Below are 61,591 nucleotides of genomic sequence, written 5' to 3' on the forward strand. Positions count from 1 at the left end.
AAATAAACTTCAAGATGCTGCAGACTGCCTTAGTCTGGAGACCCGACGCAGGGTAGACATGAGCGTTTGGATCAGGGACGTTCCCACCAACGACCTCTACAGAGCCAGAATGTTGAATAAAATGACATCTGAATGTACTTTGCCGTTTGTCTGCAGTGTTTTGTTTGTTTTACAGGTAGGAATGTGAGACAATAATATCCACAGGAAAGTAGAATGAAATCAACTTTTCAAAGTGCTGATAGAGCATTCTGATGTCTGTCACCTGAAACATGAGGAACGTCCTCCTCAGCCTGTAGTGTCCCTGCCAGCGTAGTGTCCCCACCAGCGTAGTGTCCCCGCCAGCGTAGTGTCCCTGCCTGTAGTGTCCCCACCAGCGTAGTGTCCCCACCAGCGTAGTGTCCCCACCAGCGTAGTGTCCCCACCAGCGTAGTGTTCCCACCAGTGTAGTGTCCCCGCCAGCGTTGTGTCCCTGCCAGCGTAGTGTCCCCACCAGCGTAGTGTCCCCACCAGCGTAGTGTCCCTGCCTGTAGTGTCCCCACCAGCGTAGTGTCCCCACCAGTGTAGTGTCCCCACCAGCGTAGTGTCCCTACCAGCGTAGTGTCCCCACCAGCGTAGTGTCCCTGCCAGCGTAGTGTCCCCACCAGCGTTGTGTCCCTGCCAGCGTAGTGTCCCCACCAGCGTAGTGTCCCTGCCTGTAGTGTCCCCACCAGCGTAGTGTCCCTGCCAGCGTTGTGTCCCCACCAGCGTTGTGTCCCTGCCAGCGTAGTGTCCCTGCCTGTAGTGTCCCCACCAGCGTAGTGTCCCTACCAGCGTAGTGTCCCCACCAGCGTAGTGTCCCTACCAGCGTAGTGTCCCCACCAGCGTAGTGTCCCTACCAGCGTAGTGTCCCCACCAGCGTAGTGTCCCTACCAGCGTAGTGTCCCCACCAGCGTAGTGTCCCTACCAGCGTAGTGTCCCCACCAGCGTAGTGTCCCCACCAGCGTAGTGTCCCTACCAGCGTAGTGTCCCCACCAGCGTAGTGTCCCTACCAGCGTAGTGTCCCCACCAGCGTAGTGTCCCTACCAGCGTAGTGTCCCCACCAGCGTAGTGTCCCTACCAGCGTAGTGTCCCCACCAGCGTAGTGTCCCCGCCAGCGTAGTGTCCCCACCAGCGTAGTGTCCCTACCAGCGTAGTGTCCCCACCAGCGTTGTGTCCCTGCCAGCGTAGTGTCCCCACCAGCGTTGTGTCCCTGCCAGCGTAGTGTCCCCACCCTTGTGTCCCTGCCAGCGTAGTGTCCCCACCAGTGTAGTGTCCCTACCAGCGTTGTGTCCCCACCAGTGTAGTGTCCCCACCAGCGTAGTGTCCCCACCAGCGTAGTGTCCCTGCCAGCGTAGTGTCCCCACCAGCGTAGTGTCCCTACCAGCGTAGTGTCCCCGCCAGCGTAGTGTCCCCACCAGCGTAGTGTCCCCACCAGCGTAGTGTCCCCACCAGCGTAGTGTCCCCACCAGCGTAGTGTCCCTGCCTGTAGTGTCCCCCCACCAGCGTAGTGTCCCCACCAGTGTAGTGTCCCTACCAGCGTAGTGTCCCCACCAGCGTAGTGTCCCCCTACCAGTGTAGTGTCCCCACCAGCGTAGTGTCCCTACCAGCGTAGTGTCCCTACCAGTGTAGTGTCCCCACCAGCCCCACCAGCGTAGTGTCCCCACCAGCGTAGTGTCCCCACCAGCGTAGTGTCCCCACCAGCGTAGTGTCCCCGCCAGCGTAGTGTCCCCACCAGCGTAGTGTCCCCACCAGCGTAGTGTCCCCACCAGCGTAGTGTCCCCACCAGCGTAGTGTCCCCGCCAGCGTAGTGTCCCTACCAGCGTAGTGTCCCCACCAGCGTAGTGTCCCTGCCAGCGTAGTGTCCCTGCCAGCGTAGTGTCCCTACCAGCGTAGTGTCCCCGCCAGCGTAGTGTCCCCGCCAGCGTAGTGTCCCCACCAGCGTAGTGTCCCCGCCAGCGTAGTGTCCCCGCCAGCGTAGTGTCCCCGCCAGCGTAGTGTCCCCGCCAGCGTAGTGTCCCCGCCAGCGTAGTGTCCCCGCCAGCGTAGTGTCCCCGCCAGCGTAGTGTCACCACCAGCGTAGTGTCCCCACCAGCGTAGTGTCCCCGCCAGCGTAGTGTCCCTGCCTGTAGTGTCCCCACCAGCGTAGTGTCCCTGCCTGTAGTGTCCCCACCAGCGTAGTGTCCCTAATAATAATAATAATAATATAATAATAATAATATATGCCATTTAGCTGACGCTTTTATCCAAAGCGACTTACAGTCATGTGTGCATACATTCTACGTATGGGTGGTCCCGGGAATCGAACCCACTACCCTGGCGTTACAAGCGCCATGCTCTACCAACTGAGCTACAGAAGGACCTACATAATGATAATAATGTGTTCTTAACTGACTTGCCCAGTTACATAAAGGTTACATACAGGTTACATAAAGGTCAAATAAAGTTAAAAATTATAAAATTATAAATCATGTAATCACGAGCTCGGCATGTGTGCATCTATTTTCGTCTCGTGTCTTCAGGTTGCTAGGAAACCAGGACTTTATTTTCGTCTCGTGTCTTCAGGTTGATAGAAACCAGGACTTTATTTTCGTCTCGTGTCTTCGGGTTGATAGGAAACCAGGACTTTATTTTCGTCTCGTGTCTTCAGGTTGATAGAAACCAGGACTTTATTTTCGTCTCGTGTCTTCGGGTTGATAGGAAACCAGGACTTTATTTTCGTCTCGTGTCTTCAGGTTGATAGAAACCAGGACTTTATTTTCGTCTCGTGTCTTCGGGTTGATAGGAAACCAGGACTTTATTTTCGTCTCGTGTCTTCAGGTTGATAGAAACCAGGACTTTATTTTCGTCTCGTGTCTTCGGGTTGATAGGAAACCAGGACTTTATTTTCGTCTCGTGTCTTCTGGTTGATAGAAACCAGGACTTTATTTTCGTCTCGTGTCTTCGGGTTGATAGAAACCAGGACTTTATTTTCGTCTCGTGTCTTCAGGTTGATAGGAAACCAGGACTTTATTTTCGTCTCGTGTCTTCAGGTTGATAGAAACCAGGACTTTATTTTCGTCTCGTGTCTTCGGGTTGATAGGAAACCAGGACTTTATTTTTGTCTCGTGTCTTCGGGTTGATAGGAAACCAGGACTTTATTTTCGTCTCGTGTCTTCGGGTTGATAGGAAACCAGGACTTTATTTTCGTCTCGTGTCTTCGGGTTGATAGGAAACCAGGACTTTATTTTCGTCTCGTGTCTTCGGGTTGATAGGAAACCAGGACTTTATTTTCGTCTCGTGTCTTCAGGTTGATAGGAAACCAGGACTTTATTTTCGTCTCTTGTTTTCAGGTTGATAGGAAACCAGGACTTTATTTTCGTCTCGTGTCTTCAGGTTGATAGGAAACCAGGACTTTATTTTCGTCTCGTGTCTTCAGGTTGATAAGAAACCAGGACTTTATTTTCGTCTCGTGTCTACAGGTTGCTAGGAAACCAGGACTTTATTTTCATCTCCTGTCTTCAGGTTGATAAGAAACCAGGACTTTATTTTCGTCTCGTGTCTTCAGGTTGATAGGAAACCAGGACTTTATGTTCGTCTCGTGTCTTCAGGTTGATAGAAACCAGGACTTTATTTTCGTCTCGTGTCTTCAGGTTGCTAGGAAACCAGGACTTTATTTTCGTCTCGTGTCTTCAGGTTGATAAGAAACCAGGACTTTATTTTCGTCTCGTGTCTTCAGGTTGATAGGAAACCAGGACTTTATTTTCGTCTCGTGTCTTCAGGTTGCTAGGAAACCAGGACTTTATTTTCGTCTCGTGTCTTCAGGTTGCTAGGAAACCAGGACTCTATTTTCGTCTCGTGTCTTCAGGTTGCTAGGAAACCAGGACTCTATTTTCGTCTCGTGTCTTCAGGTTGATAGGAAACCAGGACTTTATTTTCGTCTCGTGTCTTCAGGTTGCTAGGAAACCAGGACTTTATTTTCGTCTCGTGTCTTCAGGTTGATAAGAAACCAGGACTTTATTTTCGTCTCGTGTCTTCAGGTTGCTAGGAAACCAGGACTTTATTTTTGTCTCGTGTCTTCGGGTTGCTAGGAAACCAGGACTTTATTTTCATCTCGTGTCTTCGGGTTGCTAGGAAACCAGGACTTTATTTTCGTCTCGTGTCTTCGGGTTGCTAGGAAACCAGGACTTTGAAATTGTTGTTGTCATTCTACTTTCCTGTAGATGTGTTGTCTCACGTTCTGAACACCAAAAAGCCCGACCGCGCAGACAACTGGTAAATTAAAACATAATTTCATTCAACATCCTGACTTACATAGGTTGGGAGAGCAGACTTTCCTGATCCAAATACTAATTTCTGCCTGAGTTAGAATTCAACGTCTCGACAACAGGCTGTCAGCTGCCTGTGTCTGACAATAGCACTTTCTGAGAGTAGAAATCACTGTGATTTAAGACATATTTTTGTAGGGACTGTAGGGACCCTACAGTGAGAGCTGATTTTAGAATGTCATCTTCTATCAACGGTCTTTCTCTTGGGTGATGGATGTGTCTCACCGAGTTTCCCAGTTGTAAGACCCACAGCTCAGCCACTTCCTGCTTAATGACACCCTTCCTGTCTCTCTTCCTCCTTCCTGTCTCTGTCTCTCTTCCTCCTTCCTGTCTCTGTCTCTCTTCCTCCTTCCTGTCTCTGTCTCTCTTCCTCCTTCCTGTCTCTGTGTCTCTTCCTCCTTCCTGTCTCTGTCTCTCTTCCTCCTTCCTGTCTCTGTCTCTCTTCCTCCTTCCTGTCTCTGTCTCTCTTCCTCCTTCCTGTCTCTGTCTCTCTTCCTCCTTCCTGTCTCTGTCTCTCTTCCTCCTTCCTGTCTCTGTCTCTCTTCCTCCTTCCTGTCTCTGTCTCTCTTCCTCCTTCCCGTCTCTGTCTCTCTTCCTCCTTCCTGTCTCTGTCTCTCTTCCTCCTTCCTGTCTCTGTCTCTCTTCCTCCTTCCTGTCTGTCTCTCCTCCTCCTTCCTGTCTGTCTCTCCTCCTCCTTCCTGTCTGTCTCTCCTCCTCCTTCCTGTCTCTGTCTCTCCTCCTTCTTCCTGTCTCTGTCTCTCTTCCTCCTTCCTGTCTGTCTCTCTTCCTCCCTCCTGTCCCTGTCTGCCTGTCTGTCTGTCTCTCTTTGTCCTTCCTGTCTGTTTCTCTTCCTCCTTCCTGTCTCTGTCTCTCTTCCTCCTTCCTGTCTGTCTCTCTTCCTCTTTCCTGTCTCTGTCTCTCTTCCTCTTTCCTGTCTCTGTCTCTCTTCCTCCTTCCTGTCTCTGTGTCTCTTCCTCCTTCCTGTCTGTCTCTCTTCCTCCTTCCTGTCTGTCTTTCTTCGTCCTTCCTGTCTCTCTTTCTTCGTCCTTCCTATCTCTCTTTCTTCGTCCTTCCTGTCTCTCTCTCTTCGTCCTTCCTGTCTCTGTCTCTCTTCGTCCTTCTTGTCTCTGTCTCTCCTCCTCCTTCCTGTCTCTGTCTCTCTTCCTCCTTGCTGTCTGTCTCTCTTCCTCCTTGCTGTCTGTCTCTCTTCCTCCTTCCTGTCTCTATCTCTCTTCCTCCCTCCTGTCCCTGTCTGCCTGTCTGTCTGTCTCTCTTCCTCCTTCCTGTCTCTGTCTCTCTTCCTCCCTCCTGTCTCTGTCTGTCTGTCCTCCACCAGAGAGGAAGTCTTCTAAGAAGCGTGTGTATGACGAAGAGGAGGATGAGGAGGAGGCGATGGGCAGTGAGTCCCAGGAGGCCATCCCTGCAGCGGCCGGTAAAACGGTGGATGAGTCGGCCATCAAGCTGGACGAGTACGGGGCTAAAGACTACCGGCTGCAGATGTTGCTGAAGAACGACCACGGATCACGACCTCTCTGGGTGGTGAGACTGACAGATTACGTTACCAGAACTCTGTTCTGACTGTCGTACCTGTGAACTCTGGGTCGTACCTGTGAACTCTGGTTAGACTGTCGTACCTGTGAACTCTGGGTCGTACCTGTGAACTCTGGTCAGACTGTCGTACCTGTGAACTCTGGTTAGACTGTCGTACCTGTGAACTCTGGGTCGTACCTGTGAACTCTGGTTAGACTGTCGTACCTGTGAACTCTGGGTCGTACCTGTGAACTCTGGTTAGACTGTCGTACCTGTGAACTCTGGGTCGTACCTGTGAACTCTGGTTAGACTGTCGTACCTGTGAACTCTGGGTCGTACCTGTGAACTCTGGGTCGTACCTGTGAACTCTGGGTCGTACCTGTGAACTCTGGGTCGTACCTGTGAACTCTGGTCAGACTGTCGTACCTGTGAACTCTGGTTAGACTGTCGTACCTGTGAACTCTGGTTAGACTGTCGTACCTGTGAACTCTGGTTAGACTGTCGTACCTGTGAACTCTGGGTCGTACCTGTGAACTCTGGTTAGACTGTCGTACCTGTGAACTCTGGGTCGTACCTGTGAACTCTGGTTAGACTGTCGTACCTGTGAACTCTGGGTCGTACCTGTGAACTCTGGGTCGTACCTGTGAACTCTGGGTCGTACCTGTGAACTCTGGGTCGTACCTGTGAACTCTGGTCAGACTGACGTACCTGTGAACTCTGGTTAGACTGTCGTACCTGTGAACTCTGGTTAGACTGTCGTACCTGTGAACTCTGGGTCGTACCTGTGAACTCTGGTTAGACTGTCGTACCTGTGAACTCTGGGTCGTACCTGTGAACTCTGGGTCGTACCTGTGAACTCTGGTCAGACTGTCGTACCTGTGAACTCTGGTTAGACTGTCGTACCTGTGAACTCTGGGTCGTACCTGTGAACTCTGGTTAGACTGTCGTACCTGTGAACTCTGGGTTGTACCTGTGAACTCTGGGTCGTACCTGTGAACTCTGGGTCGTACCTGTGAACTCTGGTTAGACTGTCGTACCTGTGAACTCTGGTTAGACTGTCGTACCTGTGAACTCTGGGTCGTACCTGTGAACTCTGGTCAGACTGTCGTACCTGTGAACTCTGGTTAGACTGTCGTACCTGTGAACTCTGGGTCGTACCTGTGAACTCTGGGTCATACCTGTGAACTCTGGTCAGACTGTCGTACCTGTGAACTCTGGTCAGACTGTCGTACCTGTGAACTCTGGGTCGTACCTGTGAACTCTGGGTCGTACCTGTGAACTCTGGTCAGACTGTCGTACCTGTGAACTCTGGGTCGTACCTGTGAACTCTGGTTAGACTGTCGTACCTGTGAACTCTGGTTAGACTGTCGTACCTGTGAACTCTGGGTCGTACCTGTGAACTCTGGTTAGACTGTCGTACCTGTGAACTCTGGTTAGACTGTCGTACCTGTGAACTCTGGGTCGTACCTGTGAACTCTGGGTCATACCTGTGAACTCTGGTTAGACTCTCGTACCTGTGAACTCTGGTCAGACTGTCGTACCTGTGAACTCTGGGTCGTACCTGTGAACTCTGGTTAGACTGTCGTACCTGTGAACTCTGGGTCGTACCTGTGAACTCTGGGTCGTATCTGTGAACTCTGGGTCGTACCTGTGAACTCTGGTTAGACTGTCGTACCTGTGAACTCTGGTTAGACTGTCGTACCTGTGAAATCTGGGTCGTACCTGTGAACTCTGGTTAGACTGTCGTACCTGTGAACTCTGGGTCGTACCTGTGAACTCTGGTCAGACTGTCGTACCTGTGAACTCTGGTCAGACTGTCGTACCTGTGAACTCTAGGTCATACCTGTGAACTCTGGTTAGACTGTCGTACCTGTGAACTCTGGGTCGTACCTGTGAACTCTGGGTCGTACCTGTGAACTCTGGGTCGTACCTGTGAACTCTGGTCAGACTGTCGTACCTGTGAACTCTGGTTAGACTGTCGTACCTGTGAACTCTGGTTAGACTGTCGTACCTGTGAACTCTGGTTAGACTGTCGTACCTGTGAACTCTGGTTAGACTGTCGTACCTGTGAACTCTGGTTAGACTGTCGTTCCTGTGAACTCTGGGTCGTACCTGTGAACTCTGGTCAGACTGTTGTACCTGTGAACTCTGGGTCGTACCTGTGAACTCTGGTTAGACTGTCGTACCTGTGAACTTTGGTTAGACTGTCGTACCTGTGAACTCTGGGTCGTACCTGTGAACTCTGGTTAGACTGTCGTACCTGTGAACTCTGGGTCGTACCTGTGAACTCTGGGTCGTACCTGTGAACTCTGGTCAGACTGTCGTACCTGTGAACTCTGGGTCGTACCTGTGAACTCTGGGTCGTACCTGTGAACTCTGGTTAGACTGTCGTACCTGTGAACTCTGGTTAGACTGTCGTACCTGTGAACTCTGGGTTGTACCTGTGAACTCTGGGTCGTACCTGTGAACTCTGGGTCGTACCTGTGAACTCTGGTTAGACTGTCGTACCTGTGAACTCTGGGTCGTACCTGTGAACTCTGGTCAGACTGTCGTACCTGTGAACTCTGGTTAGACTGTCGTACCTGTGAACTCTGGGTCGTACCTGTGAACTCTGGGTCATACCTGTGAACTCTGGTCAGACTGTCGTACCTGTGAACTCTGGTCAGACTGTCGTACCTGTGAACTCTGGGTCGTACCTGTGAACTCTGGGTCGTACCTGTGAACTCTGGTCAGACTGTCGTACCTGTGAACTCTGGGTCGTACCTGTGAACTCTGGTTAGACTGTCGTACCTGTGAACTCTGGGTCGTACCTGTGAACTCTGGTTAGACTGTCGTACCTGTGAACTCTGGGTCGTACCTGTGAACTCTGGTTAGACTGTCGTACCTGTGAACTCTGGTTAGACTGTCGTACCTGTGAACTCTGGGTCGTACCTGTGAACTCTGGGTCATACCTGTGAACTCTGGTTAGACTCTCGTACCTGTGAACTCTGGTCAGACTGTCGTACCTGTGAACTCTGGGTCGTACCTGTGAACTCTGGTTAGACTGTCGTACCTGTGAACTCTGGGTCGTACCTGTGAACTCTGGGTCGTACCTGTGAACTCTGGGTCGTACCTGTGAACTCTGGTTAGACTGTCGTACCTGTGAACTCTGGTTAGACTGTCGTACCTGTGAACTCTGGGTCGTACCTGTGAACTCTGGTTAGACTGTCGTACCTGTGAACTCTGGGTCGTACCTGTGAACTCTGGGTCGTACCTGTGAACTCTGGGTCGTACCTGTGAACTCTGGTCAGACTGTCGTACCTGTGAACTCTGGTTAGACTGTCGTACCTGTGAACTCTGGTTAGACTGTCGTACCTGTGAACTCTGGTCAGACTGTCGTACCTGTGAACTCTAGGTCGTACCTGTGAACTCTGGGTCGTACCTGTGAACTCTGGGTCGTACCTGTGAACTCTGGGTCGTACCTGTGAACTCTGGGTCGTACCTGTGAACTCTGGTCAGACTGTCGTACCTGTGAACTCTGGTTAGACTGTCGTACCTGTGAACTCTGGGTCGTACCTGTGAACTCTGGGTCGTACCTGTGAACTCTGGTTAGACTGTCGTACCTGTGAACTCTGGTTAGACTGTCGTACCTGTGAACTCTGGTCAGACTGTCGTACCTGTGAACTCTGGGTCGTACCTGTGAACTCTGGTTAGACTGTCGTACCTGTGAACTCTGGGTCGTACCTGTGAACTCTGGTCAGACTGTCGTACCTGTGAACTCTGGTTAGACTGTCGTACCTGCGAACTCTGGTCAGACTGTCGTACCTGTGAACTCTGGTCAGACTGTCGTACCTGTGAACTCTGGTCAGACTGTCGTACCTGTGAACTCTGGGTCGTACCTGTGAACTCTGGTTAGACTGTCGTACCTGTGAACTCTGGTTAGACTGTCGTACCTGTGAACTCTGGGTCGTACCTGTGAACTCTGGTTAGACTGTCGTACCTGTGAACTCTGGTTAGACTGTCGTACCTGTGAACTCTGGTCAGACTGTCGTACCTGTGAACTCTGGTTAGACTGTCGTACCTGTGAACTCTGGGTCGTACCTGTGAACTCTGGTTAGACTGTCGTACCTGTGAACTCTGGTTAGACTGTCGTACCTGTGAACTCTGGTTAGACTCTCGTACCTGTGAACTCTGGTTAGACTCTCGTACCTGTGAACTCTGGTTAGACTGTCGTACCTGTGAACTCTGGTTAGACTGTCGTACCTGTGAACTCTGGTCAGACTGTCGTACCTGTGAACTCTGGGTCGTACCTGTGAACTCTGGGTCGTACCTGTGAACTCTGGGTCGTACCTGTGAACTCTGGGTCGTACCTGTGAACTCTGGGTCGTACCTGTGAACTCTGGGTCGTACCTGTGAACTCTGGGTCGTACCTGTGAACTCTGGGTCGTACCTGTGAACTCTGGGTCGAGTTTTCCTCCGATGTTTGTAAACAGTCTAAATGTAAACAAACAGTGTATATCCTCATAACATGGTTCAATCTATAATATAGATGTCATTGATGGTCAGTCCCTGCATCCAGAACGCAGGATATGAATCTGACAGTGGCTCCAGGAGTCTGATTCTTCCCTCGGCTTTTCATCATGGTACCAGACCAGGAGTCCTGGAGTCAGGCTGAGGATCGATAGTAGGAAGAGAGGTTCTAGTCTCTGGTACTGACTGGATTGTACCATCATGGTACCAGACTCTGTAGTAGGAAGAGAGGTTCTAGTCTCTGGTACTGACTGGATTGTACCAACATGGTACCAGACTGTTCCCTGTTAACAACTCCATTGACACCCCTACACCCCTACACTACACCCCTACACCCCTATGCTTTCATGACACATAAAGTAATGCAACAGTAACCACCACATTTAAATATTCAACATATTTTTACCACCCCTTCTTCGTCTCTCTGTCTGTCTCTCTGTCTCTGTCTCTCTCCTCTCTGTCTCTCTCCTCTCTGTCTCTCTCCTCTCTGTCTCTCTCCTCTCTCTCTGTCTCTCTCTCTGTCTCTCTCTCTGTCTCCTCTCTGTCTCTCTCCTCTCTCTCTGTCTCTCTCCTCTCTCTCTGTCTCTCTCCTCTCTCTCTCTCTCTCTCTCTGTCTCTCTCTCTCTCTGTCTCTCTCCTCTCTGTCTCTCTCTCTCTCTCTCTCTCTCTCTCTGTCTCCTCTCTGTCTCTCTCCTCTCTCTCTGTCTCTCTCCTCTCTCTCTGTCTCTCTCCTCTCTGTCTCTCTCTCTGTCTCTCTCTCTCTCTGTCTCTCTCCTCTCTCTCTGTCTCTCTCTCTGTCTCCTCTCTGTCTCTCTCCTCTCTCTCTGTCTCTCTCCTCTCTGTCTCTCTCTCTGTCTCTCTCTCTCTCTGTCTCTCTCTCTGTCTCTCTCTGTCTCTCCTCTCTGTCTCGTCTCTGTCTCTCTCCTCTCTTTCTCTCTCCTCTCTATCTCCTCTGTCTCTCTCCTCTCTATCTCTGTCTCTCTCCTCTCTCTCTGTCTCTCTCTCTGTCTCTCTCCTCTCTCTCTGTCTCTCTCTCTGTCTCCTCTCTGTCTCTCTCCTCTCTCTCTCCTCTCTTTCTCTCTCCTCTCTATCTCCTCTCTGTCTCTCTCTCTGTCTCTCTCTCTCTCTCTCTCTCTCTCTCTCTCTCTCTCTCTCTCTCTCTCTCTCTCTCTCTCTCTCTCTGTCTCTCCTCTCTGTCTCCTCTCTGTCTCTCTCCTCTCTTTCTCTCTCCTCTCTATCTCCTCTGTCTCTCTCCTCTCTATCTCTCTCTCTCCTCTCTCTCTCTCACTCTGTCTCTCTCTCTCTCTCCTCTCTGTCTCTCTCTGTCTCTCTCCTCTCTGTCTCGTCTCTGTCTCTCTCCTCTCTGTCTCTCTATCTCTGTCTCTCTCTGTCTCTCTCCTCTCGATCTCCTCTCTGTCTCTCTATCTCTCTCTCTCTCTCACCCCTCCTCCCCGTCCCGACAGGCTCCAGATGGACACATCTTCCTGGAAGCCTTCTCTCCAGTGTATAAGTATGCCCAGGACTTCCTGGTAGCCATAGCAGAGCCAGTGTGTCGTCCGGTCCACGTTCATGAGTACAAGCTGACAGCCTACTCCCTCTACGCTGCTGTGAGCGTCGGTCTACAGACCTCAGACATCGTGGAGTATCTCCAGAAACTCAGCAAGACATCTGTACCGGACGGCATCGTGCAGTTCATTAAGGTCAGTTAGGAGAGGAGGAGGAGGAGGAGGAGGAGGTGGTACAGGGGTCTGTAGGGGGAGTCTGTAGGGGGGAGGGGTCTGTAGGGGGGTGTCTGTAGGGGGGGATCTGTAGGGGAGGGGTCTGTAATGGGGTGTCTGTAGGGGGAGTCTGTAGGGGGAGGGGTCTGTAGGGGGGGGGGGGTCTGTAATGGGGTGTCTGTAGGGGGAGTCTGAGTGATGTCTGGTGTCTATTGAAGCTGATGAATGTCCTCTTTCAGCTCTGCACTGTGAGCTACGGCAAGGTGAAGCTGGTGCTGAAACACAACCGGTAGGCTGAGACAACTCATTAATATATATATATATACAACCGGTAGGCTGAGACAACTCATGAATATATATATATATATACAACCGGTAGGCTGAGACAACTCATTAATATATATATAAATACAACCGGTAGGCTGAGACAACTCATTAATATATATATACACAACCGGTAGGCTGAGACAACTCATTAATATATATATATATATATACACAACCGGTAGGCTGAGACAACTCATTAATATATATATATATATATACACAACCGGTAGGCTGAGACAACTCATTAATATATATATACATACACAACCGGTAGGCTGAGACAACTCATTAATATATATATATACATAACCGGTAGGTTGAGACAACTCATTAATATATATATACACAACCGGCAGGCTGAGACAACTCATTAATATATATATATATACACAACCGGTAGGCTGAGACAACTCATTAATATATATATACATACACAACCGGTAGGCTGAGACAACTCATTAATATATATATATACATAACCGGTAGGCTGAGACAACTCATTAATATATATATATATACAACCGGTAGGCTGAGACAACTCATTAATATATATATATATAACCGGTAGGCTGAGACAACTCATTAATATATATATACACAACCGGCAGGCTGAGACAACTCATTAATATATATATACACAACCGGTAGGCTGAGACAACTCATTAATATATATATATATATATATACACAACCGGTAGGCTGAGACAACTCATTAATATATATATACATACACAACCGGTAGGCTGAGACAACACATTAATATATATATATACAACCGGTAGGCTGAGACAACTCATTAATATATATATACACAACCGGTAGGCTGAGACAACTCATTAATATATATATATACACAACCGGTAGGCTGAGACAACTCATTAATATATATATATATACACAACCGGTAGGCTGAGACAACTCATTAATATATATATATACACAACCGGTAGGATGAGACAACTCATTAATATATATATATACAACCGGTAGGCTGAGACAACTCATTAATATATATATATACACAACCGGCAGGCTGAGACAACTCATTAATATATATATATACACAACCGGCAGGCTGAGACAACTCATTAATATATATATATACAACCGGTAGGCTGAGACAACTCATTAATATATATATATATACAACCGGTAGGCTGAGACAACTCATTAATATATATATATATATATATATATATATATACAACCGGTAGGCTGAGACGACTCATTAATATATATATATACAACCGGTAGGCTGAGACAACTCATTAATATATATATATACACAACCGGTAGGCTGAGACAACTCATTAATATATATATATATATATATATACAACCGGTAGGCTGAGACAACTCATTAATATATATATATATATATACAACCGGTAGGCTGAGACGACTCATTAATATATATATATACAACCGGTAGGCTGAGACAACTCATTAATATATATATACACAACCGGTAGGCTGAGACAACTCATTAATATATATATATACACAACCGGTAGGCTGAGACAACTCATTAATATATATATATATATATATACACAACCTGTAGGCTGAGACAACTCATTAATATATATATACACAACCGGTAGGCTGAGACAACTCATTAATATATATATATATATACACAACCGGTAGGCTGAGACAACTCATTAATATATATATATACAACCGGTAGGCTGAGACAACTCATTAATATATATATATATATATACAACCGGTAGGCTGAGACAACTCATTAATATATATATATACACAACCGGTAGGCTGAGACAACTCATTAATATATATATATATATATACAACCGGTAGGCTGAGACAACTCATTAATATATATATATATATACACAACTGGTAGGCTGAGACAACACATAAATATATATATATACACAACCGGTAGGCTGAGACAACTCATTAATATATATATACACAACCGGTAGGCTGAGACAACACATTAATATATATATATACACAACCGGTAGGCTGAGACAACTCATTAATATATATATACACAACCGGTAGGCTGAGACAACACATTATATATATATATATACACAACCGGTAGGCTGAGACAACACATTAATATATATATATACAACCGGTAGGCTGAGACAAATCATTAATATATATATACACAACCGGTAGGCTGAGACAAATCATTAATATATATATACACAACCGGTCGGCTGAGACAACACATTAATATATATATATATATACACAACTGGTAGGCTGAGACAACTCATTAATATATATATAAACACAACCGGTAGGCTGAGACAACACATTAATATATATATATACACAACCGGTAGGCTGAGACAACTCATTAATATATATATATACAACCGGTAGGCTGAGACAACTCATTAATATATATATATATATATACACAACCTGTAGGCTGAGACAACTCATTAATATATATATATATACACAACCGGTGGCTGAGACAACTCATTAATATATATATATACAACCGGTAGGCTGAGACAACACATTAATATATATATATATATACAACCGGTAGGCTGAGACAACTCATTAATATATATATATATACACAACCGGTAGGCTGAGACAACTCATTAATATATATATACATACACAACCGGTAGGCTGAGACAACTCATTAATATATATATATACATAACCGGTAGGCTGAGACAACTCATTAATATATATATATATACAACCGGTAGGCTGAGACAACTCATTAATATATATATATATAACCGGTAGGCTGAGACAACTCATTAATATATATATACACAACCGGCAGGCTGAGACAACTCATTAATATATATATACACAACCGGTAGGCTGAGACAACTCATTAATATATATATATATATATATACACAACCGGTAGGCTGAGACAACACATTAATATATATATATACAACCGGTAGGCTGAGACAACTCATTAATATATATATACACAACCGGTAGGCTGAGACAACTCATTAATATATATATATACACAACCGGTAGGCTGAGACAACTCATTAATATATATATATATACACAACCGGTAGGCTGAGACAACTCATTAATATATATATATACACAACCGGTAGGATGAGACAACTCATTAATATATATATATACAACCGGTAGGCTGAGACAACTCATTAATATATATATATACACAACCGGCAGGCTGAGACAACTCATTAATATATATATATACACAACCGGCAGGCTGAGACAACTCATTAATATATATATATACAACCGGTAGGCTGAGACAACTCATTAATATATATATATATACAACCGGTAGGCTGAGACAACTCATTATATATATATATATATATATATATATATACAACCGGTAGGCTGAGACGACTCATTAATATATATATATACAACCGGTAGGCTGAGACAACTCATTAATATATATATATACACAACCGGTAGGCTGAGACAACTCATTAATATATATATATATACAACCGGTAGGCTGAGACAACTCATTAATATATATATATATATATATACAACCGGTAGGCTGAGACGACTCATTAATATATATATATACAACCGGTAGGCTGAGACAACTCATTAATATATATATACACAACCGGTAGGCTGAGACAACTCATTAATATATATATATACACAACCGGTAGGCTGAGACAACTCATTAATATATATATATATATATATACACAACCTGTAGGCTGAGACAACTCATTAATATATATATACACAACCGGTAGGCTGAGACAACTCATTAATATATATATATATACACAACCGGTGGCTGAGACAACTCATTAATATATATATATACAACCGGTAGGCTGAGACAACACATTAATATATATATATATATACAACCGGTAGGCTGAGACAACTCATTAATATATATATATACACAACCGGTAGGCTGAGACAACTCATTAATATATATATATATATATACAACCGGTAGGCTGAGACAACTCATTAATATATATATATATATACAACCGGTAGGCTGAGACAACACATTAATATATATATACAACCGGTAGGCTGAGACAACTCATTAATATATATATACACAACCGGTAGGCTGAGACAACACATTAATATATATATATACACAACCGGTAGGCTGAGACAACTCATTAATATATATATACACAACCGGTAGGCTGAGACAACACATTAATATATATATATATACACAACCGGTAGGCTGAGACAACACATTAATATATATATATACAACCGGTAGGCTGAGACAAATCATTAATATATATATACACAACCGGTAGGCTGAGACAAATCATTAATATATATATACACAACCGGTCGGCTGAGACAACACATTAATATATATATATATATACACAACTGGTAGGCTGAGACAACTCATTAATATATATATATACACAACCGGTAGGCTGAGACAACTCATTAATATATATATATACACAACCGGTAGGCTGAGACAACTCATTAACATATATATATATATACACAACTGGTAGGCTGAGACAACTCATTAATATATATATATACACAACCGGTAGGCTGAGACAACTCATTAATATATATATATATATACAACCGGTAGGCTGAGACAACTCATTAATATATATATATACACAACCGGTAGGCTGAGACAACTCATTAATATATATACACAACCGGTAGGCTGAGACAACTCATTAATATATATATACACAACCGGTAGGCTGAGACAACTCATTAATATATATATATACAACCGGTAGGCTGAGACAACTCATTAATATATATATATATACACAACCGGTAGGCTGAGACAACTCATTAATATATATATATATATACACAACCGGTAGGCTGAGACAACACATTAATATATATATATACACAACCGGTAGGCTGAGACAACTCATTAATATATATATATACAACCGGTAGGCTGAGACAACTCATTAATATATATATACACAACCGGTAGGCTGAGACAACTCATTAATATATATATATACAACCGGTAGGCTGACACAACTCATTAATATATATATACACAACCGGAAGGCTGAGACAACTCATTAATATATATATATACAACCGGTAGGCTGAGACAACTCATTAATAAATATATATATACACAACCGGTAGGTTGAGACAACTCATTAATATATATATATATATATACACAACCGGTAGGTTGAGACAACTCATTAATATATATATATATATACACAACCGGTAGGCTGAGACAACTCATTAATATATATATACACAACCGGTAGGCTGAGACAACTCATTAATATATATATATATATACACAACCGGTAGGTTGAGACAACTCATTAATATATATATATATATATACACAACCGGTAGGCTGAGACAACTCATTAATATATATATATACAACCGGTAGGCTGAGACAACTCATTAATATATATATACACAACCGGTAGGCTGAGACAACTCATTAATATATATATATATATACACAACCGGTAGGCTGAGACAACTCATTAATATATATATACACAACCGGTAGGCTGAGACAACACATTAATATATATATATATATACACAACCGGTAGGCTGAGACAACTCATTAATATATATATATATATACACAACCGGTAGGCTGAGACAACTCATTAATATATATATATATATACACAACCGGTAGGCTGAGACAACTCATTAATATATATATACAACCGGTAGGCTGAGACAACTCATTAATATATATATATACACAACCGGTAGGCTGAGACAACACATTAATATATATATACACAACCGGTAGGCTGAGACAACTCATTAATATATATACAACCGGTAGGCTGAGACAACTCATTAATATATATATATACAACCGGTAGGCTGAGACAACTCATTAATATATATATACACAACCGGTAGGCTGAGACAACTCATTAATATATATATATATATATACACAACCGGTAGGCTGAGACAACACATTAATATATATATACACAACCGGTAGGCTGAGACAACTCATTAATATATATATATACAACCGGTAGGCTGAGACAACTCATTAATATATATATATACACAACCGGTAGGCTGAGACAACTCATTAATATATATATACACACAACCGGTAGGCTGAGACAACTCATTAATATATATATACACAACCGGTAGGCTGAGACAACTCATTAATATATATATATATATATACACAACCGGTAGGCTGAGACAACTCATTAATATATATATACACAACCGGTAGGCTGAGACAACTCATTAATATATATATATATATATACAACCGGTAGGCTGAGACAACTCATTAATATATATATACACAACCGGTAGGCTGAGACAACTCATTAATATATATATATACACAACCGGTAGGCTGAGACAACTCATTAATATATATATACACAACCGGTAGGCTGAGACAACTCATATATATATATATATACACAACCGGTAGGCTGAGACAACTCATATATATATATACACAACCGGTAGGCTGAGACAACTCATTAATATATATATATATACAACCGGTAGGCTGAGACAACTCATATATATATATATATACACAACCGGTAGGCTGAGACAACTCATTAATATATATATATACACAACCGGTAGGCTGAGACAACTCATTAACATATATATATATACAACCGGTAGGCTGAGACAACTCATTAACATATATATACATACAACCGGTAGGCTGAGACAACTCATTAATATATATATACACAACCGGTAGGCTGAGACAACTCATTAACATATATATATATACAACCGGTAGGCTGAGACAACTCATTAATATATATATACACAACCGGTAGGCTGAGACAACTCATTAATATATATATACACAACCGGTAGGCTGAGACAACTCATTAACATATATATATACACAACCGGTAGGCTGAGACAACTCATTAATATATATATATACACAACCGGTAGGCTGAGACAACTCATTAATATATATATACACAACCGGTAGGCTGAGACAACTCATTAACATATATATATATACACAACCGGTAGGCTGAGACAACTCATACATATATATATATATATATACACAACCGGTAGGCTGAGACAAATCATTAATATATATACACAACCGGTAGGCTGAGACAACTCATTAATATATATATATATATATACACAACCGGTAGGCTGAGACAACACATTAATATATATATATATATATATACAACCGGTAGGCTGAGACAACTCATTAATATATATATACACAACCGGTAGGATGAGACAACTCATTAATATATATATATATATATATATATATATACAACCGGTAGGCTGAGACAACTCATATATATATATATATACACAACCGGTAGGCTGAGACAACTCATTAATATATATATACACAACCGGTAGGCTGAGACAACACATTAATATATATATATATATATATATACAACCGGTAGGCTGAGACAACTCATATATATATATATATACACAACCGGTAGGATGAGACAACTCATTAATATATATATATACATACACAACCGGTAGGCTGAGACAACTCATATATATATATATATATACAACCGGTAGGCTGAGACAACTCATATATATATATATATATACACAACCGGTAGGCTGAGACAACTCATATATATATATATATATATATAACCGGTAGGCTGAGACAACTCATATATATATATATATACACACAACCGGTAGGCTGAGACAACTCATTAATATATATATATACACAACCGGCAGGCTGAGACAACTCATTAATATATATATATACAACCGGTAGGCTGAGACAACTCATTAATATATATATATATACAACCGGTAGGCTGAGACAACTCATTAATATATATATATATATATATATATACAACCGGTAGGCTGAGACGACTCATTAATATATATATATACAACCGGTAGGCTGAGACAACTCATTAATATATATATATACACAACCGGTAGGCTGAGACAACTCATTAATATATATATATATACAACCGGTAGGCTGAGACAACTCATTAATATATATATATATATATACAACCGGTAGGCTGAGACGACTCATTAATATATATATATACAACCGGTAGGCTGAGACAACTCATTAATATATATATACACAACCGGTAGGCTGAGACAACTCATTAATATATATATATACACAACCGGTAGGCTGAGACAACTCATTAATATATATATATATATATATACACAACCTGTAGGCTGAGACAACTCATTAATATATATATACACAACCGGTAGGCTGAGACAACTCATTAATATATATATATATATACACAACCGGTAGGCTGAGACAACTCATTAATATATATATATACAACCGGTAGGCTGAGACAACTCATTAATATATATATACACAACCGGTAGGCTGAGACAACTCATTAATATATATATATATACACAACCGGTAGGCTGAGACAACTCATTAATATATATATATATATATACAACCGGTAGGCTGAGACAACTCATTATATATATATATATATATACAACCGGTAGGCTGAGACAACTCATTAATATATATATATACACAACCGGTAGGCTGAGACAACTCATTAATATATATATATATATATACAACCGGTAGGCTGAGACAACTCATTAATATATATATATATATACACAACTGGTAGGCTGAGACAACACATTAATATATATATATACACAACCGGTAGGCTGAGACAACTCATTAATATATATATACACAACCGGTAGGCTGAGACAACACATTAATATATATATATACACAACCGGTAGGCTGAGACAACTCATTAATATATATATACACAACCGGTAGGCTGAGACAACACATTAATATATATATATATACACAACCGGTAGGCTGAGACAACACATTAATATATATATATACAACCGGTAGGCTGAGACAAATCATTAATATATATATATACACAACCGGTAGGCTGAGACAAATCATTAATATATATATACACAACCGGTCGGCTGAGACAACACATTAATATATATATATATATACACAACTGGTAGGCTGAGACAACTCATTAATATATATATATACACAACCGGTAGGCTGAGACAACTCATTAATATATATATATACACAACCGGTAGGCTGAGACAACTCATTAACATATATATATATACACAACTGGTAGGCTGAGACAACTCATTAATATATATATATACACAACCGGTAGGCTGAGACAACTCATTAATATATATATATATACACAACCGGTAGGCTGAGACAACTCATTAATATATATATATACACAACCGGTAGGCTGAGACAACTCATTAATATATATACACAACCGGTAGGCTGAGACAACTCATTAATATATATATACACAACCGGTAGGCTGAGACAACTCATTAATATATATATATACAACCGGTAGGCTGAGACAACTCATTAATATATATATATATACACAACCGGTAGGCTGAGACAACTCATTAATATATATATATATATACACAACCGGTAGGCTGAGACAACTCATTAATATATATATATACACAACCGGTAGGCTGAGACAACTCATTAATATATATATATACAACCGGTAGGCTGAGACAACTCATTAATATATATATACACAACCGGTAGGCTGAGACAACTCATTAATATATATATATACAACCGGTAGGCTGAGACAACTCATTAATATATATATACACAACCGGTAGGCTGAGACAACTCATTAATATATATATATACAACCGGTAGGCTGAGACAACTCATTAATATATATATATATACACAACCGGTAGGTTGAGACAACTCATTAATATATATATATATACACAACCGGTAGGTTGAGACAACTCATTAATATATATATATATACACAACCGGTAGGCTGAGACAACTCATTAATATATATATACACAACCGGTAGGCTGAGACAACTCATTAATATATATATATATATACACAACCGGTAGGTTGAGACAACTCATTAATATATATATATATATACACAACCGGTAGGCTGAGACAACTCATTAATATATATATATACAACCGGTAGGCTGAGACAACTCATTAATATATATATACACAACCGGTAGGCTGAGACAACTCATTAATATATATATATATATACACAACCGGTAGGCTGAGACAACTCATTAATATATATATACACAACCGGTAGGCTGAGACAACACATTAATATATATATATATATACACAACCGGTAGGCTGAGACAACTCATTAATATATATATATATATACACAACCGGTAGGCTGAGACAACTCATTAATATATATATATATATACACAACCGGTAGGCTGAGACAACTCATTAATATATATATACAACCGGTAGGCTGAGACAACTCATTAATATATATATATACACAACCGGTAGGCTGAGACAACACATTAATATATATATACACAACCGGTAGGCTGAGACAACTCATTAATATATATATATATACAACCGGTAGGCTGAGACAACTCATTAATATATATATATACAACCGGTAGGCTGAGACAACTCATTAATATATATATACACAACCGGTAGGCTGAGACAACTCATTAATATATATATATATATATACACAACCGGTAGGCTGAGACAACACATTAATATATATATACACAACCGGTAGGCTGAGACAACTCATTAATATATATATATACAACCGGTAGGCTGAGACAACTCATTAATATATATATATACACAACCGGTAGGCTGAGACAACTCATTAATATATATATACACACAACCGGTAGGCTGAGACAACTCATTAATATATATATACACAACCGGTAGGCTGAGACAACTCATTAATATATATATATATATATATACACAACCGGTAGGCTGAGACAACTCATTAATATATATATACACAACCGGTAGGCTGAGACAACTCATTAATATATATATATATATATATATACAACCGGTAGGCTGAGACAACTCATTAATATATATATACACAACCGGTAGGCTGAGACAACTCATTAATATATATATATACACAACCGGTAGGCTGAGACAACTCATTAATATATATATACACAACCGGTAGGCTGAGACAACTCATATATATATATATATACACAACCGGTAGGCTGAGACAACTCATTAATATATATATACACAACCGGTAGGCTGAGACAACTCATTAATATATATATATATACAACCGGTAGGCTGAGACAACTCATATATATATATATATACACAACCGGTAGGCTGAGACAACTCATTAATATATATATATACACAACCGGTAGGCTGAGACAACTCATTAACATATATATATATACAACCGGTAGGCTGAGACAACTCATTAACATATATATACATACAACCGGTAGGCTGAGACAACTCATTAATATATATATACACAACCGGTAGGCTGAGACAACTCATTAACATATATATATATACAACCGGTAGGCTGAGACAACTCATTAATATATATATACACAACCGGTAGGCTGAGACAACTCATTAATATATATATACACAACCGGTAGGCTGAGACAACTCATTAACATATATATATACACAACCGGTAGGCTGAGACAACTCATTAATATATATATATACACAACCGGTAGGCTGAGACAACTCATTAATATATATATACACAACCGGTAGGCTGAGACAACTCATTAACATATATATATATACACAACCGGTAGGCTGAGACAACTCATATATATATATATATATATATACACAACCGGTAGGCTGAGACAAATCATTAATATATATACACAACCGGTAGGCTGAGACAACTCATTAATATATATATATATATATACACAACCGGTAGGCTGAGACAACACATTAATATATATATATATATATATATACAACCGGTAGGCTGAGACAACTCATTAATATATATATACACAACCGGTAGGATGAGACAACTCATTAATATATATATATATATATATATATATACAACCGGTAGGCTGAGACAACTCATATATATATATATATATACACAACCGGTAGGCTGAGACAACTCATTAATATATATATACACAACCGGTAGGCTGAGACAACACATATATATATATATATACACAACCGGTAGGATGAGACAACTCATTAATATATATATATACATACACAACCGGTAGGCTGAGACAACTCATATATATATATATATATACAACCGGTAGGCTGAGACAACTCATATATATATATATATATACACAACCGGTAGGCTGAGACAACTCATATATATATATAACCGGTAGGCTGAGACAACTCATATATATATATATATACACACAACCGGTAGGCTGAGACAACACATTAATATATATATACATACACAACCGGTAGGCTGAGACAACTCATTAATATATATATACACAACCGGTAGGCTGAGACAACTCATTAATATATATATACACAACCGGTAGGCTGAGACAACTCATTAATATATATATACACAACCGGTAGGCTGAGACAACTCATTAATATATATATATATATATATATACAACCGGTAGGCTGAGACAACTCATTAATATATATACACACAATCGGTAGGCTGAGACAACTCATTAATATATATATACACAACCGGTAGGCTGAGACAACTCATATATATATATATATACACAACCGGTAGGCTGAGACAACACATTAATATATATATATATATACACAACCGGTAGGCTGAGACAACTCATTAATATATATATATACAACCGGTAGGCTGAGACAACTCATTAATATATATATATATATATATACACAACCGGTAGGCTGAGACAACACATTAATATATATATATATATACACAACCGGTAGGCTGAGACAACACATTAATATATATATATATATACACAACCGGTAGGCTGAGACAACTCATTAATATATATATATACAACCGGTAGGCTGAGACAACTCATTAATATATATATACACAACCGGTAGGCTGAGACAACTCATTAATATATATATACACAACCGGTAGGCTGAGACAACTCATTAATATATATATACACAACCGGTAGGCTGAGACAACTCATTAATATATATATACACAACCGGTAGGCTGAGACAACTCATTAATATATATATACACAACCGGTAGGCTGAGACAACTCATTAATATATATATACACAACCGGTAGGCTGAGACAACTCATTAATATATATATACACAACCGGTAGGCTGAGACAACACATTAATATATATATATATACACAACCGGTAGGCTGAGACAACTCATTAATATATATATATATATATATACACAACCGGTAGGCTGAGACAACTCATTAATATATATATATATATATATATACACAACCGGTAGGCTGAGACAACTCATTAATATATACAGTGCCTTGCGAAAGTATTCGGCCCCCTTGAACTTTGCGACCTTTTGCCACATTTCAGGCTTCAAACATAAAGATATAAAACTGTATTTTTTTTGTGAAGAATCAACAACAAGTGGGACACAATCATGAAGTGGAACGACATTTATTGGATATTTCAAACTTTTTTAACAAATCAAAAACTGAAAAATTGGGCGTGCAAAATTATTCAGCCCCCTTAAGTTAATACTTTGTAGCGCCACCTTTTGCTGCGATTACAGCTGTAAGTCGCTTGGGGTATGTCTCTATCAGTTTTGCACATCGAGAGACTGACATGAGGTTGGATGGAGAGCATTTGTGAACAGCAGTTTTCAGTTCTTTCCACAGATTCTCGATTGGATTCAGGTCTGGACTTTGACTTGGCCATTCTAACACCTGGATATGTTTAATTTTTGAACCATTCCATTGTAGATTTTGCTTAATGTTTTGGATCATTGTCTTGTTGGAAAACAAATCTCCGTCCCAGTCCCAGGTCTTTTGCAGACTCCATCAGGTTTTCTTCCAGAATGGTCCTGTATTTGGCTCCATCCATCTTCCCATCAATTTTAACCATCTTCCCTGTCCCTGCTGAAGAAAAGCAGGCCCAAACCATGATGCTGCCACCACCATGTTTGACAGTGGGGATGATGTGTTCAGGGTGATGAGCTGTGTTGCTTTTACGCCAAACATAACGTTTTGCATTGTTGCCAAAAAGTTCAATTTTGGTTTCATCTGACCAGAGCACCTTCTTCCACATGTTTGGTGTGTCTCCCAGGTGGCTTGTGGCAAACTTTAAACAACACTTTTTATGGATATCTTTAAGAAATGGCTTTCTTCTTGCCACTCTTCCATAAAGGCCAGATTTGTGCAATATACGACTGATTGTTGTCCTATGAACAGAGTCTCCCACCTCAGCTGTAGATCTCTGCAGTTCATCCAGAGTGATCATGGGCCTCTTGGCTGCATCTCTGATCAGTCTTCTCCTTGTAAGAGCTGAAAGTTTAGAGGGACGGCCAGGTCTTGGTAGATTTGCAGTGGTCTGATACTCCTTCCATTTCAATATTATCGCTTGCACAGTGCTCCTTGGGATGTTTAAAGCTTGGGAAATCTTTTTGTATCCAAATCCGGCTTTAAACTTCTTCACAACAGTATCTCGGACCTGCCTGGTGTGTTCCTTGTTCTTCATGATGCTCTCTGCGCTTTTAACGGACCTCTGAGACTATCACAGTGCAGGGGCATTTATATGGAGCCTTGATTACACACAGGTGGATTGTATTTATCATCATTAGTCATTTAGGTCAACATTGGATCATTCAGAGATCCTCACTGAACTTCTGGAGAGAGTTTGCTGCACTGAAAGTAAAGGGGCTGAATAATTTTGCACGCCCCAATTTTTCAGCTTTTGATTTGTTAAAAAAGTTTGAAATATCCAATAAATGTCGTTCCTCTTCATGATTGTGTCCCACTTGTTGTTGATTCTTCACAAAAAAATACAGTTTTTTATCTTTATGTTTGAAGCCTGAAATGTGGCAAAAGGTCGCAAAGTTCAAGGGGGCCGAATACTTTCGCAAGGCACTGTATATATATACAACAAGACAACACATTTATATATATATATATATATTCACCGCTCTATATACATGTTTTATTTATGTGTGTATTGTCTGTACATGTTTTGTGTGTGTGTGTGTGTGTGTCTGTGTGTGTGTGTGTCTGTGTGTGTGTGTGTGTGTGTCTGTGTCTGTGTGTGTCTGTGTCTGTCTGTGTCTGTCTGTGTCTGTGTGTGTGTCTGTGTGTGTGTCTGTGTCTGTGTCTTTGTCTGTGTCTGTGTCTGTGTGATGTCTGTGTCTTCTTCTGTGTGTCAGAGTTGTGTCTGTGTCTGTGTCTGGTCAGACACCGAGCTCATCACTGTGTCACAGCAAGTCAGTCTGTGTCTGAACAGCTAACTGTGTCTGTGTCTGTGTGTGTGTGTGTGTGACAGACAGTGTGTGTGTGTGTCAGGTACTTTGTGGACAGACAGTTCCCAGAGGTGATCCAGCAGTCTTCTTCAGGACAGTGTGATCAGAGATTGTCGTCTCCGAACCGCAGAGGGGACAGACACACAGAGCTCATCACTGACACACACACACACAGCAAGTCACCGACACACACACAACAGCTAACACACACCACACACACACACACACAGACACACACAGACACACGCACACACACAGACACACGCACACACACGCACACACACACACACACAGACACACAGACACACACACACACACAGACACGCACGCAGGCAGGCAGACAGACACAGACAGACAGACAGACACACACACACACACACACGCACGCACGCACGCACGCACGCACGCACGCACGCACGCACGCGTATATTAAAGCCTGTACTGATGTAACCTCCAACCCCTTCCAGATCTCTAAGTCCCTCCAGGACAACGGAGCAGGGGCCTCCACGTCAGCAGGGGCCCCTGAGGGCCAGACGCCAGGAGCCACCCAGGTACCAGAGGACATATTCAGCTACTATGAACAGATGGACAAGGAGGAAGAGGAGGAGGAGGAGACGCAGACCGTGTCCTTCGAGATCCGACAGGTTTGGTTGTGTGACTTGGAAACCGTGTTGGGCCCTGTGGCCCCTTAATGAATTATTGGGCCCTGTGGCCCCTTAATGAAGTGTGGGCCCTGTGGCCCCTTAATGAAGTGTGGGCCCTGTGGCCCCTTAATGAATTGTGGGCCCTGTGGCCCCTTAATGAAGTTTGGGCCCTGTGGCCCCTGAATGAAGTGTGGGCCCTGTGGCCCCTTAATGAATTGTTGGGCCCTGTGGCCCCTGAATGAAGTGTGGGCCCTGTGGCCCCTTAATGAAGTTTGGGCCCTGTGGCCCCTTAATGAATTGTTGGGCCCTGTGGCCCCTTAATGAATTGTGGGCCCTGTGGCCCCTTAATTAATTGTGGGCCCTGTGGCCCCTTAATGAGTTGTGGGCCCTGTGGCCCCTTAATGAAGTGTGGGCCCTGTGGCCCCTTAATGAATTTTGGGCCATGTGGCCCCTTAATGAATTGTGGGCCCTGTGGCCCCTGAATGAAGTGTGGGCCCTGTGGCCCCTGAATGAAGTGTGGGCCCTGTGGCCCCTTAATGAAGTGTGGGCCCTGTGGCCCCTTAATGAAGTTTGGGCCCTGTGGCCCCTTAATGAATTGTGGGACCTGTGGCCCCTGAATGAAGTTTGGGCCCTGTGGCCCCTTAATGAATTGTGGGCCCTGTGGCCCCTTAATGAATTGTGGGACCTGTGGCCCCTTAATTCATTGTGGGCCCTGTGGCCCCTTAATGAGTTGTGGGCCCTGTGGCCCCTGAATGAAGTGTGGGCCCTGTGGCCCCTTAATGAATTGTGGGCCCTGTGGCCCCTTAATGAATTGTGGGCCCTGTGGCCCCTTAATGAATTGTGGGCCCTGTGGCCCCTTAATGAAGTGTGGGCCCTGTGGCCCCTTAATGAAGTTTGGGCCCTGTGGCCCCTTAATGAATTGTGGGACCTGTGGCCCCTGAATGAAGTTTGGGCCCTGTGGCCCCTTAATTCATTGTGGGCCCTGTGGCACCTTAATGAATTGTGGGACCTGTGGCCCCTTAATTCATTGTGGGCCCTGTGGCCCCTTAATGAGTTGTGGGCCCTGTGGCCCCTGAATGAAGTGTGGGCCCTGTGGCCCCTTAATGAATTGTGGGCCCTGTGGCCCCTTAATGAATTGTGGGCCCTGTGGCCCCTTAATGAAGTTTGGGTCTGTGGCCCCTTAATGAAGTTTGGGTCTGTGGCCCCTTAATGAATTGTTGGGCCCTCGGGCCCCTTAATGAATTGTGGTCCCTCCATTAAAATCCCCCCCGCCCTTCTGACAACGGCATGTGGTCTCTTTGCCCCCCCCCCCCCCCGCACCTCTGACAACGGCTTGTGGTCTCTGTTGCCCCCCCTGTGGCCCCTTAATGAGTTGTGGGCCCTCGGGCCCCTTAATGAAGTGTGGTCTCTGTGGCCCCTTAATGAAGTGTGGGCCCTACTATTTACAGTCTGCCATCTCTCCTTACTCTCTGTTGTTACCACACACACACACACACGCGCTGTCTCTCACGTCCCCTCTAATCCTCCCTGCCCTCCAGGAGATGATTGAAGAGCTTCAGAAGAGGTGTATTAATATGGAGTATCCTCTACTGGCCGAGTACGACTTCCGCAACGACACGGTGAACCCTGACATCAACATGGACCTGAAGGCCACAGCTGTACTCAGGCCTTACCAGGAGAAGAGCCTCCGAAAGATGTTTGGTAACGGCCGTGCCCGCTCGGGAGTCATCGTACTACCTTGTGGTAAGAGGGAGGGGGAGAGAGAGGGAGGGGGAGGGAGGGGGGTAGAGAGAGAGGGCGTGCCCGCTCGGGAGTCATCGTACTACCTTGTGGTAAGAGGGAGGGGGGAGAGAGAGGGAGGGGTGGAGGAGGGTGGAGGAGAGGGGGGTAGAGAGAGAGAGAGAGAGGTAGAGAGAGAGAGGGAGGGGGAGGTAGAGAGAGAGAGAGGGGGGTGGGAGGAGGGTGGAGGAGAGGGGGGTAGAGAGAGAGAGAGAGAGGGAGGGGTGGAGGAGGGTGGAGGAGAGGGGGGGTAGAGAGAGAGAGAGAGAGGGAGGGGGTGGAGGAGGGTGGAGGAGAGGGGGGGTAGAGAGAGGGAGGGGTGGAGGAGGGTGGAGGAGAGGGGGGGTAGAGAGAGAGAGAGTGAGAGGGGGAGGTAGAGAGTGAGAGAGAGAGGGAGGTAGAGAGAGAGAGTGGGAGGTGGAGGAGAGAGTGGGAGGTGGAGGAGAGAGTGGGAGGTGGAGGAGAGAGTGGGAGGTGGAGGAGAGAGAGACTGGGAGGGGGAGGGAGAGAGAGAGAGTGGGAGGTGGAGGAGAGGGGGGTAGAGAGAGAGAGAGAGGGAGGGGTGGAGGAGGGTGGAGGAGAGAGGGGGGGGTAGAGAGAGAGAGAGTGAGAGGGGGAGGTAGAGAGGAGAGAGAGTGGGAGGTAGAGAGGAGAGAGAGTGGGTGGTAGAGAGAGAGAGTGGGAGGTGGAGGAGAGAGTGGGAGGTGGAGGAGAGACTGGGAGGTGGAGGAGAGAGAGACTGGGAGGGGGAGGGAGAGAGAGAGAGTGGGAGGTAGAGAGAGAGAGTGGGAGGTGGAGGGGAGAGAGAGAGGGGAGGGGAGGGAGAGAGTGAGAGGGGAGGAGAGAGAGGTAGAGAGAGAGAGTGGGAGGTAGAGAGAGGGTGGAGAGAGTGGGTGGTAGAGAGAGAGAGAGAGGTGGGAGGTAGAGAGAGAGAGGGAGGTGGAGGAGAGAGGGAGGTGGAGGAGAGAGTGGGAGGTGGAGGGAGAGAGAGACTGGGAGGGGGAGGAGAGAGAGAGAGTGGGAGGTGGAGGAGAGAGAGAGTGGGAGGGGGAGGGAGAGAGTGAGAGGGGGAGGTAGAGAGTGAGAGAGAGTGGTAGGAAGGTGAGATTGTTGTCTGTGCGTTGTTCGTGTTTCCTGTTTGTATTATGTTTAGTTTATTTATTAAATTATTCGCTCCCTGAACTTGTTTCCCAGGGCAACGCTACAACCCCTCTGTGTTAAGGTGCTTCCCAGGGCAACGCTACAACCCCTCTGTGTTAAGGTGCTTCCCAGGGCAACGCTACAACCCCTCTGTGTTAAGGTGCTTCCCAGGGGGCAACGCTACAACCCCTCTGTGTTAAGGTGCTTCCCAGGGCTTCCCAGGGCAACGCTACAAACAGGGCAACCCCTCTGTGTTAAGGTGCTTCCCCAGGGCAAACAACCCTCTGTGTTAAGGTGCTTCCCAGGGCAACGCTACAACCCCTCTGTGTTAAGGTGTGCAACGCTTAAAAATACTGTGTCGGTGCTTGCTACAACCCCTGGGGGCTTCCCAGGGGTGTGTCCAGGGGGAGTCGGTGTGACCAGGGGGCGTTAAGGTGTGACCACCCCTCTGTGGGGCGTCAGTGTGACCAGGGGCGTCGGTGTGACCGGGGGCGTCGGTGTGTCCAGGGGGAGTCGGTGTGACCAGGGGGCGTCAGTGTGACCAGGGGGCGTCGGTGTGACCGGGGCCGGTGTGTCCAGGGGGAGTCGGTGTGACCAGGGGGAGTCGGTGTGACCAGGGGGCGTCGGTGTGTCCAGGGGGCGTCGGTGTGTCCAGGGGGCGTCGGTGTGTCCAGGGGGCGTCGGTGTGTCCAGGGGGCGTCGGTGTGACCAGGGGGCGTCGGTGTGACCAGGGGGCGTCGGTGTGACCAGGGGGGCGTCGGTGTGACCAGGGGGCGTCGGTGTGTCCAGGGGCGTCGGTGTGACCAGGGGGCGTCGGTGTGACCAGGGGGCGTCGGTGTGACCAGGGGGGCGTCGGTGTGACCAGGGGGCGTCGGTGTGTCCAGGGGGCGTCGGTGTGTCCAGGGGGCGTCGGTGTGACCAGGAGGCGTCGGTGTGACCAGGGGGCGTCGGTGTGTCCAGGCGGCGTCGGTGTGACCAGGGGGCGTCGGTGTGACCAGGGGGCGTCGGTGTGACCAGGGGGCCTCGGTGTGACCAGGGGGCGTCGGTGTGACCAGGGGGCCTCGGTGTGACCAGGGGGCGTCGGTGTGACCAGGGGGCGTCGGTGTGACCAGGGGCCTCAGGGGTGTGACCAGGGGGCCTCGGTGTGACCAGGGGGCGTGACCAGGGGGTGTGACCAGGGGGCGTCGGTGTGACCAGGGGGCCTGACCGGTGTGACCAGGGGGCGTCGGTGTGACCAGGGGACGCGGTGTGACCAGGGGGCGTCGTGTGACCAGGGGGCGTCGGTGTGACCAGGGGCGTCGGTGTGACCAGGGGGCGTCGGTGTGTCCAGGTGGTCAGGGGGGTCCAGGGGGCCGGTGTGACCAGGGGGAGTGTGACCAGGGGCGTCAGGGTGTCGGTGTGACCAGGGGGACGTCGGTGTAACCAGGAGGCGTCGGTTTGACCTGGGGGATTAATGACTTCTGGAAACGGGCCAATGAGTCGTTGAGCTTTACACGAGAACTAACATGTCTTCTGTGGCTGTTCCGGACAGCCTTAGAGATTTCTAGAAAGCCTTAATGACCATCCGTATCAAGTGGGCTTTCTCTAAACCTCTTACTCACAGAACATGCCTCTCCTAATTCCTAGAAACCCTAAGAGCCTTGGAACGGTTAGGCCTTTAATTAGACCTTAAGTACCATATTTGGGGATTCTGGTTCCTGACTGACATTTTGGTGTACGAAACGCTCTCTTATCGTTCGTTGTAAGGGGTCCTGCGACCTTGTCGTGCCAGAATGCCCAGTCTCTGAGCTCTCTGCTCCAAATCCTCCCAGCAAATCACTTGGCTCTTACAGCTGAATTTGAAACAGGTGGATATGGATAGGTGGATATGTTGTAGTCTCTTGTCTGCTCCATGGACTTATTGGAGAAAACTGTCTGTCGGCTGTTATATTAATTAGTGCCGGTATTGTCACATAGTGTGATCATATTTATCTTGTAGTAAGTAATTTAATTGTTACTGTATTTAAATCGTTTTTACTGTATTCTCTCCTCCTGTCCCCATTACTCCTCCTACCCCCCCTCCATCTCTCCTCCTGTCCCCATTACTCCTCCTACCCCCCCTCCATCTCTCCTCCTGTCCCCATTACTCCTCCTACCCCCTCCATCTCTCCTCCTTTCCCCATTACTCCTCCTACCCCCCTCCATCTCTCCTCCTGTCCCCATTACTCCTCCTACCCCCTCCATCTCTCCTCCTGTCCCCATTACTCCTCCTACCCCCTCCATCTCTCCTCCTGTCCCCATTACTCCTCCTACCCCCTCCATCTCTCCTCCTGTCCCCATTACTCCTCCTACCCCCCTCATCTCTCCTCCTGTCCCCATTACTCCTCCTACCCCCTCCATCTCTCCTCCTGTCCCCATTACTCCTCCTACCCCCTCCATCTCTCCTCCTGTCCCCATTACTCCTCCTACCCCTCCATCTCTCCTCCTGTCCCCATTACTCCTCCTACCCACCCCCATCTCTCCTTCTTTCCCCATTACTCCTCCTACCCCCCCCATCTCTCCTCCTTTCCCCATTACTCCTCCTACCCCCTCCATCTCTCCTCCTCTGTCCCCATTACTCCTCCTACCCCCTCCATCTCTCCTCCTTTCCCCATTACTCCTCCTACCCCCCCATCTCTCCTCCTTTCCCCATTACTCCTCCTACCCCCCTCCATCTCTCCTCCTTTCCCCATTACTCCTCCTACCCCCCCCATCTCTCCTCCTTTCCCCATTACTCCTCCTACCCCCCATCTCTCTCCTCCTGTCCCCATTACTCCTCCTACCCCCCCCATCTCTCCTCCTTTCCCCATTACTCCTCCTACCCCCCCCATCTCTCCTCCTTTCCCCATTACTCCTCTACTACCCCCCCATCTCTCCTCCTGTCCCCATTACTCCTCCTACCCCCTCCATCTCTCCTCCTGTCCCCATTACTCCTCCTACCCCCCTCCATCTCTCCTCCTTTCCCCATTACTCCCTCCTTCCCCCCTCCATCTCTCCTCCTGTCCCCATTACTCCTCCTACCCCCCTCCATCTCTCCTCCTGTCCCCATTACTCCTCCTACCCCCTCCATCTCTCCTCCTGTCCTCATTACTCCTCCTACCCCCCTCCATCTCTCCTCCTGTCCCCTTTACTCCTCCTATCCCCCTCCATCTCTCCTCCTGTCCCCATTACTCCTCCTATCCCCCTCCATCTCTCCTCCTGTCCCCATTACTCCTCCTACCCCCCTCCATCTCTCCTCCTGTCCCCATTACTCCTCCTCCCCATTACTCCCATACCCCCTCCATCTCTCCTCCTGTCCCCATTACTCCTCCTACCCCCCCCTCCATCTCTCCTCCTGTCCCCATTACTCCTCCTACCCCCTCCATCTCTCCTCCTGTCCCCATTACTCCTCCTACCCCCTCCATCTCTCCTCCTGTCCCCATTACTCCTCCTACCCCCCCTCATCTCTCCTCCTGTCCCCATTACTCCTCCTACCCCCCCCCCCATCTCTCCTCCTGTCCCCATTACTCCTCCTACCCCCTCCATCTCTCCTCCTGTCCCCATTACTCCTCCTACCCCCTCCATCTCTCCTCCTGTCCCCATTACTCCTCCTACCCCCCTCCATCTCTCCTCCTGTCCCCATTACTCCTCCTATCCCCCTCCATCTCTCCTCCTGTCCCCATTACTCCTCCTCCCCCCCTCCCATCTCTCCTCCTGTCCCCATTACTCCCTCCTACCCCCTCCATCTCTCCTCCTGTCCCCATTACTCCTCCTACCCCCTCCATCTCTCCTCCTGTCCCCATTACTCCTCCTATCTCTCCTCCCCCCTCCATCTCTCCTCCTGTCCCCATTATCTCTCCTCCTCCTCCTATCTCTCCTCCTGTCCCCCCTCCATCTCTCCTCCTGTCCCCATTACTCCTCTACCCCCTCCATCTCTCCTCCTGTCCCCATTACTCCTCCTACCCCTCCATCTCTCCTCCTGTCCCCTCTCCTCCTACCCCCTCCATCTCTCCTCCTGTCCCCATCTCTCCTCCTACCCTCCATCCTCCTGTCCCCTCCTCCTACCCCCCCATCTCTCCTGTCCCCTACCTCCCCCCCTCCATCTCTCCTCCTCCTCCCCATTACTCCTCCTACCCCCTCCATCTCTCCTCCTTTCCCCCTCCATCTCCTCCTACCCCTCCATCTCCTCCTCTCCCCATTCTCCTCCTATCCCTCCATCTCTCCTCCTCCCCATCTCCTCCTACCCCCTCCATCTCTCCTCCTGTCCCCTCTCCTCCTACCCCCTCCATCTCTCCTCCTCCCTCCTCCTACCCCCTCCATCTCTCCTCCCTCCTCCTTCCCCCCTCCATCTCTCCTCCTACCCCCTCCATCTCTCCTCCTACCCCCTCCATCTCCTCCTCCCCCTCCTCCATCTCTCCTCCTACCCCCCCATCCTCCATCTCTCCTCTCCTCCTTTCCCTCCCCATCTCCTCCTACCCCCTCCATCTCTCCTCCCTCCTCCCCACTCCTACCCCCTCCATCTCTCCTCCTACCCCCTCCATCTCTCCTCCTGTCCTCCATCTCTCCTCCTACCCCCTCCATCTCTCCTCCTACCCCCCCTCCATCCCTCTCCCCCTCCCCATCCTCCCCTACCCCCTCTCCATCTCTCTTCCTGTCCTCCATCTCTCCTCCTCCCCCCCTCTCCTCCTCTCCTCCTACCCCCCTCCATCTCTCCTCCTGTCCCCATCTCCCCTCCTCCTCTCCTCCTACCCCCTCCATCTCTCCTCCTACCCCCTCCATCTCTCCTCCTACCCCCTCTCCATCTCTCCTCCTCTCCCCTCTCCATCCCCCTCCATCTCTCCTCCTTTCCCTCCTCCATCTCTCTCCTCCTACCCCCTCCATCCTCCCCCTCCATCTCTCCTCCTTTCCCCTCCCCATCTCTCCTCCTACCCCCTCCCATCTCTCCTCCTACCCCCTCTCCATCTCTCCTCCTACCCCTCTCATCCCTCCTACCCCCTCTCCATCTCTCCTCCTACCCCCCTCTCCATCTACCCCTCTCCATCTCTCCTCCTGTCCCCATCTCCCTCCTCCTCCCCCCTCCATCTCTCCTCCTGTCCCCATCTCTCCTCCTGTCCTCCATCTCTCCTCCTACCCCCTCCATCTCTCCTCCTGTCCCCATCTCCATCTCCTCCTCTACCCCCCTCCATCTCTCCTCCTGTCCCCATCTCTCCTCCTACCCCCCATCATCTCCCCTCCCCTCCTCCTCTCCCCCTCCATCTCTCCTCCTGTCCCCATCTCTCTGTCCTCCATCTCCCCTCCATCTCTCCTCCTCTCCCCATCTCTCCTCCTCTCCCCATCTCTCCTCCTGTCCCCATCTCTCCTCCTGTCCCCATCTCTCCTCCTCTCCCCATCTCTCCTCCTCTCCCCAGGTGCTGGGAAGTCTCTAGTAGGGGTAACGGCAGCCTGTACGGTCCGTAAGCGCTGCCTGGTCCTGGGGAACAGCTCTGTGTCAGTAGAACAGTGGAAGGCTCAGTTTAAGATGTGGTCGACCATCGACGACTCTCAGATCTGCCGCTTTACCTCAGATGCCAAGGACAAGGTAAGAGACTCATATATCACTAACACCAGGACAAGGTAAGAGACGCATATATCACTAACACCAGGACAAGGTAAGAGACTCATATATCACTAACACCAGGACAAGGTAAGAGACGCATATATCACTAACACCAGGACAAGGTAAGAGACGCATATATCACTAACACCAGGACAAGGTAAGAGAGACAAGGTAAGAGACGCATATATCACTAACACCAGGACAAGGTAAGAGACGCATACATCACTAACACCAGGACAAGGTAAGAGACGCATATATCATCACTAACAAGGTAAGGTTCTACTATATCACTAACACCAGGACAAGGTAAGAGACGCATATATCACTAACACCAGGACAAGGTAAGAGACGCATATATCAAACACCATTGACTTTTAAAATCCCCATATTCACTCACCAGGACAAGGTAAGAGGCATTTCACACACCAGGCCAAGGTAAGAGTTTTGAGCTTTTTAAAATCCCCCTATCTCACTCGGCCTTTCAACAGACAAGGTCTGTGTTTTGAGCTTTTTAAAATCCCTTTCTCAACTCGGCCTTTCAACAGCTTCTGTGTTTTGAGCTTTTAAAATCCCCTTTCTCAACTCGGCCTTTCAACAGCCACTGTGTGGCAGGGTAGCCTAGTAGTTAGAGCGTTTGACTAGTAACCGGAAGGTTGCAAGTTCAAACTGACAAGGTACAAGTCTGTCGCTCTGCCCCTGAACAGGCAGTTAACCCCTGTTCCTTGACCAGTTAACCCATTTGTTCCTAGACCAGTTAACCCACTGTTTAAAGTCAACCCACTGTATAATAAAAAAATAAAACCCACTGTTCCTCTTTTTAACCCACTGTTTCTTTGATTTATTAACCCAAGTTCTAGTTCTAGTTTCAAAGTGCTCCTAGACCAGTTAAACTGCACTTTAAATGACCAGTTTAACCCACTGTTTTTAGACCAGTTAACCCACTGTTCCTAGTTTTTGACCAGTTAACCCACTGTTCCTACACCATGTTAACCCACTGTTCCAAGAGGTTAACCCAGTTCAGAGACCAGTTAACCCATGAGTTCTCAGACCAGTTCCCACTGTTCCTAGACCAGTTAACCCACCATCCTGACCAGTTAACCCACTGTTCCTAGGTCAGTTAAGTCACTGTTTAGACCAGTTAACCCACCATCCCTAGACCAGTTAACCCACTGTTCCAGGGACCAGTTAACCCACTGTTTAGACCAGTTAACCCACTGTTCCTAGACCAGTTAACCCACTGTTCCCTGGTGAGTCTAACCCACTGTTCAGACCAGTTAACCCACTGTTCCTAGGAGGGGTTAACCCACTAGTTCCTAGACCATCCCTGTTCTATACGGGTCAACCCCACTGTTCCTAGAGGGGTTAACCCACTGTCCACACCATCCCTGGTTCCTAGACCAGTTAACCCAGGGTTCCTAGACCAGTTAACCCACTGTTCATAGAGGGGTTAACCCACTGTTCCTAGACCAGTTAACCCCTGGTTCTATACGGGTTAACCCACTGTTCCTAGAGGGGTTAACCCACTGTTCCTCACCATCCCTGGTTCTATACCAGTCAACCCACTGTTCCTAGGAGGGGTCAACCCACTGTTCCACACCATCCCTGGTGTTCCTAGACCAGTTCAGGGTTCCTAGACCAGTTAACCCAGTTCCTAGAGGGGTTAAATGTTAGTCCAGTTAACCCCTGTTCTTTACGGGGTCAGTTAACCCACTGTTCCTAGACCAGGTTAACCCACTGTTCCTAGACCATCCACTGTTCCTAGACGGGGTTAACCCATGGTTCCTCAGGACCAGTTAACCCACTGTTCCTAGACCATAACCCACTGTTCCTAGACCATTATTGAAAATAAGGAATTTGTTCTTAACTGACTTGCCTGGTTAAATAAAGGTATAATAAAAAATAAAAAATAAATGATCTCTTTTTACTGCTCCTTGTTTGCTTTGATTTATTAATTTCAAGTTCTTGTTCTAGTTTCAAAGTGTGTTGCGGTTTTAAAATGCACTTTTAAATGAAGTTTGATAATTTTTTTGTTTTGTTTTTGAAGCCGATTGGCTGCTCGGTGGCCATCAGTACATACAGCATGTTGGGACACACCACCAAGAGGTCTTGGGAGGCAGAGAGAGTGATGGAATGGATGAGGTCTCAGGAGTGGGGTCTCATCATCCTGGATGAGGTCCACACCATCCCTGGTGAGTCTATATGGGGTCAGGGGTCATGGTTAAGTCAGGAGGGGTTAGGGTTAGTCCACACCATCCCTGGTGAGTCTATACGGGGTCAGGGGTCATGGTTAAGTCAGGAGGGGTTAGGGTTAGTCCACACCATCCCTGGTGAGTCTATACGGGGTCAGGGGTCATGGTTAAGTCAGGAGGGGTTAGGGTTAGTCCACACCATCCCTGGTGAGTCTGTCAGGGTCATGGTTAAGTCAGGAGGGGTTAGGGTTAGTCCACACCATCCCTGGTGAGTCTATACGGGGTCAGGGGTCATGGTTAAGTCAGGAGGGGTTAGGGTTAGTCCACACCATCCCTGGTGAGTCTATACGGGGTCAGGGTCATGGTTAAGTCAGGAGGGGTTAGGGTTAGTCCACACCATCCCTGGTGAGTCTATACGGGGTCAGGGGTCATGGTTAAGTTAGGAGGGGTTACGTCTTGTCCACACCATCCCTGGTGAGTCTATACGGGGTCAGGGGTCATGGTTAAGTTAGGAGGGGTTACGGGGGGTTTGTCCACACCATCCCAGGTGAGTCTATACGGGGTCATGGTTAAGTCAGGAGGGGTTAGGGTTAGTCCACACCATCCCTGGTGAGTCTATACGGGGTCAGGGGTCATGGTTAAGTCAGGAGGGGTTAGGGTTAGTCCACACCATCCCTGGTGAGTCTATACGGGGTCAGGGGTCATGGTTAAGTCAGGAGGGGTTAGGGTTAGTCCACACCATCCCTGGTGAGTCTATATGGGGTCAGGGGTCCATGGTTAAGTTAGGAGGGGTTAATGTTAGTCCTCACCATCCCTGGTGAGTCTATACGGGGTCAGGGGTCATGGTTAAGTCAGGAGGGGTTAGGGTTTGTCCACACCATCCCTGGTGAGTCTATACGGGGTCAGGGGTCATGGTTAAGTCAGGAGGGGTTAGGGTTAGTCCACACCATCCCTGGTGAGTCTATGGGGTCAGGGGTCATGGTTAAGTTAGGAGGGGTTAATGTTAGTCCTCACCATCCCTGGTGAGTCTATACGGGGTCAGGGGTCATGGTTAAGTTAGGAGGGGTTAATGTTAGTCCTCACCATCCCTGGTGAGTCTATACGGGGTCAGGGGTCATGGTTAAGTTAGGAGGGGTTAATGTTAGTCCTCACCATCCCTGGTGAGTCTATACGGGGTCAGGGGTCATGGTTAAGTTAGGAGGGGTTACGTCTTGTCCACACCATCCCTGGTGAGTCTATACGGGGTCAGGGGTCATGGTTAAGTTAGGAGGGGTTAATGTTAGTCCTCACCATCCCTGGTGAGTCTATACGGGGTCAGGGGTCATGGTTAAGTTAGGAGGGGTTAATGTTAGTCCTCACCATCCCTGGTGAGTCTATACGGGGTCAGGGGTCATGGTTAAGTTAGGAGGGGTTAATGTTAGTCCTCACCATCCCTGGTGAGTCTATACGGGGTCAGGGGTCATGGTTAAGTTAGGAGGGGTTACGTCTTGTCCACACCATCCCTGGTGAGTCTATACGGGGTCAGGGGTCATGGTTAAGTTAGGAGGGGTTAATGTTAGTCCTCACCATCCCTGGTGAGTCTATACGGGGTCAGGGGTCATGGTTAAGTTAGGAGGGGTTACGTCTTGTCCACACCATCCCTGGTGAGTCTATACGGGGTCAGGGGTCATGGTTAAGTTAGGAGGGGTTAATGTTAGTCCACACCATCCCTGGTGAGTCTTTACGGGGTCGGGGTCATGGTTAAGTTAGGGAGGGGTTAATGTTAGTCCACACCATCCCTGGTGAGTCTATACGGGGTCAGGGGTCATGGTTAAGTTAGGAGGGGTTCATGTTAGTCCACACCATCCCTGGTGAGTCTATATGGGGTCAGGGGTCATGGTTAAGTTAGGAGGGGTTAATGTTAGTCCTCACCATCCCTGGTGAGTCTTTACGGGTCAGGGGTCATGGTTAAGTTAGGAGGGGTTAATGTTAGTCCACACCATCCCTGGTGAGTCTATACGGGTCAGGGGTCATGGTTAAGTCAGGAGGGGTTACGTCTTGTCCACACCATCCCTGGTGAGTATACGGGGTCAGGGGTCATGGTTAAGTTAGGAGGGGTTAATGTTAGTCCACACCATCCCTGGTGAGTCTATACGGGGTCAGGGGTCATGGTTAAGTTAGGAGGGGTTATGTTTGTCCACACCATCCCTGGTGAGTCTATACGGGGTCAGGGGTCATGGTTAAGTTAGGAGGGGTTAATGTTAGTCCTCACCATCCCTGGTGAGTCTATATGGGGTCAGGGGTCATGGTTAAGTTAGGAGGGGTTAATGTTTGTCCACACCATCCCTGGTGAGTCTATACGGGGTCAGGGGTCATGGTTAAGTTAGGAGGGGTTAATGTTAGTCCTCACCATCCCTGGTGAGTCTATACGGGGTCAGGGGTCATGGTTAAGTCAGGAGGGGTTAATGGTCCTCACCATCCCTGGTGACATACCTGGTGAGGAGGGGTACGTCTTGTCCACACCATCCCTGGGAGTCAGGGGGTCATGGTTAAGTTAGGAGGGTTAATGTAGTCCTCACCATCCCTGGTGGAGGGGGTGGTTAAGTTAGGAGGGGTTAAGTAGTCCACACCATCCCTGGTGAGTCTATACGGGAGTCAGGTCAGGGGTCATGGTTAAGTTAGGAGGGGTTAATGTTAGTCCACACCATCCCTGGTGAGTCTTTACGGGGTCAGGTAGTCCAAACCATCCCTGGTGTCCACACCATGTTAGTCCCACCATCCCTGGTGAGTCTATACGGGGTCAGGGGTCATGGTTAAGTCAGGAGGGGTTAATGTTAGTCCACACACGGTTAAGTTAGAGGGGTTAATGCTAGTCCACACCATCCCTGGTGATCCCTGGAGTAGAGGGGTTAATAGTCCACACCATCCCTGGGGTCAGGGGTCATGGTTAAGTCAGGAGGGGTTACGTCTTGTCCACACCATCCCTGGTGAGTATATGGGGTCAGGGGTCATGGTTAAGTCAGGAGGGGTTAGGGTTAGTCCACACCATCCCTGGTGAGTCTATATGGGGTCAGGGGTCATGGGGGACAGGAGGGGTTACGTCTTGTCCACACCATCCCTGGTGAGTCTATACGGGGTCAGGGGTCATGGTTAAGTCAGGAGGGGTTAGGGTTAGTCCACACCATCCCTGGTGAGTATACGGGGTCAGGGGTCATGGTTAAGTTAGGAGGGTGCGCGTCCACACCATCCCTGGTGAGTCTATAGGGGGTCAGGGGTCCATGGTTAAGTCAGGAGGGGTTAGGGTGAGTCCACACCATCCCTGGTGAGTCTATAGGGTCAGGGGTCAAGGTTCTCAGGAGGGGTAACGTCTTGTCCACACCATCCCTGGTGAGTCTAACGGGGTCAGGTGTCATGGTTAAGTTAGGAGGGGTGCGTGTCCACACCATCCCTGGTGAGACAGGGGTCATGGTGTTAGAGGGGTTAATGTTAGTCACCATCCTTGGTGAGTCTGTCTGTCTCTCTGTGGTAAAGGGGGTTAAGGGGTTGTAGGTGTAACGATGGTGACAGGTGACAGGTGCGTGTAACGACGGAGACAGGTGCGCGTAACGATGGAGACAGGTGTGCGTAACGACGGAGACAGGTGTGCGTAACGACGGAGACAGGTGTGCGTAACGAGGGAGACAGGTGTGTGTAACGACGGAGACAGGTGCGCGTAACGAGGGAGACAGGTGTGTGTAACGACGGGGACAGGTGCGCGTAACGAGGGAGACAGGTGTGTGTAACGACGGAGACAGGTGCGTGTAACGAGGGAGACAGGTGCGTGTAACGAGGGAGACAGGTGTGCGTAACGACGGAGACAGGTGTGCGTAACGACGGAGACAGGTGTGCGTAACGACGGGGACAGGTGCGCGTAACGAGGGAGACAGGTGCGTGTAACGACGGAGACAGGTGCGTGTAACGACGGAGACAGGTGCGCGTAACGAGGGAGACAGGTGCGCGTAACGACGGAGACAGGTGTGCGTAACGACGGAGACAGGTGCGCGTAACGAGGGAGACAGGTGTGTGTAACGACGGAGACAGGTGCGCGTAACGAGGGAGACAGGTGTGTGTAACGACGGAGACAGGTGCGCGTAACGACGGAGACAGGTGTGCGTAACGACGGAGACAGGTGTGCGTAACGACGGAGACAGGTGTGCGTAACGACGGAGACAGGTGTGCGTAACGAGGGAGACAGGTGTGCGTAACGACGGAGACAGGTGCGCGTAACGAGGGAGACAGGTGTGTGTAACGACGGAGACAGGTGCGCGTAACGAGGGAGACAGGTGCGCGTAACGAGGGAGACAGGTGTGCGTAACGACGGAGACAGGTGCGCGTAACGAGGGAGACAGGTGTGCGTAACGAGGGAGACAGGTGTGCGTAACGAGGGAGACAGGTGCGCGTAACGAGGGAGACAGGTGCGCGTAACGAGGGAGACAGGTGCGCGTAACGACGGAGACAGGTGCGCGTAACGAGGGAGACAGGTGCGCGTAACGACGGAGACAGGTGCGCGTAACGACGGAGACAGGTGCGCGTAACGACGGAGACAGGTGCGCGTAACGACGGAGACAGGTGCGTAAAACGACGGAGACAGGTGCGCGTAACGACGGAGACGGGTGCGCGTAACGACGGAGACGGGTGCGCGTGACGACGGAGACAGGAGCGTAAAACGACGGGGACAGGAGCGCGTGACGAGGGAGACAGGTGCGCGTAACGACGGAGACAGGTGCGCGTAACGAGGGAGACAGGTGCGCGTAACGACGGAGACAGGTGCGCGTAACGAGGGAGACAGGTGCGCGTAACGACGGAGACGGGTGCGCGTAACGACGGAGACAGGTGCGCGTAACGACGGAGAAAGGTGCGCGTAACGACGGAGACGGGTGCGCGTGACGACGGAGACAGGTGCGCGTAACGACGGAGACAGGTGCGCGTAACGACGGAGACGGGTGCGCGTGACGACGGAGACAGGTGCGCGTAACGACGGAGACGGGTGCGTGTAACGACGGAGACAGGTGCGCGTAACGACGGAGACGGGTGCGCGTAACGACTGAGACGGGTGCGCGTAACGACGGAGACGGGTGCGCGTAACGACTGGAGACAGGTGCGCGTAACGACGGAGACGGGTGCGCGTAACGACGGAGACGGGTGAGGGGGAGTAGTATACCTGACAGGGGTCGTATTAATGTGGAGCCCAAACCGTTCGGACGCTACAGACAGAAGTTGTCAGATCGGCTGAACCGGCTTCAGACGAGTCCCCAAGACGCTCGTGTTGGTGCGAGTCTCGTCTTTCCACAGGGGGGTCATAATAGTTTGTAGACCAAACCGTTCGGCCGCTACAGTCGATTTTATGAGAAGACGGGATTTTCAGTTTAACTTTAGGAGTTTAACTGACCGAACACCAGAAAATCTGTTTCTCACTTCTGTGATGTTTCCAAAACATTTATCTAATAATGTCTGCGTTGTCTCGCCCTGTAGCTAAGATGTTCCGTCGGGTTCTGACCATTGTCCAGGCCCACTGTAAGCTGGGTCTGACCGCTACGCTGGTCCGAGAGGACGACAAGATCGTCGATCTCAACTTCCTGATTGGGCCCAAGCTGTTCGAGGCTAACTGGATGGAGCTCCAGAACAACGGGTACATCGCTAAGGTCCAGTGTGCCGAGGTTAGTCTGTCATCCATACCTGTACCAGTCTGTGTGGGGATAAACCTGGGTTAGTCTGTCATCCATACCCGTACCAGTCTGTGTGGGGATACACCTGGGTTAGTCTGTCATCCTGTACCAGTCTGTGTGGGGATAAACCTGGGTTAGTCTGTCATCCATACCTGTACCAGTCTGTGTGGGGATAAACCTGGGTTAGTCTGTCATCCATACCTGTACCAGTCTGTGTGGGGATACACCTGGGTTAGTCTGGCATCCTGTACCAGTCTGTGTGGGGATAAACCTGGGTTAGTCTGGCATCCTGTACCAGTCTGTGTGGGGATAAACCTGGGTTAGTCTGTCATCCATACCTGTACCAGTCTGTGTGGGGATAAACCTGGGTTAGTCTGTCATCCTGTACCAGTCTGTGTGGGGATAAACCTGGGTTAGTCTGTCATCCATACCTGTACCAGTCTGTGTGGGGATAAACCTGGGTTAGTCTGTCATCCATACCTGTACCAGTCTGTGTGGGGATAAACCTGGGTTAGTCTGTCATCCTGTACCAGTCTGTGTGGGGATAAACCTGGGTTAGTCTGTCATCCTGTACCAGTCTGTGTGGGGATAAACCTTGGTTAGTCTGTCATCCATACCTGTACCAGTCTGTGTGGGGATAAACCTGGGTTAGTCTGTCATCCTGTACCAGTCTGTGGGGATAAACCTGGGTTAGTCTGTCATCCTGTACCAGTCTGTGTGGGGATAAACCTTGGTTAGTCTGTCATCCTGTACCAGTCTGTGTGGGGATAAACCTGGGTTAGTCTGTCATCCTGTACCAGTCTGTGTGGGGATAAACCTGGGTTAGTCTGTCATCCTGTACCAGTCTGTGTGGGGATAAACCTGGGTTAGTCTGTCATCCTGTACCAGTCTGTGTGGGGATAAACCTGGGTTAGTCTGTCATCCTGTACCAGTCTGTGTGGGGATAAACCTGGGTTAGTCTGTCATCCTGTACCAGTCTGTGTGGGGATAAACCTGGGTTAGTCTGTCATCCTGTACCAGTCTGTGTGGGGATAAACCTGGGTTAGTCTGTCATCCTGTACCAGTCTGTGTGGGGATAAACCTGGGTTAGTCTGTCATCCTGTACCAGTCTGTGTGGGGATAAACCTGGGTTAGTCTGTCATCCTGTACCAGTCTGTGTGGGGATAAACCTGGGTTAGTCTGTCATCCTGTACCAGTCTGTGTGGGGATAAACCTGGGTTAGTCTGTCATCCTGTACCAGTCTGTGTGGGGATAAACCTGGGTTAGTCTGTCATCCTGTACCAGTCTGTGTGGGGATAAACCTGGGTTAGTCTGTCATCCTGTGAGACAGCTTGATGTACCAGTACACCCCCTGGACAGGACGCTAGTCTATCTCCTGTTTCTGTAGTGAGACAGCTTGATGTACCAGGACACCCCCTGGACAGGACGCTAGTCTATCTCCTGTTTCTGTAGTGAGACAGCTTTGATGTACCAGGACACCCCCTGGACAGGACGCTAGTCTATCTCCTGTTTCTGTAGTGAGACAGCTTGATGTACCAGGGCACCCCCTGGACAGGACGCTAGTCTATCTCTTGTTTCTGTAGTGAGACAGCTTGATGTACCAGGGCACCCCCTGGACAGGACGCTAGTCTATCTCTTGTTTCTGTAGTGAGACAGCTTGATGTACCAGGGCACCCCCTGGACAGGACGCTAGTCTATCGCCTGTTTCTGTAGTGAGACAGTTTTGATGTACAGGACACCCCCTGGACAGGAAACGAGTCTATCGCAGGGATTTACCCCCAATCTATTTCATTAATGCTGATTGTCAAGCAGAGATGCACTGGGTCCCAGTTTCCCAGTCTTTGGTATGACTCGGCCAGGGGTCAAACTCCCAATCTTCCAATCTCAGGGTGGATACTCTAACCACAAGTCCAGTGAGTTGGTCAGATCTCCATCTTGCTAGCTACTATTTTGTGTCTGGGGGGGTTTGGGCAACAAGTGGAAAAGGCAGGGCTGTAGTTCAGGGAGGGGGGTTTGGGCAACAAGTGGAAAAGGCAGGGCTGTAGTTCAGGGAGGGGGGTTTGGGCAACAAGTGGAAAAGGCAGGGCTGTAGTTCAGGGAGGGGGGTTTGGGCAACAAGTGGAAAAGGCAGGGCTGTAGTTCAGGGAGGGGGGTTTGGGCAACAAGTGGAAAAGGCAGGGCTGTAGTTCAGGGAGTTTGGGGGGTTTGGGCAACAAGTGGAAAAGGCAGGGCTGTAGTTCAGGGAGGGGGGTTTGGGCAACAAGTGGAAAAGGCAGGGCTGTAGTTCAGGGGGGGGGCAACAAGTGGACAAGCCAGGGCTGGGGGGGGCAACAAGTGGAAAAGGCAGGGCTGTAGTTCAGGGGGGTTGGGCAACAAGTGGAAAAGGCAGGGCTGTAGTTCAGGGGGGTTGGGCAACAAGTGGAAAAGGCAGGGCTGTAGTTCAGGGCTGTAGCTCAGGGCTGTAGTTCAGGGGGGTTGGGCAACAAGTGGAAAAGGCAGGGCTGTAGTTCAGGGGGTTTGGGCAACAAGTGGAAAAGGCAGGGCTGTAGTTCGGGGGAGGGGGGGTTTGGGCAACAAGTGGAAAAGGCAGGGCTGTAGTTCAGGGGGGTTGGGCAACAAGTGGAAAAGCCAGGGCTGTAGTTCAGGGGGGTTGGGCAACAAGTGGAAAAGCCAGGGCTGTAGTTCAGGGGGTTGGGCAGCAAGTGGAAAAGGCAGGGCTGTAGTTCGGGGAGGGGGGGGGCAACAAGTGGAAAAGGCAGGGCTGTAGTTCAGGGCTGTAGCTCAGGGCTGTAGTTCAGGGGGTTTGGACAACAAGTGGAAAAGGCAGGGCTGTAGTTCAGGGGGGTTTGGGCAACAAGTGGAAAAGGCAGGGCTGTAGTTGGGGCAACAAGTGGAAAAGGCAGGGCTGGGGTTGGGCAACAAGTGGAAAAGGCAGGGCTGTAGTTCAGGGCTGTAGCTCAGGGCTGTAGTTCAGGGCTGTAGTTCAGGGCTGTAGCTCAGGGCTGTAGTTCAGGGGGGTTGGGCAACAAGTGGAAAAGGCAGGGCTGTAGTTCAGGGCTGGCTCAGGGCTGGGGGGTTGGGCAACAAGTGGAAAAGGCAGGGCTGTAGTTCAGGGCTGTAGCTCAGGGCTGTAGTTCTGGGGGGGGGTTGGGCAACAAGTGGAAAAGGCAGGGCTGTAGTTCAGGGGGTTTGGGCAACAAGTGGAAAAGGCAGGGCTGTAAGTTCAGGGGGAGGGGGTTTGGGCAACAAGTGGAAAAGGCAGGGCTGTAGTTCAGGGGGGTTGGGCAACAAGTGGAAAAGGCAGGGCTGTAGTTCAGGGGGGTTGGGCAACAAGTGGAAAAGGCAGGGCTGTAGTTCAGGGCTGTAGCTCAGGGCTGTAGTTCAGGGGGGTTGGGCAACAAGTGGAAAAGGCAGGGCTGTAGTTCAGGGGGGTTTGGGCAACAAGTGGAAAAGGCAGGGCTGTAATTCAGGGGGAGGGGGTTTGGGCAACAAGTGGAAAAGGCAGGGCTGTAGTTCAGGGGGGGTTGGGCAACAAGTGGAAAAGCCAGGGCTGTAGTTCAGGGGGTTGGGCAACAAGTGGAAAAGCCAGGGCTGTAGTTCAGGGGGTTGGGCAGCAAGTGGAAAAGGCAGGGCTGTAGTTCAGGGGGGGGGGGCAACAAGTGGAAAAGGCAGGGCTGTAGTTCAGGGCTGTAGCTCAGGGCTGTAGTTCAGGGGGTTTGGACAACAAGTGGAAAAGGCAGGGCTGTAGTTCAGGGGGTTTGGGCAACAAGTGGAAAAGGCAGGGCTGTAGTTCGGGGGGGGTTGGGCAACAAGTGGAAAAGGCAGGGCTGTAGTTCAGGGCTGTAGCTCAGGGCTGTAGTTCAGGGCTGTAGTTCAGGGCTGTAGTTCAGGGGGGTTGGGCAACAAGTGGAAAAAGGCAGGGCTGTAGTTCAGGGCTGTAGCTCAGGGCTGTAGTTCAGGGCTGTAGTTCAGGGCTGTGGCTCAGGGCTGTAGTTCAGGGCTGTAGCTCAGGGCTGTAGTTCAGGGGGCTTTGGGCAACAAGTGGATAAGGCAGGGCTGTAGTTCAGGGCTGTAGCTCAGGGCTGTAGTTCAGGGCTGTAGCTCAGGGCTGTAGCTCAGGGCTGTAGCTCAGGGCTGTAGCTCAGGGGTAGCTGTAGTTCAGGGCTGTAGTTCAGGGCTGTAGCTCAGGGCTGTAGTTCAGGGCTGTAGTTCAGGGCTGTAGTTTCCCTATGCCAAACTGCCGTTGTATTTCAACTAGAGTGCACGCCCAATTTTTCAGTTTTTGATTTGTTAAAAAAGTTTGAAATATCCAATAAATGTCGTTCCACTTCATGATTGTGTCCCACTTGTTTTTGATTCTTCACAAAAAAATACAGTTTTATATCTTTATGTTTGAAGCCTGAAATGTGGCAAAAGGTCGCAAAGTTCAAGGGGCCGAATACTTTCGCAAGGCACTGTATATAGTATATTAGAAGGATATTAGGGACAGAGCTATATAGTATACTAGAAGGGTATATGGGGACAGAGCTATATAGTATATTAGAAGGGTATTTGGGGACAGAGCTATATAGTATATTAGAGGACAGAGCTATATAGTATATTGGTATATCAGGACAGAGCTATATAGTATATTAGAAGGGTATATCTATATAGTATATTAGAAGGGTATTTGGGGACAGAGCTATATAGTATATTAGAAGGGTATATCAGGACAGAGCTATATAGTATATTAGAAGGGTATATCAGGACAGAGCTATATAGTATATTAGAAGGGTATTTGGGGACAGAGCTATATAGTATATTAGAAGGGTATATCAGGACAGAGCTATATAGTATATTAGAAGGGTATTTGGGGACAGAGCTATGTAGTATATTAGAAGGGTATTAGGGGACAGAGCTATATAGTATATTAGAAGGGTATATCAGGACAGAGCTATGTAGTATATTAGAAGGGTATATGGGGACAGAGCTATATAGTATATTAGAAGGGTATTTGGGGACAGAGCTATATAGTATATTAGAAGGGTATATCAGGACAGAGCTATATAGTATATTAGAAGGGTATATCAGGACAGAGCTATATAGTATATTAGAAGGGTATTTGGGGACAGAGCTATGTAGTATATTAGAAGGGTATTGGGGGACAGAGCTATATAGTCTATTAGAAGGGTATATCAGGACAGAGCTATATAGTATATTAGAAGGGTATTTGGGGACAGAGATATATAGTATATTAGAAGGGTATATATATCAGGACAGAGCTATAGTATATTAGAAGGGTATTGGGTGACAGAGCTATATAGTATATTAGAAGGGTATATCAGGACAGAGCTATATAGTATATTAGAAGGGTATTGGGGGACAGAGCTATATAGTATATTAGAAGGGTATATCAGGACAGAGCTATGTAGTATATTAGAAGGGTATTGGGGGACAGAGCTATATAGTATATTAGAAGGGTATATCAGGACAGAGCTATGTAGTATATTAGAAGGGTATTAGGGGACAAAATCAAATCAAATCAAATCAAATTTTATTTGTCACATACACATGGTTAGCAGATGTTAAATGCGAGTGTAGCGAAATGCTTGTGCTTCTAGTTCCGACAATGCAGTGATAACCAACAAGTAATCTAACTAACAATTCCAAAACTACTGTCTTATACACAGTGTAAGGGGATAAGGAACATGTACATAAGGATATATGAATGAGTGATGGTACAGAGCAGCATACAGTAGATGGTATCGAGTACAGTATATACATATGAGATGAGTGTCAATGACAAAGTAAACAAGCCACTCAATGTTAGTGGTAGCTGTTTAACAGTCTGATGGCCTTGAGATAGATGCTGTTTTTCAGAGCTATATAGTATATTAGAAGGGTATATCAGGACAGTTTAAGCTATGTAGTATATTAGAAGGGTATTGGGGGACAGAGTTATATAGTATATTAGTGGTGGTATAACAGACAGAGCTATATAGTATATTAGAAGGGTATTGGGGACAGAGCTATATAGTCTATTAGAAGGGTATTGGGGGACAGAGCTATGTAGTATATTAGAAGGGTATATCAGGACAGAGCTATATAGTATATTAGAAGGGTATTTGGGGACAGAGCTATATAGTATATTAGAAGGGTATATCAGGACAGAGCTATATAGTATATTAGAAGGGTATTTGGGGACAGAGCTATATAGTATATTAGAAGGGTATTTGGGGACAGAGCTATGTAGTATATTAGAAGGGTATTGGGGACAGAGCTATATAGTATATTAGAAGGGTATATCAGGACAGAGCTATATAGTATATTAGAAGGGTATTTGGGGACAGAGCTATATAGTATATTAGAAGGGTATTGGGGGACAGAGCTATATAGTATATTAGAAGGGTATATCAGGACAGAGCTATATAGTATATTAGAAGGGTATTGGGGACAGAGCTATATAGTATATTAGAAGGGTATTGGGGACAGAGCTATATAGTATATTAGAAGGGTATATCAGGACAGAGCTATATAGTATATTAGAAGGGTATTGGGGACAGAGCTATATAGTATATTAGAAGGGTATTGGGGACAGAGCTATATAGTATATTAGAAGGGTATATCAGGACAGAGCTATATAGTATATTAGAAGGGTATTTGGGGACAGAGATATATAGTATATTAGAAGGGTATTTGGGGACAGAGCTATATAGTATATTAGAAGGGTATTGGGGACAGAGCTATATAGTATATTAGAAGGGTATTGGGGACAGAGCTATATAGTATATTATAAGGGTATTAGGGGACAGAGCTATATAGTATATTAGAAGGGTATATCAGGACAGAGCTATGTAGTATATTAGAAGGGTATTAGGGGACAGAGCTATATAGTATATTAGAAAAGGGTATATCAGGACAGAGCTATGTAGTATATTAGAAGGGTATATCAGGACAGAGCTATGTCGTATATTAGAAGGGTATTTGGGGACAGAGCTATATAGTATATTAGAAGGGTATATCAGGACAGAGCTATATAGTATATTAGAAGGGTATATGGGGACAGAGCTATATAGTATATTAGAAGGGTATTTGGGGACAGAGCTATATAGTATATTAGAAGGGTATTTGGGGACAGAGCTATATAGTATATTAGAAGGGTATATCAGGACAGAGCTATATAGTATATTAGAAGGGTATATGGGGACAGAGCTATATAGTATATTAGAAGGGTATTGGGGACAGAGCTATATAGTATATTAGAAGGGTATATCAGGACAGAGCTATGTCGTATATTAGAAGGGTATTTGGGGACAGAGCTATATAGTATATTAGAAGGGTATATCAGGACAGAGCTATATAGTATATTAGAAGGGTATATGGGGACAGAGCTATATAGTATATTAGAAGGGTATTTGGGGACAGAGCTATATAGTATATTAGAAGGGTATTTGGGGACAGAGCTATATAGTATATTAGAAGGGTATTTGGGGACAGAGCTGTATAGTATATTAGAAGGGTATATCAGGACAGAGCTATATAGTATATTAGAAGGGTATATCAGGACAGAGCTATATAGTATATTAGAAGGGTATTTGGGGACAGAGATATATAGTATATTAGAAGGGTATATCAGGACAGAGCTATATAGTATATTAGAAGGGTATTGGGTGACAGAGCTATATAGTATATTAGAAGGGTATATCAGGACAGAGCTATGTAGTATATTAGAAGGGTATTGGGGACAGAGTTATATAGTATATTAGAAGGGTATATCAGGACAGAGCTATATAGTATATTAGAAGGGTATTGGGGGACAGAGCTATATAGTCTATTAGAAGGGTATTGGGGGACAGAGCTATGTAGTATATTAGAAGGGTATATCAGGACAGAGCTATATAGTATATTAGAAGGGTATTTGGGGACAGAGCTATATAGTATATTAGAAGGGTATATCAGGACAGAGCTATATAGTATATTAGAAGGGTATTTGGGGACAGAGCTATATAGTATATTAGAAGGGTATTGGGGGACAGAGCTATGTAGTATATTAGAAGGGTATTGGGGGACAGAGCTATATAGTATATTAGAAGGGTATATCAGGACAGAGCTATATAGTATATTAGAAGGGTATTTGGGGACAGAGCTATATAGTATATTAGAAGGGTATTGGGGGACAGAGCTATATAGTATATTAGAAGGGTATATCAGGACAGAGCTATATAGTATATTAGAAGGGTATTGGGGGACAGAGCTATATAGTATATTAGAAGGGTATTGGGGACAGAGCTATATAGTATATTAGAAGGGTATATCAGGACAGAGCTATATAGTATATTAGAAGGGTATTGGGGGACAGAGCTATATAGTATATTAGAAGGGTATTGGGGACAGAGCTATATAGTATATTAGAAGGGTATATCAGGACAGAGCTATATAGTATATTAGAAGGGTATTTGGGGACAGAGATATATAGTATATTAGAAGGGTATTTGGGGACAGAGCTATATAGTATATTAGAAGGGTATTGGGGGACAGAGCTATATAGTATATTAGAAGGGTATTGGGGGACAGAGCTATATAGTATATTAGAAGGGTATTAGGGGACAGAGCTATATAGTATATTAGAAGGGTATATCAGGACAGAGCTATGTAGTATATTAGAAGGGTATTAGGGACAGAGCTATATAGTATATTAGAAGGGTATATCAGGACAGAGCTATGTAGTATATTAGAAGGGTATATGGGGACAGAGCTATATAGTATATTAGAAGGGTATTTGGGGACAGAGCTATATAGTATATTAGAAGGGTATATCAGGACAGAGCTATATAGTATATTAGAAGGGTATATCAGGACAGAGCTATATAGTATATTAGAAGGGTATTTGGGGACAGAGCTATGTAGTATATTAGAAGGGTATTGGGGGACAGAGCTATATAGTCTATTAGAAGGGTATATCAGGACAGAGCTATATAGTATATTAGAAGGGTATTTGGGGACAGAGCTATATAGTATATTAGAAGGGTATTGGGGACAGAGCTATATAGTATATTAGAAGGGTATTGGGGGACAGAGCTATATAGTATATTAGAAGGGTATTGGGGACAGAGCTATATAGTATATTAGAAGGGTATATCAGGACAGAGCTATATAGTATATTAGAAGGGTATTTGGGGACAGGGCTATATAGTATATTAGAAGGGTATTGGGGGACAGAGCTATATAGTATATTAGAAGGGTATTTGGGGACAGAGCTATATAGTATACTAGAAGGGTATATCAGGACAGAGCTGTATAGTATATTAGAAGGGTATATCAGGACAGAGCTATATAGTATATTAGAAGGGTATATCAGGACAGAGCTATATAGTATATTAGAAGGGTATTTGGGGACAGAGATATATAGTATATTAGAAGGGTATATCAGGACAGAGCTATATAGTATATTAGAAGGGTATTGGGTGACAGAGCTATATAGTATATTAGAAGGGTATATCAGGACAGAGCTATATAGTATATTAGAAGGGTATTGGGTGACAGAGCTATATAGTATATTAGAAGGGTATATCAGGACAGAGCTATATAGTATATTAGAAGGGTATTTTGGGGACAGAGCTATATAGTATATTAGAAGGGTATTTGGGGACAGAGTTATATAGTATATTAGAAGGGTATATCAGGACAGAGCTATATAGTATATTAGAAGGGTATTGGGGGACAGAGCTATATAGTATATTAGAAGGGTATATCAGGACAGAGCTATATAGTATATTAGAAGGGTATATCAGGACAGAGCTATATAGTATATTAGAAGGGTATATAAGGACAGAGCTATATAGTATATTAGAAGGGTATTGGGGACAGAACTATATAGTATATTAGAAGGGTATATCAGGACAGAGCTATATAGTATATTAGAAGGGTATTGGGGGACAGAGCTATATAGTATATTAGAAGGGTATTTGGGGACAGAGCTATATAGTATATTAGAAGGGTATTGGGAGACAGAGCTATATAGTATATTAGAAGGATATATCAGGACAGAGCTATATAGTATATTAGAAGGGTATTTGGGACAGAGCTATATAGTATATTAGAAGGGTATTTAGGGACAGAGCTATAGTATATTAGAAGGGTATTGGGGACAGAGCTATATAGTATATTAGAAGGGTATATCAGGACAGAGCTATATAGTATATTAGAAGGTATATCAGGACAGATCTATATAGTATATTAGAAGGGTATATCAGGACAGAGCTATATAGTATATTAGAAGGGTATTTGGGGACAGAGCTATATAGTATATTAGAAGGGTATTTGGGACAGAGCTATATAGTATATTAGAAGGGTATTGGGGACAGAGCTATATAGTATATTAGAAGGGTATATCAGGACAGAGCTATATAGTATATTAGAAGGGTATATCAGGACAGATCTATATAGTATATTAGAAGGGTATATCAGGACAGAGCTATATAGTATATTAGAAGGGTATTTGGGGACAGAGCTATATAGTATATTAGAAGGGTATTGGGGACAGAGCTATATAGTATATTAGAAGGGTATATCAGGACAGAACTATATAGTATATTAGAAGGGTATATCAGGACAGATCTATATAGTATATTAGAAGGGTATATCAGGACAGAGCTATATAGTATATTAGAAGGGTATTTGGGGACAGAAGTATTTTATATAGTATATTAGAAGGGTATATCAGACAGAGCTATATAGTATATTAGAAGGGTATTTGGGGACAGAGCTATATAGTATATTAGAAGGGTATTGGGGGACAGAGCTATATAGTATATTAGAAGGGTATTGGGGGGACAGAGCTATATAGTATATTAGAAGGGTATTGGGGACAGAGCTATATAGTATATTAGAAGGGTATTAGGGGATTGGGGGAGCTATATAGTATATTAGAAGGGTATTAGAAGGGGGGACAGAGCTATATAGTATATTAGAAGGGTATATCAGGACAGAGCTATGTAGTATATTAGAAGGGTATTGGGGGACAGAGCTATATAGTATATTAGAAGGGTGTATTTAGGGGACAGAGCTATATAGTATATTAGAAGGGTATTGGGGGACAGAGCTATATAGTATATTAGAAGGGTATTTGGGGACAGAGCTATATAGTATATTAGAAGGGTATTGGGGGACAGAGCTATATAGTATATTAGAAGGGTATATCAGGACAGAGCTATATAGTATATTAGAAGGGTATTTGGGGACAGAGCTATATAGTATATTAGAAGGGTATATCAGGACAGAGCTATATAGTATATTAGAAGGGTATTTGGGGACAGAGCTATATAGTATATTAGAAGGGTATTTGGGGACAGAGCTATATAGTATATTAGAAGGGTATTTGGGGACAGAGCTATATAGTATATTAGAAGGGTATTGGGGGACAGAGCTATATAGTATATTAGAAGGTATTTGGGGACAGAGCTATATAGTATATTAGAAGGGTATATCAGGACAGAGCTATATAGTATATTAGAAGGGTATATCAGGACAGAGCTATATAGTATATTAGAAGGGTATTGAGGACAGAGCTATATAGTCTATTAGAAGGGTATATCAGGACAGAGCTATATAGTATATTAGAAGGGTATTGGGGACAGAGCTATATAGTATATTAGAAGGGTATTGGGGACAGAGCTATATAGTATATTAGAAGGGTATTGGGGACAGAGCTATATAGTATATTAGAAGGGTATTGGGGACAGAGCTATATAGTATATTAGAAGGGTATTTGGGGACAGAGCTATATAGTATATTAGAAGGGTATTTGGGGACAGAGCTATATAGTATATTAGAAGGGTATATCAGGACAGCTATATAGTATATTAGAAGGGTATTTGGGGACAGAGCTATATAGTATATTAGAAGGGTATATCAGGACAGAGCTATATAGTATATTAGAAGGGTATTTGGGGACAGAGCTATATAGTATATTAGAAGGGTATATCAGGACAGAGCTATATAGTATATTAGAAGGGTATATCAGGACAGAGCTATATAGTATATTAGAAGGGTATTTGGGGACAGAGTTATATAGTATATTAGAAGGGTATTTGGGGACAGAGCTATATAGTATATTAGAAGGGTATTTGGGGACAGAGCTATGTAGTCTATTAGAAGGGTATATCAGGACAGAGCTGTTGAACACGTTTTGGGTCAGCCCCAACGTGATCTAGAAGTGTTTAGTGTTTCTGTCTTAAACCTTGTTAGTTCATCAAACTGAGCGAGAGGGTTGAAGTAATCAGGATTACTGTACGTGAGCTTGAGAATAAACCAGACTTTATTTTTCTGAGAAGTCTGAAGCTAATTCCTTGAACTGGTGAACTGTTGTACCATAAAGCACACGCTAAGTGGTAATCACCTGGCTGCCAACGGCTGGCGTTCGGGGGGCTGTCGTTCAGGGGTGGGCAACCCCAGTCCTCAAGGGGGCTGTCGTTCAGGGTGGGCAACCCCAGTCCTCAATGGGGGTGTGGGGGGCTGTCGTTCAGGGGATGGGCAACCCCAGTCCTCAATGGGGGTGTGGGGGGCTGTCGTTCAGGGTGGGCAACGCCAGTCCTCAAGGGGGCTGTCATTCAGGGGTGGGCAACCCCAGTCCTCAAGGGTGTGGCGGGGGCAAACCCAGTCCTCAAGGGCCTGATTTGGGTGTCACACTTGTTCTCCATCCGTAGCAAACACAGCTGATTCATCACATGTCATTCTAAACTGAAGATTGGGATAAGGTGATTATTGGAGTCAGGTGTGGTTAGCTGGGGACCTGGGGATAAAACTGTCCCGCAATCAGGCCCTCGAGGACTGGAGTCGCCCACCTCAGTGTTTTCAGACATGGCTTTCCTAGCCAGAAACTTAGCCTTGTGGTTCACCTTGAGACACAGTCTCCTTGTCACCTCATGAGGCACTGAGGTGCGTGACACAGAGTGAAACTAAAGGCACGTCTCAATAGGTGGTGTTGGTATGACATTGGGGGCTGTCTCTATAGATCTCTATTGGTCCTCAAGGGGGGCTGTCCTCTTTAGATCTCTATTGGTCCTCAAGGGGGCTGTCCTCTTTAGATCTCTATTGGTCCTCAAGGGGGGCTGTCCTCTTTAGATCTCTATTGGTCCTCAAGTGGGGCTGTCCTCTAGATCTCTATTGGTCCTCAAGGGGGGCTGTCCTCTAGATCTCTATTGGTCCTCAAGGGGGGCTGTCCTCTTTAGATCTCTATTGGTCCTCAAGGGGGCTGTCCTCTTTAGTCTCTATTGGTCCTCAAGTGGGGCTGTCCTCTATAGATCTCTATTGGTCCTCAGGGGTTTAACTGACCTGAAGAGGTTCTGGGGTTTTAACTGACCTGAAGAGGTTCTGGGGTTTTGACCTGAAAGGTTCTGAGCCTGAAGAGGTTCTGAAGAGGGGGTTTAACTGACCTGAAGAGGTTCTGGGGTTTAACTGACCTGAAGAGGTTCTGGGGTTTAACTGACCTGAAGAGGTTCTGGGGTTTTTAACTGACCTGAAGAGGTTCTGGGGTTTAACTGGCCTGAAGAGGTTCTGGTCTCAGGGGTTTAACTGACAGGAAGAGGTTCTGGGGTTTAACTGACCTGAAGAGGTTCTGGGGGTTTAACTGACCTGAAGAGGTTCTGGTCTCAGGGGGTTTAACTGACAGGGAAGAGGTTCTGGTCTCAGGGGGTTTAACTGACAGGAAGAGGTTCTGGTCTCAGGGGTTTAACTGACAGGAAGAGGTTCTGGTCTCAGGGGTTTTAACTGACAGGAAGAGGTTCTGGTCTCAGGGGGTTTAACTGACAGGAAGAGGTTCTGGTCTCAGGGGTTTAACTGACCTGAAGAGGTTCTGGTCTCAGGGGGTTTAACTGACAGGAAGAGGTTTTGGTCTCAGGGGGTTTAACTGACAGGAAGAGGTTCTGGTCTCAGGGGGTTTAACTGACAGGAAGAGGTTCTGGTCTCAGGGGTTTAACTGACAGGAAGAGGTTCTGGTCTCAGGGGGTTTTAACTGACCTGAAGGGTTCTGGTCTCAGGGGGTTTAACTGACCTGAAGAGGTTCTGGTCTCAGGGGGTTTAACTGACAGGAAGAGGTTCTGGTCTCAGGGGGTTTAACTGACAGGAAGAGGTTCTGGTCTCGGGGTTTAACTGACCTGAAGAGGTTCTGGTCTCAGGGGTTTAACTGACAGGAAGAGGTTCTGGTCTCAGGGGTTTAACTGACAGGAAGGGTTCTGGTCTCAGGGGTTTAACTGACAGGAAGGTTCTGCTGTATGTTTGTTTTGTGGGACACAGGACGCGTAAAATCATCGGCTTGAAAGACAAAGGTCACAGGAAACCCGTCCTGCTTTCACGTCATTGATGCCCAGCAGGAGTTCTTGACCCCAGCAAGATTAGCTACAGCGTGTGGGTAGATAATGGGAGTCTAATGAACTAATTAACTAGGCCTGATCTCGATCCCAAAACCCCACGTCATCCCATCCAGCCTGGTTTCACCTGATCCGACTTCCCAGCTTTTAAATTAGTTTTCAAACATCGATTACAATTAAATATTTCGTGAGAGAGTAGGAAGTAGACTTCAACAACACGTTAGTAACATGAGGCTCTATATGTGGGCGGTGTCCTGGAGAAACAGGTAGAGGTAGACTTCAACACGTTAAGTAACATGAGCTCTATGAGAAGAGGAATGACAGAGCTATATAGTATATTAGAAAGGGTATTTGGGGACAGAGCTATATAGTATATTAGAAGGGTATTTAGGGACAAGCTATATAGTATATTAGAAGGGTATTTGGGGACAGAAGTTATATAGTATATTAGAAGGGTATATCAGGACAGAGCTATATAGTATATTAGAAGGAGTATATCAGGACAGAGCTATATAGTATATTAGAAGGGTATATCAGGACAGAGCTATATAGTATATTAGAAGGTATATCAGGACAGAGCTGTTGAACACGTTTTGGGTCAGCTAACGTGATCTAGGGAAGTGTTTGGTGTTTCTGTCTTAAACCTTGTTAGTTCATCAAACTGGCGAGGGTTGAAGTAATCAGGATTACTGTACGTGAGCTTGAGAATAATCCAGACTTTATTTTTCTGAGAAGTCTGAAGCTAATTCCTTGAACTGGTGTGAACTGTTGTACCATAAAGCACACGCTAAGTGGTAATCACCTGGCGCTAACAAGGCAGACCACATCACTCGCGTTGCAAAAATAAATGTAGAAATCTATATTATTCAACTATTGCACCCACACTGCTCCCTCGCATACTTGAGTGTCTGCGTTGCCCGAGGGGCTAAAATAGAAGTCAGTTCTATTTCTGGCCCTTGATCCCGCGCTGCAAGTCCCTGTCTCTCCCATCTCCTCATTGGTTATACCCAAGTCCCGCCTCTCCCATCTCCTCATTGAACCATACCCAAGTCCTGCCTCTCCCATCTCCTCATTGGTTATACCCAAGTCCCGCCTCTCCCATCTCCTCATTGGTTATACCAAGTCCGCCTCTCCCATCTCCTCATTGGTTATACCCAAGTCCTGCCCCTCCCATCTCCTCATTGGTTATACCCAAGTCCTGCCTCTCCATCTCCTCATTGGTTATACCCAAGTCCCGCCTCTCCCATCTCCTCATTGGTTATACCCAAGTCCTGTCTCTCCCATCTCCTCATTGGTTATACCCAAGTCCCGCCTCTCCCATCTCCTCATTGGTTATACCCAAGTCCTGCCTCTCCCATCTCCTCATTGGTTATACCCAAGTCCTGCCTCTCCCATCTCCTCATTGGTTATACCCAAGTCCTGCCTCTCCCATCTCCTCATTGGTTATACCCAACTCTCCCATCTCCTCATTGGTTATACCCAAGTCCCGCCTCTCCCATCTCCTCATTGGTTATACCCAAGTCCTGTCTCTCCCATCTCCTCATTGGTTTATACCCAAGTCCCGCCTCTCCCATCTCCTCATTGGTTATACCCAAGTCCCGCCTCTCCCATCTCCTCATTGGTTATACCCAAGTCCCGCCTCTCCCATCTCCTCATTGGTTATACCCAAGTCCCGCCTCTCCCATCTCCTCATTGGTTATACCCAAGTCCTGTCTCTCCCATCTCCTCATTAGTTATACCCAAGTCCCGCCTCTCCCATCTCCTCATTGGTTATACCCAAGTCCCGCCTCTCCCATCTCCTCATTGGTTATACCCAACTCTCCCATCTCCTCATTGGTTATACCCAACTCTCCCATCTCCTCATTGGTTATACCCAAGTCCCGCCTCTCCCATCTCCTCATTGGTTATACCCAAGTCCCGCCTCTCCCATCTCCTCATTGGTTATACCCAAGTCCTGCCTCTCCCATCTCCTCATTGGTTATACCCAAGTCCCGCCTCTCCCATCTCCTCATTGGTTATACCCAAGTCCTGCCTCTCCCATCTCCTCGAACCACATCAGTGGCGGTAATGCACCTGATTTATGAAAGTTGCTAAAGTCAAGAGAAGAAAAGACCTGGAAGGATGAGTATGTTTTAATAAATAAAAATCTTTTTTTTTTACCAGGTTTGTCTCATTGAGGTTTAAAACCATATTTCCTAAGAGACACCAGGCCAGGAAATCAACACACATTTCCAGTCGCCATGACAATATCAAACACAAACAGTTGATATCCCACAGTTTACACATTGAAAAGGCAATAATTATTTGGGGGACTTGTGGTGTCAAAACATTGATAGCCTGAATTCAAAGTTGATTTAAACAATAAAATAATAATTCACAAATCCCTACAATTCCCTAATAATGGCATAGCAAAAAATGTTGTTTAAAAAAAGATTTTTGCAAAAACTGTAATCTTTTGTTTCACTGAGTCGCTATGCTGAACGACTGACATGGATAATATAC

General features: G+C 46.0%; 2 long non-coding RNA genes and 1 pseudogene across 14 annotated transcripts; 1 reads left to right on the forward strand and 2 right to left on the reverse strand.

Annotated features, from left to right (window-relative positions):
• Positions 1-5,661: 5,661 nt before the first annotated feature.
• LOC127918732 (general transcription and DNA repair factor IIH helicase subunit XPB-like) lies at positions 5,662-44,804 on the forward strand (annotated as a pseudogene).
• LOC127918734 (uncharacterized) lies at positions 8,672-9,769 on the reverse strand. The gene is made up of 3 exons (XR_008100685.1): positions 9,556-9,769; positions 9,455-9,508; positions 8,672-8,709 (listed from the first exon to the last, which is right to left on the reverse strand). It is a non-coding gene; the product is annotated as an uncharacterized LOC127918734 (long non-coding RNA).
• LOC127918733 (uncharacterized) lies at positions 44,679-46,652 on the reverse strand. Of its 13 annotated transcripts, XR_008100683.1 has the most exons (4): positions 45,518-45,661; positions 44,972-45,387; positions 44,830-44,922; positions 44,679-44,780 (listed from the first exon to the last, which is right to left on the reverse strand). It is a non-coding gene; the product is annotated as an uncharacterized LOC127918733 (long non-coding RNA). The 13 variants fall into 13 exon arrangements; XR_008100684.1 differs by lacking the exon at positions 45,518-45,661 and adding an exon at positions 45,958-46,652 and having other exon boundaries at positions 44,830-45,387; XR_008100682.1 differs by lacking the exon at positions 45,518-45,661 and adding an exon at positions 45,914-46,652 and having other exon boundaries at positions 44,830-45,387.
• Between the last annotated feature and the right edge of the window lie 14,939 nt (positions 46,653-61,591).

The sequence above is a fragment of the Oncorhynchus keta genome, unplaced genomic scaffold (assembly GCF_023373465.1).
Source record: "Oncorhynchus keta strain PuntledgeMale-10-30-2019 unplaced genomic scaffold, Oket_V2 Un_contig_14738_pilon_pilon, whole genome shotgun sequence".
NCBI lineage: Eukaryota > Metazoa > Chordata > Actinopteri > Salmoniformes > Salmonidae > Oncorhynchus > Oncorhynchus keta.